The sequence below is a fragment of the Brassica napus genome, chromosome C8, assembly GCF_020379485.1.
Source record: "Brassica napus cultivar Da-Ae chromosome C8, Da-Ae, whole genome shotgun sequence".
Taxonomy (NCBI): domain Eukaryota; kingdom Viridiplantae; phylum Streptophyta; class Magnoliopsida; order Brassicales; family Brassicaceae; genus Brassica; species Brassica napus.
Window position 1 is genome coordinate 18828573 of NC_063451.1, and position 71751 is coordinate 18900323.

At 36.3% G+C, this 71751-nt stretch overlaps 6 protein-coding genes across 6 annotated transcripts; 5 read left to right on the plus strand and 1 right to left on the minus strand.

Moving 5' to 3' along the window:
* Positions 1–13744: 13744 nt before the first annotated feature.
* Positions 13745–15277, plus strand: LOC106372490 (plant UBX domain-containing protein 5). The gene is made up of 4 exons (XM_013812711.2): positions 13745–14147; positions 14240–14549; positions 14618–14713; positions 14786–15277. Exons 1-4 carry the CDS (start codon positions 13765–13767, stop codon positions 15164–15166), a joined length of 1170 nt encoding a protein of 389 aa, XP_013668165.2. The 5' UTR covers positions 13745–13764; the 3' UTR covers positions 15167–15277.
* Positions 15278–20660: 5383 nt separating this feature from the next.
* On the plus strand, positions 20661–22891 carry LOC106372491. Its single transcript, XM_013812712.3, has 3 exons — positions 20661–20944; positions 21180–22448; positions 22535–22891. The coding sequence occupies exons 1-3, from the start codon at positions 20762–20764 to the stop codon at positions 22763–22765; spliced, it is 1683 nt and encodes a 560-aa protein (XP_013668166.2). The 5' UTR covers positions 20661–20761; the 3' UTR covers positions 22766–22891.
* Positions 22892–37441: 14550 nt separating this feature from the next.
* On the plus strand, positions 37442–41433 carry LOC106407202 (CSC1-like protein At4g15430). Its single transcript, XM_013848025.3, has 12 exons — positions 37442–37737; positions 37968–38328; positions 38583–38756; positions 38844–38979; positions 39070–39171; positions 39257–39376; positions 39452–39532; positions 39615–39955; positions 40039–40284; positions 40381–40705; positions 40781–41014; positions 41111–41433. Exons 2-12 carry the CDS (start codon positions 38015–38017, stop codon positions 41321–41323), a joined length of 2286 nt encoding a protein of 761 aa, XP_013703479.2. The 5' UTR covers positions 37442–37737; positions 37968–38014; the 3' UTR covers positions 41324–41433.
* Positions 41434–43731: 2298 nt separating this feature from the next.
* LOC106411024 (BI1-like protein) lies at positions 43732–45183 on the plus strand. The gene is made up of 4 exons (XM_013851698.3): positions 43732–44180; positions 44332–44445; positions 44525–44682; positions 44781–45183. Exons 1-4 carry the CDS (start codon positions 43889–43891, stop codon positions 44985–44987), a joined length of 771 nt encoding a protein of 256 aa, XP_013707152.1. The 5' UTR covers positions 43732–43888; the 3' UTR covers positions 44988–45183.
* Positions 45184–45388: 205 nt separating this feature from the next.
* Positions 45389–46513, plus strand: LOC106372494 (psbP domain-containing protein 1, chloroplastic-like). The gene is made up of 2 exons (XM_013812715.3): positions 45389–46031; positions 46177–46513. The coding sequence occupies exons 1-2, from the start codon at positions 45468–45470 to the stop codon at positions 46390–46392; spliced, it is 780 nt and encodes a 259-aa protein (XP_013668169.1). The 5' UTR covers positions 45389–45467; the 3' UTR covers positions 46393–46513.
* A 19694-nt stretch (positions 46514–66207) lies between these two features.
* Positions 66208–69620, minus strand: LOC106407412 (UDP-glycosyltransferase 75D1-like). Its single transcript, XM_013848269.3, has 3 exons — positions 68152–69620; positions 67645–67693; positions 66208–67515 (listed from the first exon to the last, which is right to left on the minus strand). The coding sequence occupies exons 1-2, from the start codon at positions 69576–69578 to the stop codon at positions 67687–67689; spliced, it is 1434 nt and encodes a 477-aa protein (XP_013703723.1). The 5' UTR covers positions 69579–69620; the 3' UTR covers positions 66208–67515; positions 67645–67686.
* Positions 69621–71751: the final 2131 nt, after the last annotated feature.

The window sequence follows — 71751 nt, forward strand, 5'->3', positions numbered from 1 at the left end:
TAATCCTAGAGTCTCTGTAGATTCGATCCCTAAGTACAACATCTGGATCTCTTATTTGAGAGAGTAATTCACTCCTTAGATTAATTTGAGTGATATCAGTGATCTGAACCTATACGAGAAAATAGGCTTTCACCGTTCTTTTCGTAAAATTTCTACGGTAACTCCGATCGAGACGAAACAAGAGACATTTTGACCGAGACCCGAAGGGAGAGAGTTTCGGAGGCAAGAGTGCGGGGCACAAGACTGATCCAACTCGTCGTTGGATCGGTCGGATTGTTCCTGGTTTAATTGTTTCAATGCTCGGGATTTTTCGGTTCAGGGATTTTCTCGAAGTTATCTCGAGAAGTTTTCCTTGGGAGATGCAATCCTAGACGTTGATTTCAAGGTTACCGTTTTTGACCCCAACAATAATCACATAAAATAGTTTAATTCCAACTCACATCATACATGTTCAAAGGGTTTTTCGAATTATGTAATATTAAACTGAGCATTTAACACAGTGGATACGACGAGGACACAAATAAAATAATCATAAAAAAATCAAGAAAAAACTTGAGGAGAAGATTGATTTTGGGTTTATGAACTCGACATAGTCCAATGGTCTTATTAAACTATTCTGAAAGATATGGAAATAAGACTTTTTCATTGGCATGTGGAGTTGAATCCATTGTTCATGCTGAAGTCAAGGTATAGTCTCCGCCTCTTAAAAATAACTTAGCAAGTCAAACTCAGTGAACAAATGCTACTCAATGCTTTGGGCGAAGTGGAGGAAAAACAAGACCAAACACTCTTTTCCAAAATTTTCAGCGCTAGCAAACCAACATAGAATTGAAATGACCAAATAAATTCACATGTCGTCAAATATGGAGCCTACAAACTCGAAACATCTAAAGAAGCTTCATCTTTGTTATAATTGAAGACAACATTAAAGAGCCTTTGTGAATTCAAATATAAATAGAATAATAACAATGTATTAATTCAACATTGTTTTCAACTTCTAAGAGTACTGATCTTGTGTTGTAAGTTTAATAATATTGAATCACCCATTTCCTGTCTAGTTGTGAGAATATTGAATTAACAAAATCAGCATTACTTCATCATGTCGCCCTAAATTGAATCACACTTGCTGACTAGTTGTGAGATTATTCACTCGAAATGAATGCTATCTCACATAGCATTTGAAGGAATTGATTGTAGATGAAGAAGAGACAACCTAAGTGCTATTATACAAAATGATCTGCTTTAACTTCACATAAATATGATCACTAATAGCAGGTGGTCCATACTTGTTATCTCTGTTATCTACTTTTAAAGAGTATCCACTATACAACATGTCCACTACTTCTATCCTATCAAAATTCATTCTAAATGGTAAGTCCATATATCCAAAGCCAAACTACATTGTCTCATCTTCCCAGTAGTTAGTATGTGGTCAAATGCATTTAACCTACTAGTAGAGGACCAAACATACACGACTGTATTACGGATGGTCTAGTACATTATCACCGAACTCACCCAAACCATCCTTAGCTATCAAATTCATTATATGTGTACAACACCTTATATGCAAAAAAAAAAAAAAAAAATCCTCTAACACTAGAGTAAACTAATTTCCCTATGAAATCTCATTATAGCAGAAATATTAGCAATAGCATTGTCTACAGTGATGCATAACACTTTCTCAATTCCCCATTCAGCCAAATATTCTAAGAAGGCAGAAGAACCTTTATGATCCATAACATACTCGAAGCCAATGATTATTTTCTTTAACTGTCATATTACATAAATAGAATGTGCAACTATAACCATATAACTTACACATGTTAGCATTAAAAACAATGAACCAGTTAATATGAGTGTATGAAATTATTCAAACTATATTGACAAGTAGATTAAGTTTTCATAACAGTAATATATGTAACTTGAGATACCAAAATATCAATTGTAACTGTAACTCTCTTTTTGTTTGCCCAGAGCCAGTTCTCAATGAAGCTTTCTTGTTCACAAACATCTTGACAATGTCTCGTGCTGTATTATGTCTAGAGTGAGGCTTGTAGAGGTTAAACTTGATGCAAGTAAAGATAAAAAACAAGTGTAGTTAGATTCATATATACTCTAAAAATTCAGGATCTAAAAAGAGAATAATATGAAATCGCTTACCGTATGGCATAAGTGTATTCAAACAGCACTTTCAGTGAAACAAAGAGGCAGTTCTGCTAACACCAACAAATCAATGGAAGTTTCTATGAATGCAGATTCAGACATTCTTGAGACTTCAACCTGCATTTTGTAGTCAAAACCGATCGATTCTTGATTTGACTGAAAAACCGATCGATTCTTGATTTGACTGATAAGCCATGATTGATACTGCTTCCATATTTTCATATTCTTCTAAAAGTTTGAAGTTCATGACTTGGTTGCACATGAGAAGATCTTCTGAAAATAATGACAAATTCACCTGTAATGACTATCCTTCTTCCTAGTGTAGTGCTTCCACACACACCAAACCTAGCACAACCATTTTCTTCACCTTGCATGCTTCACAACCAGCTCTGGATGGTTATTTAGGTTCCTTTCTCTTCCTTTGGCTTTCAGAACTTTGGTACTCAACTTCAACATTGTTGTCAACTACATCATCTCTGTCAGCTGAATGTTCATGTGGGTTTTTGGAAGATGACAAAACCATCTGCATAATTGTGAAACATAGAAATGACAAACAAATATATACAAGACTCTAAACGACAAACATGGTAGACAAAGAAAACTAGTAACTTGTAAACTTTGTGCTAACGAGAATTCAAAACTCTTACACATGTTCAACTGAAATGCGAAAACGGTATGCTAACAAGAGAGAATTAGAAAAAAATCATATGCAGCGATAACAATTCAAATGTGAAAACAACTCATATATATTCACAACTCTTAAACAAGAACAAACCTGAGTACAGAGTGTTATGAGCTAACAACAAATCAAATACTGAAACGAATACAAACTTGAGTAATGAGAATAATAAGCTAAAAATAAATCATACACATATTTGAAATTAAACTCGCAAAGCTTGTGCTAACAACAAACATTAATATAGTATACATGCGAGAACAAAGATCAAAATCCATGTATAACAAATCGAACCCAATAAACCAAACAAGAAAACAATCGATTTTTTCATGATATTGTGTACTTATCAAGTACAAAGAAGAATTTAAAGTAGATATTGACTGATTCCTTGAAGTCTCAGAGAAGATTGGAATCAACGTTTTGTGTTCGTCCCCATTTTGAAGAATCAAAGACACTATATAAATATTCGAAATTTAGGGTTTCCATTTTTAGAATAAGGGAAATTCAGAGTGAAAATCTAAGAATAAAGTTACATGAGGATATCTATGGAGATAATATCACATTTTTTTTAGATTTGATACTTGAATCGAACTATGAAAAAAGAAAAGGAACATTGTAGGGGATATGAAATCAGGTTTGCAAATAATTTATCGGGTGTCGGATAAACCTATTCGAACACCCATGATACCAAATCTCAAGATCCATTTGATTGATTAGAAATATCTGAATACCATTTATCAGACTGGGTTGGTTCAGTTTGGATTATCGTGTTTTTGTCATTTGTCTAGGCCTACTGATGTAAATAGAATGTGTGTATGATAACATATCAAAATATAATATAGATCATTTTATTTAATATATTTTTTAAACAAAGTGAAGTATTAAAAAAAATTGACATCAAAAGACTGTTTTGTTACTCAATCTAGAGGTGATCTTTAGAGTAAGACAAAAAATAAAACAATCAACAAAAAAAAAAGAAGATCTCTATGAAAAACTCTTGCAGTTTTAGCTAATAAATTTGCTCCAGTATTAAAATTTTGTTATCTCTTATATATTATTTGAGAAGCATAACAACATTTGAGTTATGCCACCACGTGTCATAATTAGAATGACTCTTAGAATCCTTAGAAAATAGGTTGGTTCATCTACATATATACAATACTTCTTGTTAAACTAATCATAAAATTAATTATTAATGTACAAAAAATATTCATTCTTTCGTTAATTAAAAGGTACGTATTCACCTAATGTGACTAAGTATATATGAAAATTAATAATTTTGAATAAGAAAATTTGATAATAACTTGTGTATCCTTTATCACTTATGTTTGATATTATACTATTAAAATAAATTAAACAATCACATTAGTCATATAATAAAAATTTAGTTTTTCCATATATGTTATATTATGAACTTTTTTTAAATGACTATAAAAAATCAACTGCTTAAAATCTCACACTGAAAATGTTCTGATCAATGGTTTAAATTTATAGATAATTAAATACAGATTATCATAAAATCATAAGTAAAAAGTCTCATTTGATATATATGCATTTTAATATCTTTAAAATTAAACTATATTCCATATAAAAATACATAAACATTTGAGTTTAGAAATTTGCATTAAACAAGTATTGAGAATTTAATATTTTAATTTTGAAATTTTCATTTAATTTTTAAAAAAATTATAAATTACTAACACTATTAAAATTTCCACATTGATAATTTTGTTAGCAATGGTTTTAAATTATTGTTATAAAAATACCAAATGATCATAAAACCATATGAGTAAAAAATATTATTTAATAGAAAGTCATATTTAAAGTATACGATATATCTATTTTAATATCATTTAAATTTAATTTTATACCATCTAAAATAGATAAAAGTGATTGTTTAGATTTATTTACTATAAAATGATTGTAAATAAGTAAGAGTGATTATACTGACTTATGTGTGCGTCAATTTAATTATATACGTATTAGTTACTAATTTCTCAATTATTCAATATTTATGTATTATTTTATTATTTCATAGCATGTATAAGAATGCAAATAAGAAATAATACATAAAAATATTTTTTTATATACAATGTTCATTTGGCGCAAGATCTAAATGTTATCCTAATTTAACAATTAATTCTCAAACTGTATTATTTTGTTGTCTACTCAAAATCTCAAATCAAACTGGTTATCGTGTTGGCTAAACAAATCCCGGAGAATCTTGTGGTCCAGATGGTGTGTACTGTGTACAGCTTCTAATGCTAGTTGATTTGGAATGTAATTGCTGACTAAATATTAACAAGGGTATGTTGTGAACCATAATTGTCCAAAGGATTATCTGATTATTTGTTCATATTTTTAAATCACACTTTGTTAACGTGTTAGCTACACAAATGCTGGAGTTTGAATCCACATGTGACCGTTGGTAATCGTTTGACTGCTTTAAATGCAACCCATATATATGCAGTTTTCGGAGGTGAATAGTTATGATCTTACTTGTTATTAGCTGATGATTAGCACAGCAATTAAAATGTCATTCTGAGATATTTTTTATATAATTAACAGTGAGTTTAGTAGAAAGTTTTCACAACGAAACAATTTATAATAAAACATAAAATAACATCACTATAGAAAAATCAATAAATTAAAAATCATTAATATAAATAATAAATAAATTAAAAAATAAGTCTTCCTAAATATAAATAGACATTTGATCAAAATAAAAGAATTGAAGAGAAGATTTCAAGATTTCAGGACATGCTATATTCTTTGAGGACAAAATGGAATCACAAATTTTAGAACCGCTCGCTCTTTTCATAGACCATTTCATTTTTTTACTTGTTTTATTCCAGTATGATTATCCAGATCACTTTGAGCTTGAGTAATAGAATGGTCTTTTGACGTAAAAAAAAATAGAGTAATATATTCGAAAATAAGAAATATGAACCTTAGACTTAGGGAGACATTTATTCAGTTAGAATTTCAAGTGATTTTTATTAACATAACAAATTTGATAGTTTCCAAAAAAAAAATTCAGTTAGTGTTTTTAAAAATAATTTTAAGATACTTTAAAGTTCATTATTATTAACAATATTTTAAGTAGTTAATTTTAAAAGAATGCGATTTGATATTTTGGTAAAGTATTTTAGAAATATAAAAATATATATGACATGGTTTAGATGGGATTTATGAGTATTTTAAATGAAATTATAGCGATTTTTAAGGGGTTTTTGCAAATATGACTCAAAACTTCAAGTCAATACCAAAACTAACCCAAGAATTTTTGGAACTTTCATTTGCCATGTTCACCCCAGAAGTTTGGTTTATTCACGAAAATGCCATTACTTTTTTTCAAAAATGAGCGTTTTACTTTATCATCTTCATATTCATCAAATATTTACAAAATTGTCTTTACTATCAATACACCTGCCACCACGAACAACCAATTTGAAGTTTTCAATGCACCTAAAAAAATCAATTGTTGGTCCTCCTCTCTCATTTATTATGCACAAAAACTATATCTCTTTCACTTTCTCTCTATATTCATCCAAAAAAATAAAAGATTTTGATTCTAAACTTTGTAAGGCTCATAGAGCCATTCAAGCTCATGATTCTTGGTCATTAACAAGTGGATCGCTTTCGCTGTGAAGTTCTGTGTGCTTGGAGAAGCTAAGCAAGTCATCTCACTTGTTCAAAGTATGAAATCAAATTTGTTTTCAGATATGTTCGCCAAGAAGACTTCCGTAGAGGTTTTCTCATCTTATAAAACTTATACGGAAGTTTTCAAGTCAATGCATACATTATTTTGCAATTGATTTTATGTGTGTTTTTAAGACGGCATCTTTGGAAGTCTTCCAAATTTTCTTTGTGATCTTTGGAATTCTTCCTAATTTTCTTTGTTAATTAAAAAAAAAAGAGAGAAAATTTCTCTGGAAGTCTTATCTGATAAAAAAGTCAGTTTTGAAATTGACCGAATTGTGACAAAAATTGACTTTCTATAGAAGTCTTCTTCGGAAGACTCCAGGGAAGTCTTTTCATCTGTCGGTGGAAGTTTGTGTAGGTTAGTTTTGCAACTGACAATTAAAACTTAAATATTTACTTTTAGTAAGAAGACTTCCCTCTTCTAGCTTTTTATTCTATGAATCTTGTCAAACCTTTGGTTATGAAAGAAGACTTCCGCCTGGAAGTTTTCTAGTTAAAATTAAATATTTTAGTTTAACTGTCAACTGCAAAAGTAACATGCGCAGACTTCCACCGAAAGTGAGAATACTTATTGTGACAGTTGAGAAGACTACCCAGGAGTCTAGTGACATAGGACTTCCCGAGAAGTCTTCTATAGAAAGTCAAATTTCTGAAATAATTCGATCAATTGCAAAACTAATATGTTTATCCTAGAATAGAAGACTTCTTCTTTGGTATTTTCAAGAATTTTTTTTTTTTAAGTAAGCCAATATTTATAAAGGAAGACTTCTAGAGAAGTTTGCTGTCGAGTAGACTTCCCTGGAGACTTATTTGAAGTATTCTTTCTTAAAGTTACAATGGCAAAAATAACCTAAATGGTAGACTTCCACTGAAGTCTACTTCAAGAAGACTTTCGTGTAATAAACTATGATTTTCTCTAAAATTAAAATAACTTTCAAACATTTGTTGTTAATTAATGTATATTGTCAATATTTGGGCTCATGAATGAAATTCATAACTTAATTGGTGATAATTATGAGGTTATCAACATTCTTGTTTATTAATGTTTCTAGCTGATCCGAGAAGACTTATTTAAGAGTGGAAGTCTTTCGTGTGTAATAAACTATCATTTTCTCTAAAATTAAAAAGACTTTTCAATAGTTATTGTTAATTCATGTATATTGTCAATATTTGGGCTGCTGAATGAAATTCATAACTTTATTGGTGATAATTATGAGGTTATCAACATTCTTGTTATTAATGCTTCTAGCTGATTCGAAAAGACTTGTTAAGCGTGGAAGTCTTCTACGTTAGTTTTTGTAAACTTTTATTTTAAGAGTGTTATGTAACTTTAAGATATGTTTTTAACTTTCAAAAGTGTTAAGTAATTTCAAGAATATCAAGTCATGTGGTTTAATGTGTATTCTTAGATCATAATCTATACTTTTTAACTTTCATGAGACTTAAATTTCAGTTTTCACTTAAATTTTAAGTTTCTCGCTTAAATTTTTTCCGAAGAATTTTCAGAAGACTTCTAGGAAATGTGTTATATGTGTCTCCTCTTATATAATGTTTGATATTTCGTGAATTTAGCTATGTTTTTTTAGAAGTCTTCTCCCTTAGTTTTAATAAATTTGACTAAATTTTTATGTTATTTTGTTGTGCTAATGAAGTTGTATATAACTTTAATAATGTCAAGTACTTTTGGCAATATAATACTGTGGACATTTGGCAAAATAATACTGTGGACATGAACATATTTACTAAATTATTTTCATTAACATCTCTTCAAATTTACAAAAGAATCCACAGTTAAAAGACTACAAATACAAATTACAAAACAAACCATAAAGAAAACTATTACACTTGAAGTTAGAGATCATTACTCCACATAGATAAGCTTGGACTCCGCTTGACATACACATCATAAACTTTGATAATCCTCATGTTAAGGTTTCAGGTTTTTGAAGACTTCCTGGAAGACTTTCAGAAAGACTTCGAATGCATGAAGTCTTCAGGTTTTTGAAGATTTCGTGGAAGATCTCACATGCATGAAGTCTTCAAAAACTTAAAACGTCCATCAGCTTCAACACACTCAAATCCGTTTACCAGATGATCGGAGAGCTCCTCCACTTTGATTGCTCTAGATCTGAAACTAAATCAAAGACTCAGAACACGAGTTTTCAAAAGGTGAGAGATTTAAGAAACAAGAAAAATCAGACATGGAGACTTACCAAAACGCTCAGATTTGTTATGACAGAGAAAACATGGGAGAAGACTCCCTCAAAAGACTTCATGTAAGTCTTCTGGTGCATTATATGTTAGAATAATTCCGGGAAGACTTCCCTGGAAGGGAAAGTTTTCAAAGTCTGACTCACATATGAAAAACATGCATATCCAAAAGCATTCAAATGACTTCACAACAATGAAAATCTTTAAAATAAAGTAAGATATGTTTAAGTCACAGAAATAGTTTACAAAAGGTAAGAGCTTTAAACAACAAGAAGTTACCAAATAAGGAAAAATGATTTATAGATCAATCTTTAGAGGAGTGGAAGATGAAAATCATGTAATGAAAAAACCTACAAAAACAAGATAAATCAGTGAGAACGACATGAGACAAAAATGAGAAATTAATATAAAATATGGTGTTTTCAAGTTTAGAGAGAGGTGTGAGAGTATTAGAGTGATAAACATTATTTTTTTGTTACATCCATTTGAGAGGAATAGAGAGAATGTGTGAATTTTTTTTATATATGGAGACAAATTCTAATAAGGTTAAATATTTTCGATTTAGAAAACTTTCAGAGAAGTCTTCTAGAGCATAAATTTACTATTCGTCTAGAAGACTTCCGCATAATTATTTTAGTGCATTATTTTTTTGAAGACTTAAGTCACCTAAATCCTAAACTCAAAATAACTAACTAAGTAGAAACAAACTTTTTATAAAACCATGTGTTAGTGGTCCAGTGGTTAAACTCAACCTGGGAAGTCATGGGTTCGAGTGCCGCTGGGAGGTGATTATCTTGAGGGACCTTCGTGCCCAATACGAAGAAGCCTGGTAACGTGTGGCCATTGGTGGGATTTACGTGGGGTGATCACCAGCCCTCCTGGATGCCTCGGCAGGCTCCCCGGCTAAGCTCCGATAGACAGTCATTGGCGCTAGTCGGATCCTCTCGAGGCTCCGGATACCAGGGTCATAAAAAAAAAATATTTTATAAAACATAAACTCAACTTTAAAAGTGTTTAATATACACAAAACTAAACACATATAGGTCAAATTTTAATTTTCCAAAAAATTAAGCTTCCAAAATCTAACCCAAAAAATACAAACAATGCTACAACATATGTTACCAAACCCTAAACCAAAGAATATTATGACTCACTACATTCACTCATCTATGTTGAAAAAAAATCAATTTTACAAGATCTTAATTTATATCATTTACAAATGTTTATAATTACACGATTTCAATTCCATAAAAGAAATAATATGTGCTTGATAAATATATGTATTTTTTTTATTTTCTGTAATTAGTTCGAATGAACTGAATAATTTTAGTGGAAAATTTTGGGTGAAAATTGGGATTAGATTTAGAAAATTTTAGTTGATATTTATAGTGCAATCTTTTGAAAAATTCATAGTTAACTACCAATGTAATGTATTTTCACAATGTGAGATCATTAACTTCTAATGTAGGGGTTTACAAATATAAAAAAAATCAGGTTTTTAACCCAAAACACGAAAATCAAGTTAGAAAAAGAGAGGTTGAAGTTAGTGATTAGCAAAACTAGGGATCGTTATCAGCGCCAAGGCGCGGGGTTTTTGCATTTTAATCTATTTTTGTTTCTTGCTTACTAATCTAGCATTCAGTTTTTCAATGCATTTTATCTTCACCATCTCCTCTTGTCTTGTTTACATTTGTTTTCACGTTCTGTCGTTTGTTTTGTCTTAGTTTTGGCTTGTGTAGTAACTTAACCCTGCTCATTCTTTTTTCATTCTTTATTGATTGATATTTTTATCTCGCTTAGCTCTGTGTTGCAACTAATTTGCTCGAATCATTTTTCATCATCTGCTTCGTATTCTTTTCATATTCATTAACTATTGTCTTCAATCTCTTTAAATCCTAAAAATCCTACATGTTCTTTTATTTATTAAATCACATATTAAATATTGTTGAAATTGTTTATTTATTCTAATAAATCCTTACGATTATAACTAAGATGATATGGATAAAAGACTGATTATAATTTAGTTGAAATTAAAGTCTAAAATAGAAGTTATTAAACTTGCAATCCTTCTTTTTTTCATCCAAGATAGCTTTAGTCAAATCAATTATATTGATTTAGAAAACCCATAAGCTATTTCAATCCCAAACAACCAAAAAACAGGTGCATTTGTTATTGACGCTGCGGCGGGTTTCCTTTACTATAAACATAATTGCTTGTCACAACTGTTAATAAACCCAAATGTGTTTACAAAAGCTACCCATATAAGAGTTTCATACTCATTTCTTTTTCTCTAGTCATCTCCTATGTTAGTAGCTATCATAATACAATCATCAAACAAAGGACATATCTCTTGGTTCCATATAGAATATGCAAAAGGACTGTTTTCTGCAGACTTCATGATCACTGAGTATTATAAATATCAAACTCTGTCTATGATCTATTTATATTTTGAGTAAATGCCTCGAAATGTAACTTCCAAATAATGATTTCCAGGTCAACACATTTCATGTTAACCTCCACAATGGGATCAGCGGATCTGCAGATACCGCTACATGTCGAGTCGAACGCAGCTACACATATGTTCCCTGCTTGTGCCTTTCATTCACAATCTGCAATTCTCCTAAGAACCAGAATCAATGTTAAATGAGGTAAAAGTTTTAGAGTCACAACAGACTTTGTATAGCCAAGCCCAATAAACCAAGCACCCAACGTAACATCCCCACTTGCCTATTTGTGCAGAAAATGACTTGATCATTATATAGTAGCACCGAGAAGTTAGATGGAGAATGAGGTATGAATGTAAAGTAGACAAAACAGTTAAAATCTTACTGATTATGAGAATTATAAGAAATCAATTCTCTTGAAATGGCGTATAACTGTCCAATAGCGTGACAGAAGTACTTGTTCCTTTCTCACCAAACTTCCAATCCTACATGTATATATAAATCTATTAGAGTTATTGCCAGCGCTCTGTTGCGATATTTGTTAGATAAAATAATCCATCCAACATAATAGGAAAAAGAAACCAACGAAATTGTAAAGCTAACCATCAGCTGAGATGCTTTTGCTGTCCTGACACATTGCAAGCTTAGTGATTTCACTGTCAAAAGCAACAAACTAAGCAGTCATATACATCCGAGACATTTATTTACAAACGGTTCCTAGCACAGAAAAAACATATTATTATGTTACGGATGATAAGTTTGATGCATAAATACAGTTTAGAATTTTTTTCAACTGAACATTTGTGCCTACTGAATTACCTTACAACACCCACTGCATTGTGATTTTGGCATGTTAAAGCTGAGAATCAACATTGGAGCTTGCGTTAGCATTTGGAACATGAAATATAGCACCATCAATTTCAAGTGTTAATTCCATTGACAATAGCTGTGCAAAAGAACGCTGCTAGTAAGGTAATCGTGATTAGTAATTCTTTACATCTTAGTGTCGTACAACTTTAAAATGATAGACACTTACAATCGACGGCTCTCAAAGATGGACCGCAAACCATCTAATGATATGCTTACCTCGTCGTATAAGTAATCCATGTCATTTCCCTCCCACGGGTAACGTTGCTGGTGCAGATCAATTCCCTCCACCTCTTCCTCATCATTAGGATGCTCTGCAATATACCCTCTGTAAGATTCAAATTTATGTCGCTAGAATTATCAGAGAAAGAAATATAAAGTACCCTCCAAATCTTCAGGAGCATCGACATTTTCTTTATTCAATGATCTTCATTCAACCTAACAACCATCAAAATAAAAAGAATGTGAGGCACATAATCTTCAAAATCCAAGTTTAATGAATTGAAAAAAAAACTCAGGAAGACAGAAAATGTCAAACACTCACTGGCTTCTTCTTCTTTTACTTCTTGGCTCCCGTGAATGAACTGTCAAAGCCATCATTATTTGCAGGAAAAAAATTAAACAAAGCAACTGATGAAAAGAAACAAATATGTTTCACAGCACATAAACTCTTCTTGAACAATCAGGCAACGGATAGTATGTCTCCCGTGTGACTCAGCTGAGTCCTCGATGGCATCCTGAACGACAAATTTCTTCTTCTTCTTCTTGGTTAGATCAAAGGGTGCAAGCTAAGGATGACCAAAGAAAATTAAAACCACACAATCATGATTTATCAGGCAAAATAAAAGAACCGATGATGAATTTGTTAAAGTTGGGGAGATGTAGAGACTAAAGAAGAAAAACTGATTCATGAAACTCAAAGAGCCAATCTGTGTTTCTTAGATGAGTCATGAACCGATGATTAAAAATTGAAAGCCCTAAACTTCCATTGAAGAGAACGCTTACAGACCAAAGAGGTTAATTGGGCTTTTTTTTTAACGAATCCCATTTCAAAACGTGAGTTATAAAGTATTTATAAAATCATTAGATAAAATAAATAAGTGTGGGTCCCACAGAGAAAACCGAAGAAGCAAAGGTTTCCGACCTTCATAAATATATATTTGTTTCAGCCATCAATGTACAAAGAATTCTTTAGCTCAGTGGTATAAATGTTGTTGTTTAGATCTCAATAACCCGGGTTTGAGTCACAGACTTGACACTTTTTTCACACTTTTTAAAAGTGGGATCCACATATCGCTGACGTGTCGCATCAGGAGTGATGCAACTGCCCTATTATAATGTAGATTAAAGTAATTAAAAGTAGTAACAAGATTGTTAGGTCTGTGGCTTTAATAGACCCGAGTTTAACCCTTTTTCAGTTCAAAAAAACAAAAGACTGGTAGTATAACAATAGGTCTACTGATATGCTATACATGGTTCCAACTTCCAAGTATACTGTCTAGTGTCTAGAATGACACAAAATTCATCATCAAGTTGAACTGTTCGATTCAGAAAGAAAATAGCCCAACTGGAACGTGGAAAGAGTAAGTCTTTTGGCCCAATAGGATCGTAATTATTGCTAAACAGTGTACGACGTCGTTCCTTTAACAAAAGATATATAAATATCACACAAAAGAGAAGAAAAGAAATCATCAAAGGATGGAGGAAGAAAACAAGACGACGAATACGGAGATGAACGAGAATCTGATCACATCCTTCGTCGAGATCACGTCTTCGACAAGAGAAAAAGCGTCTTTCTTCCTCGAAAGTCACCGGTGGGATCTTGACGCCGCCGTATCCTCCTTCCTCGACAGCGACGCCGCCGATTTACCAGCTGTTCGAAACCCTAATTTACCTCCTCCTTCGATTCCCGCTGCTGAAACCTCTCCAGAGAATCAGGAAGCTGAGAATCCTTCGGGCAGCAGGAATACTATGAGCCGTGGGAACATCCGCACGTTCGCCGATCTAAACAGTTCTCCGGCTGGTGGTGGCGGTAGTGACTCTGATGAAGGCCAAGAGTACTATACTGGCGGACACAAGAGGTAATCACGTTAATATGCACAAGCTGAAGAATTGTGCTTAAGGTTGTGTATAATTGGATGTTAGCTAAAAGAGTTTTTTTTTGTTTTTTTAGTGGGATGATGGTTCAAGATCCTAACAAGTCAAAAGACGTTGACGCGCTTTTCGAGCAAGCTAGTCTATCTGCTGTAGACAGACCTGTTGAGCCGTCGTCGAGGTCAGCTTCTACAAGCTTCACTGGAGCTTCTCGGATGTTGTCTGGCGAACCTGTTCCCTCTGCTCCTCCTCCGCAGCAGCAGCAACAGCAACAGCAAGACCAGCCTCAGGTGGTTATGCACACCATCACTTTCTGGAGGAACGGTTTCACTGTTGATGATGGTCCTTTGAGAAGGTTTGATGACCCCCAAAACGCAACCTTTATGGAGGTATTATCCAAACCTTCTACCATGTGCTTATACTCTAGGAATCTTGATTATATATGTTGTCTTTGTAGAGCATTGTGAAATCAGAGTGCCCTCGTGAACTTGAACCAGTAGATAGGAAGATACGTGTTCATGTTGGTCTCGTCAGGCGTGAAGACAATTACACAGTAATTTCCATTCCCTTGTCTCTCTGTAATACGTACTCTTTGTGTTCTTAGTCTGTATCTCTTCACACACAGGAACCACCAAAGCCCAAAAACCCATTCCAAGGTGTAGGAAGAACCTTAGGAGCCAGCGGATCAGGCTCTGCGGCAGAAGCACAAGCTCCGCCCGCACAAATGAACACAGCACCAGGACCATCAAGAGGGCTTGTTGTAGACCAAGCAGTACCTAAAACTTCGGTCCAGCTCAGATTGGCTGATGGTACACGCCTTGTATCCAGGTTCAACAACCACCACACAGTTAGAGACGTGCGTGGGTTCATCGACGCTTCAAGACCCGGTGGCTCGAGAGAGTATCAGTTACTGACCATGGGGTTCCCTCCTAAACAATTGACAGACTTGGACCTAACCATTGAGCAGGCTGGTATAGCTAACTCCGTCGTCATCCAGAAACTCTAGCTTTATTCTGATTTAAAATTACATTTGCTTTTTCTTTCAACTATTTGGTCAACGCTGGGATTTGGAATTTTGGATCATTTGAGAGAATCATCAAATATTTCTTTTGTTTTAGGTTCATCTTCGCATCAGTTTTTTTTTTTTTGTGCAAAATCAAAGTTGAGGCGTGTGTTTCGTTTTTTTCTTCCAAACATCAACATAATATTTATCCAAATACTTGAATACACATCATTTTCACCTCGTCGGCACTAAACAGGATTATCCAAAAGCAGTCGAGGTTTGCATGCGCTAATATATTGTCCTTTTAACCACAGAATCACTCTCTTCCCAAATCGGTCAGAATTAAGCATCTCTTGCATCCCTTAAATCAACCACAAAGTACAAAACATTAAAATCCCAAACCGTTGGAAAAAGTTTAGAGGTTTTATGATTTGTTAAATAATGTTGTTTTACTTTAATCTTCATTTTAAATGATACCAGATGTTTTGTCCGCGTAACCATCTTACAAATATATATTTATACATGTAATATTATATCCAAAATAATCAAAATAACGTATTATTCATGCGCTTGAAAATTTTGATAATAAATTATTTTTGTTACATAATCAATTTTTCATAAAATAGAAAAATATTTACTGCAAAAAAAACATAGAAATTTAAATTTTTATTATATTTTTTAACTCGATAAATATGTATAGAGATTTCTTTTTAAATTTTTATTTTTTTTTATTTTATGAATGTCTTTTTTAGATATAACATAATAGATACTATTTATAAGATAATGATACAATACATAATGTTAGCAAAACACTGAATATTTTCTTTTCAGTTATTCAGAAGGGTGAGTCCAAAGATAATTTTGAACGTGGTTTAGCATCATCTTTTTAGAATATTAGTTTAAAAAAATAAAATTGTATACAAATAAATATATTATAACCTAGCAATGTTTTTGAAAGAGTGAGTCCAAAGATTTTTTTGAACGTGGTTTAGCTATTATAGATTTATGTTGTTAATAAGAAAATGTTAATTACTCCCTCCCTATCAGTTTAACTATAAACTGGTGTTTAACGATTTTGATTTTGTTTCGAAATAAATGATGTTTTCATAGTTCTAGATGAAATTTAATGTCATTTGAAATTTTTGATCAATTATAAAATGTTGCATTTTTTTATTGGTTGAATTAGTTTTATTTAATGTTATTTTATGTAACCAAAACCAATTACATAAAAAAATTTGTATTTTTTTAATATTTGTGCAAAAACCTTAAACACCTCTTAAAATGATATAGATAGAGTATATTATAAAATGATATTATCTAATCTATTAAAATTAAAGTACAAAATTGAATTGACAACTTTTTCCTAATAATTACTGGTTTATGCCACTAACTTTTAATACTATTATTTAATTCAATTAAAGACTTCACTTAAAATAACGTGTTTCAGTACCAAATACAGTATACATTAGTTTTTTTTGGTCCGCAAAATTAAATATGATTTACACAAAAGTCAATAGACTATTATTATACACCAATTGTATCAAGCGTGTGGTTATCAAGCGTGTGGTTATGAAACAACTTTTCTCATCTAAGTATTTTTTTAATGTATACCACTAAATCAGTTACACGTTTTGGTTGTTGTTTTTGTTGCATTTGTGTTTTTTTTTTCCATTTTTCTTCAAAATATGTGCGAAATATTCTTGGTATCAAGCTGGACGGAAAACGGTCATTTCATACTCAACATATTGCGATATGTTCAATTTATACCCGACTTATATAGTCGTGCTAAAACATACCTGAACTTTCAAAAAATTTAAATAACATACCTAATGTTTATTTTTTTGGTCAAACCATACTTTATTCGCCACATCACCTTCCACGTAATCTAAATTTGTTGACATAGATGTTACGTCAGCTAATTTAGCTGACGAGGATGCCACATGTATATTTTTTTTTTGAAAAAAACAAAATAGTTGTTTTATAAAAATATTTTTTTAGAAAATGTGAAATTTTATAAATTTTTATTATTTAGTATAATTAACAAAAATGAATTAAATAATTAAATTTTAATCTTATATAAAATATATCCGTAAATATTTCGATCATATCATAATACTGAGCTATATATGTGCTGTAGTGAATCAAATTTGATACTAGTTTTGCAGTGTATTACTTTTGATTAATCATGAGTATTTATTTACATTTAAAAAAATTAGATTTAACATATCATAATTTTTTTAAATAAATAAAATCATGACTAATCGAGAATAACATGACTGCAATATTAACATTGAATTTGAATCATTACAATACATATATAACTCTTACAAGAAAAATATTATGATATGATGAAACATTTTAAATATATCTCTTATTTAAGATTAAAGTTTAATTATTTAGTTAATTTTTGTTAATTTCAGTAAATAATAAAAATTTATAAAATTTTACATTTTCTAAAAGATAATTTTATAAAATGACTATTTTTTTCAAAAAAAAATGTATATGTGGCATCCTCGTCAGCAAAATTACCTGACATAACATCCATGTCATGTCAGCAAAATTAAATGACGTGACAACTGATGTGACGACTGAGGTATGGTTTGGCCAAAAAAATAACATTAGGTATGTTATTTGAAAATTTTGAAAGTTTATGTATGTTTTAGCACGACCATATAAGTCGGTATGAATTGAATATATCGCAATATGTTGGGTATGAAATGACCGTTTTCTCCAAGATTGACCTTCAAAAGAATTTTCCTGCTCATACGAAAACACGAAAACAAAGCCAAGAGAAAGACGCGTAAATATAAGATTATACATCAAAGAGGTTTGTATAAAATGAAAAATATATTTAAAATACTACATTTGGTTAGTTAGTCTCAAAAAGATATTTTCGCTAAGCAGAATCACAATTAATAACTTCGTATATTCCTAAAATCAATAACATTCAAAAAAAAAACATTTTCTATTTAATTAAAAAATATTTCGTATATTTATATAATATTAATTAAAAAATAATAATTTCCTATTTTAAAGCAATCATCATAACTAAAACGATAATGTGGAATCCCCCTTAATCCAGTGGTTTGATTAAGTGTTCATTAATACTTCTACACCAGGAGGTCTGCGGTTCAAACCCAAGAAAACGCAAATTATGCAGATTATGGAGAAAAAAGTTACAAGAGGTCTTCAGCATGGTGCATGGCGTATCATCGAACAAATATGTAGTTGACGTTGTAAAAAAAACAAATATGTAGTATAGTAAATGTTTTTATCTACATAATTTTATCTATTTTATTAAAAATGAAGTACAAAACAATATTTGCTTATTTTAAGTGTTTTATTTTACAGACTTTTATTCAATTTTTAATAAATTTTAACCACTTCATTTATTTTATTTTCAAAAAAAGTCAGCATCATTTACTACAAAAGTACAAAACATAACTTATGAGTGTTTTATTATATCTTTTACGTGCTTTTTCTCACTCAAAAATTTATTAATTATATTTAGTATAATATTTTGACACCATTTATTTGCATATTAACCATAATAATTTGACATGTTTGAATTTTATTGTTATATTTGTGACAAGAATTCAAAATGGTAACAAAGATTTTTTTTTGTTTACAGAATCAGTCGGCATTTACATTCGGTTACCCGTTCAGGTATGAGTTATTTCTTTCGGGTATCAGGTTTTTTAGATTTTGAAATTAAGCTTCACTCGAGCATTATAAAATTTTAGATGGATTTCGTCGGGTCTTCCCAAAATATTAACACCTGCACTGGCGTGCGGATCAATCTCTAGTGATTCATTAAGAGGTATCAGCTGCTTTAACTTTTACAAAAAAAAATTTGAGAATTATATTTACAAAATCTTGAGAGTTTATTCTTACTAAATTTTTATTTGTTTTTGTTGTGAATTATTTTAACATAATTTTGGTTGGGGTAAATGACATGTTTACCACTTTCATGCTACTACTTTTCATTTTTGCCACCACTAAAAGGACATTTTCAAAAATACATTTTTCATTAAGTAGCAAAAGACTCTTATGCTCTTGTTCTTTATATATATAATAAATAAATATTTAAATAAATAAAAATCCAAAAAAATAAAAAATAATTTTTAAAATTTTTTCGAATTATACTATTTCGAAATTTAAACCATAAACCCTAAAATTCAACTCTAAACCCTAAACCATCAATCTTAAACCCTATTTTTTTTTAAATACGAACCCTAAACCCTGAAACATGAACTATAAACCTTAAACCCCGAAACATCAACTCTAAACCCTAAACCTTCGACTCTAAACCCTAAAACATCAACTCTAAACCCTAAACCCTAAACTTCAACTCAAAACCCTAAACCATCAACACTAAACCCTAAACTATCGACACTAAACCCTAAATCCTAAAAGTAAACTCTAAACCCTAAACCCTAAAAAATTAACCCTAAACACTAAAACATCAACTCTAAACCCTAAACCTTCAACTCTAAACCCTAAACCCTAAATCCTAAACCCTAAAACTAGAGTTGATGTTTTAGGGTTTAGATTTGAAAGTTCAGGATTTTAGGGTTTAGGGTTTACGTTTAGGGTTTAGAGTTGATGTTTTATGGTTTAGATTCGAAGGTTTAGGATTTTAGGGTTTAGGGTTCGAATTTCAGAAAAAAAGGGTTTAGGGTTTACGTTTAGGGTTTAGAGTTGATGTTTTAGAGTTTAGATTTGAAGGTTTAGGGTTTAGGTTTAGAGTTGATGTTTCGGGGTTTAGGGTTTAGAGTTGATGTTTCATGGTTTAGGGTTTAGAGTTGATGATTTAGGGTTTAGAGTTGATGTTTTAGGTTTAGATTAGTTAATCATATGTTTTTTGTCAAAGCTAATCAAAAGGTTATAAACGTCTTTTACTCTTCATTAAAGATGAGGGTAAAAGTGGTTAGTGTAAACACGAAAAGTGGTATTTTGAAAATGATATTTTTGGCAATTTCTCTTTTGGTTGTTTAAGTAAATTGTGATATAATTAATGAAATATTTACAACTGTCACTTATTAATTTTTATAAGATTTTAATTTTAGTAATATATTACGATTTATGAATTTTGTAAAAAATTATCCATTATGTGATTTTGTTTTATAATTATTCTTAAGAAACCACATTAGTGTATCACATCTCCATTTACAATTTTACTAATTATATCACTCTCAAATTGCATCACTTCTGAGCATGAAACGTTGTCAAGTGCTAGTGTTCAGAAAAACCGCTAGACGATACTAAAATGCTTTGTAGAGAATTAGCATCCGATAAATTGATTTCTAGAACATTGTCAAATGCTATTCAGAGCCTAAGCGATTGGGATTGCTATGAGCGCATGATCGATTATGCGACTTGGTTATTTGGGCTTTAAGATTCTAACAGGCCCATAAAAAGAACTCTAGTGAGGTCCAAAAACAGAAAACTTGATGACGTGTATATGACGTCTCTCTCAGGTAGCTTTTCTTGAAGAACAAGAGAGAATAAAGTTTTGCTTCTCTCCTCAAAAAAGGCTTATTTTTCCTGATCTCTGTGTTTCCACCAAACCTACTTTCAGATTTCGAATCGTCAAAGATGGACTTCGAGCTTAGATCTGCGAGGGAGAAGCTCGAGAGAGAGCAAAGAGAGAGGAAAGAAAGGGCGAAACTGAAGCTCGAGCGAGAGAAGAAAGCCAAGGATGCTGCGATTAAGCAACGCGAAGCCATCGAAGCTTCTCAGAGAGCCAGAAGGCTTGACGCCATCGAAGCCCAGACTAAGGTACTCTATCTCCTCTTCCCTTTAGTTATAGAAATTAAAAATTCGAAAATTAGGAATTTGTGTGTTCGGTAATAATCCCTAACTCAATCCTGTCTGAAAAATCTATGAAACTGGCATTATAATCAAATTCACAAATGGTTATTGTTCCTTTGTAGATTTGAGATTGACCCATCTTGCTTTGAACTTCGTTAAGATATAAAGTTACAATCTTTAGTTGACTGCAAACTTTCTGTAGGCTGATGAACATATGCAAGAGAGCTTAATCGCTGGAGGAGGTGTAGTCTTCGAAATAGTCTTCCAAGCTGTTCCTTTCCAAGGCATTGGCGACAAGATCAAACTGCCACCGTCCTGCTTCACGGAGTTGTCTGATCAAGGAGCTTTCGACAAAGGTCCTTTGTACTTTGAGCTCTCTGTAGACTACCGAGATAACAAAAAGACAACGCACTCTGGCGTTCTCGAGTTCACCGCCGAAGATGGTACCGTTGGTCTTCCACCACACGTTTGGAGCAACTTGTTCTCAGCACAGGATCCGATGGATGTTCCTTTGGTGCAGATCCGTTACATCCGGCTACCTAAAGGGACTTACGCCAAGCTTCAACCTGACAACCTTGGCTTCTCAGACTTGCCTAACCACAAAGCCATACTCGAGACTATTCTTCGGCAACACGCTACGCTTTCTATGGACGATGTTCTCTCGGTAAGTTATGGGCAAGTCTCTTACAAGCTTCAGGTTCTGGAGCTAAAACCGGCCTCGAGCGTTTCGGTTCTGGAGACTGATATTGAGGTTGATATCGTTAGTCCAGAGATAGTCTCGGATCAACCGAGTCAGCATGTGTTGAGGCCGCTTCAGTTTGGGAAACCTGAGTCTGGAACAGTTGAGGAAGGGCGTTATGATTACTATAAGTTTACTATTGATGACTCTACTGTAGAGAAAGTAATGGCAGGAAGCGTCAAAGTTATTGTAAAGATAGATGTGGAGAAAGATGGAGCGGATACTGATCTCTATGTATCAAAGCACCCGGTTCTATTCCCTTCTCTTAATCAGCACGAGTGGTCTTCACACGACGTCGGTTCAAAGACGTTGATCTTGGAATCTAAGGAGAGAGCTTTGAGCTCAGGGACTTACAGTATTGGTGTCTACGGCTTCAAGGGAACAGTCAAGTACCAGGTTTCAGTACTAGTCCAAGAAACCAGCAGCGGAGCTAAAACTGGGGAACGGGCTGTATCATCTTCATCAGATGTTGATACGGTAGAGTGTAGGAACTGTAAGCATTCGATTCCAAGCAGGAGTATCGCGTTGCACGAGGTGTATTGTAGCAGACACAACGTTGTTTGTAATCATCCTGGGTGCGGAATCGTTCTCAGAGTTGAGGAGGCGAAAAACCATTTGCACTGTGAAAAATGTGGGCAAGCTTTGCAGCCGACAGAGATGGAGAAACATTTGAAAGTCTTCCATGAGCCACTCAGTTGTGGCTGTGGGGTAGTGCTTGAGAAAGAACAGATGGTGCGTATCTGAAACTCTCATTGTTATCTGATTACCTTGTTTTGTGTTTGTTTGTTTTTTAACATGAGATTGTGATTTTGTTGCAGGTTCAACATCAAGCAAGAGACTGTCCTCTTCGTTTAATCGCTTGCAGATTCTGTGGAGATATGGTGGAAGCGGGTAACGCTGCAGCTGATGTTAGAGACAGGATGAGAGGGATGTCTGAACATGAAAGTACGTGTGGTTCAAGAACTGCACCTTGTGACTGTTGTGGACGATCTGTGATGCTCAAGGATATGGACATTCACCAGATTGCTGTTCATGGCAAGAGTAGCTAACTTCGGTTTCTTTGCTTGAATTGTTGAAATTGATTGTTGTTTGAACAGAGAAGAAGATCCATTTTCAAGGAGTTTGTATTATTTATGACATTTATGATTCCTTGAATGTCAAATTTCGTAACAAAAGTGTTCAACTTTGATTTACCAAAAATGTCCAAATTTATATACAACATAAACAAGTGATAATATGTCACACAATGATGTTTGGTATGTAAGTGCCTAACCTGCATTGAATCTGAAACAAAATAATATAGAAATGCGAAAGCAATTTCAATATATTTAAAATTTTATATTTTATATTTATAAAACTTGGAACTAAAAATGATAAGATTTATAAAAAATGACTGCAATCATTTTTAACAAAGTACATCAAACAAACCTATTTTTAATTATGTTGTAAAAAGAAATAACGAATTCAAACTTTTAGGTATGAGCATTCGGGGTCTCAATCGGGTTTCGGTTTAGTCCAATCGGATTTCAGTTTTTCGGGTTTATCAAAATCAGCCTCATTCGGGTTATATGAAAATTCGGTTTGGGACCGGTTCGGGTTCTATCGGGTTCGGGTCGGGGTTAGTAAATCTTCAAAGAACCGGTACAACCCAATGTACTTTCGGGTTCGGGTCCCAATCGGTTCTTAGGTTTAAATGTACCTGATTTATATCTACTTCGTAACAAAAAAAAAAGTAAAATCGGTTCTTCGGTTTTAAAATACTTGATTTGTACCTATTTTGTAACCAAAACATAAATAAAATCGGTTCAAAAAAAAGAAAGGAACATCAAATGTGATCATTCAAAATCAAATGAAAGGTAAACATAGTTATTGATCGAAAGAAAACAAATAAATGAAAGCATAAAACGAAAACCAAGTTCTCATGAAATAAAAAACAGTATTCAATGAAAACAAAACCAAAATCTAAAAACTTCAACCTTCAACCGCCACCTTCAACCATCAATCTTCATATAATAGATAATTATTTTAACCACGTGTTAGTGGTCCAGTGGTTAAACTCAACTTGGGAAGTCATGGATTCGAGTGCCGATGGGAGGTTATTATCTTGAGGAACATTCGGGCCCAATACAGAGAAGTCTGCTAACGTGTGGCCACTGGTGAGATTTACATGGGGTGATCACCAGCCCTCTTGGATGCCTCGGCGGGCTCCCCGCCTAAGCTCCAGTGGACGGTCATTGGCGCTAGTCGGATCCTCTCGAGGCTCCGGATACCAGGATCATCAAAAAAAAAAAGATAATTATTTTAGATGTTCAGTATATTTTGAATACATATTAGGAATTGAGATCATGTTTGGTACAAGTTATTTTTCGGAATTTTGAATGTTTCGGATTCTATCGGATATCCATTTAGGTTCGGGTTCAGTTCGGATAATACCCATAACTCGAAATACCATAAAACAAGATCCATTCGGTATTTATACCGGGTTCGGATCGGTTCAGATTCATTTTTATCGGATCGGATTCGGTTCGGGTTTTCGGGTTCGGTTTATTTGCACAGCCCTACAAATTTTCATGGATAATATTTTCTAATTAATCACTTTTGGTATTTCACAGATAATTAATCCAATTTAACTTATTTAAATTTCTTATTAATAATAATTTTATAAATAGTATAGAGTTTGAAAGTTTTATTCAAATGAGCTGAAGAATTTAGAAAATGTCTTATTTAGAAAAAAAAATTATAATAACCAACGGACTTGGACCGGTGGTGCTTGAGGGATAATCCCAATATAGTGAACCCACAGTTCGATTCCTGTTGGTCACTCAAACTGCCATAAATGATAAGAATACGTGGTTGCTGTGAACCTCATGAGATTAGTCGATTAACCTCGATCGCTGGATCTTTATGGTTATAAAAAAAATAATAGAAAAGATCTTATTAATAAGAAGTTTTATCTGATTTTTAGCAACGAAATTTCACTATCGAGATTTTTTATCAACTTAGTACGAAAATCATTATGTTTTTGTATTAGAAGATAAGAAGCTAAACGTTAAAACAAAATCATATTTACTTTTATTAACTATTTCATATTCTTAGAGGAGATTTATATTTTATAATAAAATTAAATTTTTTAAATGTGAAGTTTGAATTTGTAAAATTTACCTCAATTTAAAGTACTAATTACTTATATAATCACAATGTTAAAAAGAAAAAAAAAATCAATTTTATGTAAATAAATTGCTGAACTTTTTATGACAAGTTATATGATAGTAATATATTAATGTATATAAATATGTTATAAATATATGACACATATATATTTATACGATAATCATATATAGAAAGCCCATATCAACGAGTCTTCTGTCTTGCAAATAAGACATCTTGTCTTGCCCATGTTTTTGAAATAATATTTTACTAGATTAAGATCCGCGTCTTGCGCGGGATAAACATTATATATAAAAATTATTTTATGTATTATATGTTCTTACATATTATGAAATAATAAATATATATTGAATAATTAAAATTCAGTAACTATTACATATATAATTAAATTAGTGCGAATGTATAAATCAAATTTATTAATCCAAACAATTTTTTAAAAAATTTGATAGGATATATAATTAAATTTAAATAATATTAACATACATATTATATTTTTAATATTAATGTCTATTAACTGATGCTTTCTACTCATATGTTTTTTTGATCATGTGTATCTTTAATAGCAAAAACTTTAAATTAGTGATAACAAAATTTTCATTGTGGGATTAATAATTTTAGTAATTTATAATTTAAAAAAAATTATCAATGTTAGTTCAAAACTTTTATCAAAAATAATTATTCAAAGTAAATTTTGAAATTAAAATATTTATTTATTCAATATGGTTTATAGTTTAATTTAGAATGATATATATACATTTATATTTTAAATTTTAATGATTAATTAAGTTAGACTTTTATTTATATGATTTTGTAATCATTTTTATTTTGTCATAACAAAAATTTTAAACCATGGATCGCAAAATTTGAATGTGAGACTTTTAACAGTTTTAGTAATTTATAGTCATTTTTTAAAATTCAAAATATAACATATGCAGAAAAATCTAAATTTTTTATAATATGGTTATTGTGATTTTTTTAAATTATTTTAATAGTTTAAAATTAAACAAATTTGATAGAAGATACATTATTTTTTTTATCAGATCTTTATTATTCAAAATCATTAATTGTCATATATACTTTAGCCACATTAGGCAATTCCGTAATCTTTATTTAAGGAAATAATAAATGACATTAATAATGAATTTATGGTTAGTTTAATAAAAAACTTATTATATAATTAGATGGACCAACATATTTCTCTAATAATTCTAAGAATCATCCTAGTGATGACACGTGACTACAAAAAGAAGTTGTAATGTTTCACAAATAATATATAGGGGATTTCCATGTTTTCTACCCCTTTTCTGAACGGGAAAACAAAGAAAACTATACATATAAACGGTATATTTAGCCGCAAGAACAAAAATGATGAATAAGAAGAAGGGCTTAGTTGCCCAATAACCAAATTCATAATAGAAATTAGGTGGATGACACTGATGTTAACATAACAAAGAAACTATCATTTATGCTATAATTTATCCGGTTATACGTTTTTTAATTACAAGTGACCGGTGAAAGAGAAGAAAGAGATAACGTCAGATATTTTAAGGTGTAGACACCTTAATAGCTAACGGTTCAGAATGGGTGTGGACACCTTAATAGCTAACGGTTCAGAATGAGAGATATGGAAGACATTCACGTAACTTGTGTTTATTATCACATACAATTTTAAATTAGATTAGTGATGTGGTTCCATGAAATAAATAAATGAATTAATGGTGTAGAAACTGAAATGAATTTAGTGTATAATGAAAAATAAAAGGATGGTTCCATTTCATATAAGAAATAATATATGACTCTAACCCAACACACAACTCTTAAATGTTAAACTCATACATAACTTTTGAATACTAAACCCTAAACTGTTATTACAAAACCCTAACCTCAATCCCCACCTTCCAAATACTAAATCCTAAATGCTAATCACTAAACCCTAAATCTTAATCACTAAACCCTAAACCCAAGTATAGACCTTAAACCCAGATAGAATGGAACAAAAAATATAATATGGTTTACTAAACCCAAACCTCTACTTACCAAATCTAAACCCTATGCATGAACCTATAAACCCAAATACAATCTATAAATTATTTTTCAATATTGGACACTTGAACGCACATTTACTTAGTTAGCATATTACATATCTTCTATTCCATATAGTCTAAGTAATATAGTACACGAATGTTTAAAATAATCAAAAATTTTCAACGGTGTATCCATAGTATGAAATGCAAATAGTAAATCCTCTTCACCCGCAAAAATACAACAATACAAGACACACCACTAATTATTAAAGCTAAATCCTAATTAAGAAAACATAAACTCAAATAGTATATATATATATATATATATATATGGTTTACTATATCCAAACATCTACTTAGTAAATCTAAACCCTAGGCAGAAACCTATAAACCCAAATACAATCTATAAATTTTTTTCTAATATTGGACACTTGAAGGCACATTTTGAATATTAAACCCTAAACTGCTATCGCTAAACCCAAACCTTAACCACACACCTTCCAAATACTAAATTTTAAACTCTAATCACTAAACCCTAAACCCAAGTATAGCCCCTAGATCCAAATAGAATGGAATAAAATAAATAGTATAGTACATATTGGTGAACAAAATATAACACTCTTTATTAATCGTCAAATAAAACGATACATGTTCACTAAACCCAAATCCCAACCCCGCCCTTCTAAATACTAAACCCTAAATCCTAATCACTAAACCCTAAACCCTAAACCCAAGTATAAACACTAAACCCAAATACAAACCATAAACCCTAAACTCGAAATCCAAATCTCAAAATCTAATACTAGCCTCAAACTCACCCCTATTAGTCTAAATACTAAACTCTAATCACTAATTACTAAACCGTAAACTCAAATATAAACTCTAAATCCAAATATCAAAATCTAAAATAATACATAATATTATATAATATTAATTTATACTATATAAATATTATTTATAGTTGAGAAATGTAGTATAATACACTAATATAAGAGTTTATTTGTCATCTATCAAAATTGGTTTTAATCATTACCCTTAAACCAATATAGTATGAATTTCATATTACAATCAATTACACAAAATGACAAAGAAGAAAACTATCAAATTTGTAAATATGAAGATGATTACATTTTTAAGGGATTGTTTAGATATATATTTCAAATAGTATAGTAACTTTACATAAATAACTACACTAAAGAATATATACTATACTATTACTTTCCCGAATATAGTATAGACGATAAGTTCATCTTATTCAATTCTTCTTTTGTCAAACATGCTGATACACCTTCAGTTCGTTCACCGTCATTATTCTTCACTACCATATAGAGATCATCTTCATCTCTTCTCCTTTTTTTCGACACGAAAATATTTTTACCGGTCCGCCGTCGTTATTCTTCACCATTGGATCACTAAAACAAAAAAGAAACGAAAACAAAGTATGAAAACAAAAGCATGACGTGAGAATCAATGATTTAAGAGAAAGAGGAAAAGAAATGAAAGAGTTGTTATGTTTGCTCACGTATACACATTCATCATTATTCTTCTCATGAGAAGAAATTCAGTCAAGAAGATGTGTGCATAATAAAAGACCACGTTCATCTTTATTTTCATGAAAGCTATCTAATTATTTTGAGAGATGAGAAAGAATACAACGTGGCCACATATTTTACTTGTTACATTAATTAATTATTTATTTAATTTGTTTTGGTAGTAGGTTTCACCGGTTGAATATGATGGCAATATGACAATAATGTATATTATGTACAGGTATATAGATAAATGAGGGTTTTTAGATAGTTGGTGAATTATAATTTGTTTGAAGGTTATAAAGTTCAATTTCTCTGAGAATAAAGGAAAAATATTTTTAAAAAAGAGATGAAAGAAAAAAATCCTAAACATAATTTGAGCGAAGAAAGTATATCACAGTGGGTCAGGAATCAGGAGTCATGACAATGATGGAGTCTCATGGGTTTTATTAAAATTAAAACAAAACCAACTTGTGAAGTTTCTTGATAATATCTAGAGTTTTCATTCTCAGTCCATTTTTTCTGTGGTCGAAAATAGGGCAGTGAGGAAGAGCTTTTGTACTTTGCAATTTAACGAAAAGAGGTTTAAAACAAAAATCTAAATAAAATATTATAAAAGTTGCCTTCAATTTGCAGATTAGCTTTTGACCACGCATTCCTCCATGATGTATATATCTTTACTGTTGTCCATTGACAGTAAGTAGCTTTAACCCAAAAGAAGAACCTAATTTCTTGGTTTATTCAAGGTGTAAACGCATGTCTAACGGGGAAACATATTAAAGGTTAGTAGTGGTAGATTTAATGATAGCTGTAACAAAATTCACTTTTATCAACGTGTATTATAGCAAATTTGAGTATGGGTGATAATATAGCATTATCGTTAATATTTACTCCACCAAAATATCGAGAACATCTCTAATGTATTACTCTATTTCTTATTCCAAAATAGTATTAATCTAAAATATAATTGGATTTTAGTCCAACATATTACTCTATTTTTTACTCAAAAAAAATTTTCGAATGATTTTTTTTTTAATTTAGTTAATAATTGTTAGTAATACCTTAACTTATAAAAATTTAATAATTAACCCCAACTATTTTATGTTTTCAAATCTTCCATAAAAATATCTTTTATTTAATTAAATATTTATTATTAAAAATACAATAAATCATAGAATATATAAGATATTGTATTTTTTTTATAGTAATGAGCATATAATATTTTCCTACAAATGATTAATTAATATATTTCGTAATGAACAATAAGATTTTTTATCTTTGATTTTCCTAAATCGAACAAGAAAATTATGAAATCGGACATTTTCATCTTCTGTAATTTCAATATCTACGGATATACCTTCTCTTTCAACTTCGGTTGGTACAGTTTTCATCATATGCAATTTTTCTAATTCAAAAGCAAAATTGTGCATTATAAACATAAAGAAGAAAACAAAGTTTTGGTTTGTTATTTGAATTTCTTACAGGATTCAAAGGTTATGCATATATCAAGCTCAACAAATACAAATATTATCAAATCAAAATGTTACCCACAAGATAAACAAATTCATTTATTATGTTTGAACAATATTTCATCGATCTTGGTAGTTTCACCGAAATAAATTTACCGGATTAATAAATTACTTATTTTATATCACATCTTTTTATTTTATTTATTTTTTAGTTTTGATTTTTATTAGTTTATGCATCTTTCATGTGAAATTATTAAATAATCTTTGTGGAATATAATGTTTTGGAATATTATATTTATTTCCATGTTATTGTATCATTTTAAATATTATTTAAATATAAAATAAAAACATTCAAGATTAAAAAGACCATTTCATAAAATAAAAAAAAATTAACTCCAAAATAGAGTAATTCGTGACTTTAACTATTATTTTATTTTGGAGTTAGATATAAAGTGGGGTTGAAGAAGATTTTATTCTAAAATGAAGTTTGGAGTTAAAAGTGGAGTATAGTTAGAAATGCTCTAAATACTATGATTTTATTATTCTTAAAAAGGAATAGTAATATATATGTTTTTGATTAATAACATTCTCCTTTGCATTAAGAATGAAAACAAAAAGAAAGAAACATTACATGACACAAATTTGCCGTTTAATAAGAGCATTTAGCTGTACCATTCTAAAGTTTATCTCAGAGAATATGAACCTAGAGTATACGTACAAAAGGCATAAATAATCGATATTTTTGCGTATTTTGGCAAAATCCACCGTCACTGTATGATACTGGAATGCAGAATGGATCCAAAAAGTTTTCAATTATTCACCGAAATAAGTATTAAAAATTGGAAAATATCAATATAGTGGTTGTGCAATTTTGTAAACATGTGTTCACATTCGCTAAATACCATCTCTTTCTTCATGGCGGCTCCATATCTTTATTATCCACGTAATATATTCTGTTTAAACCAAGAAAGCCAATAAAAATCTGAACCACTAGTTAAAGCAATTCATTGGAAGCTTTTCACTAATAAGAGTAAAATTATTATGTTTAAACCAAGAAAGCCAATAAATATGTTTCAAAAATACGAGTAAAATTATTATGTTATCAAATAAGTATTACAAATATTAGAAACTATATTCAATTAGTATTTCAAATCAAATACCAGCTGAATTGATTCTCAGTATTTGAACCAAATATCCATTTAATAAAATAATAACTTTTTAATTTGTAAAATGTTTATGTTGAAAACCATCCACTAGGTGCTTATATAAGTTAGAAAAATCTTTTCAATATAATATATATATATATATATATATATTAGACTAACATTTTATATAATTTGATTTTGACTAATTAGATTGTCAATACGATATCAAAGTGCTATTATTACAAACAAAATTATATTTCTGTAATGGAAAAATCTCTCTTTATTCATAGCATAGAGGTTCCTTATATAGGAGATTACACCGTCATAGATAAATGGAAAGATTAAAAATCATAATTTATTGGTTATGAACCATCCACAATCTGGTTCATAACACTTCCTCTTGGATGTCATAACCATTTAGAACTTCTAATGTGCTTTAATGTTATCTCATTAAAATCTTACCAGGAAAACCCAATTGGGATAAAACCATGGTGAAAGAAAAAGAGTACAACACACATTACTCCCCTAATTTGGACATTACTGAAGGTCCCTTGGACCTCTCTAATTTTCTGCAATCCGTGGGTGATGAAGATTTTGGGCAGAATATGATTCGTCCTCGAACATGATAGTTGGTTCTTCTTTACCATCGGCCATGCCACAATCTGATCGAACATATTGAGTCATCGACCTCAAATACACACACACAAAATCTTGGATGATGTTGCTGTGATATGCGTGTACCACCATGTGTAAAACATAACCTGTCTGAAAACAAATCAACAAAACCAAATAACCCCTTTTTGGGCTAGTTAGTTTTTTTATAAAATAAACCAAAATCAAAGGCTTCTTCATCGTCCTTCTTATGGACCAAACAGATCAGTGTCTAAAACAAGACTTCTGCATCGTCTATCTCAGGACTAAATGGACTTCTTTATCGTCCACCTTCGAACTGAATGGATCAGTGTCCAAAACAAGTGATCTCACGTCCATGTACTAGATAATGGGTGAGACGGGTCCATATTAAATCTCTTGAGTACCTTTTTTCTGTATATACTATTTGATGCACAAGGATTTCATTGTTAATGTACTCAAGCTGTAATCCCAAACAAAACTTTGTTTTCCAAGATCTTTCATCTCAAACTCTTTCTTGAGATATTCAACTGTTTGGGAAATTGTATTTCAGAGGTTACTAGGATATTCAGATCATATACTTTGATGATTATCAATATTGTTCTCGAGAACTTGCTGTACTTTCAGCTCAATACCCTCTAGTACTTTCATTATCCAGTGGACCATATAAATATGCAGTCACTACATCAATTTGCTGCAAGTCTAATTTTCTCTTTTATATAGCCAGACTTATGAGAAATCTAAAAGTAGTTGCATCCACCACATGGGGTATGTCTCCTCATAATCTATTACTGGTCTTTGTGAGAATCCTTGTGCAACATCAGCTTTATATCTCACGATTTCTATTCTTCACAAGACCCATTTATATCCACTGGTTTTAACATCATATGGCGTCTTAATCATATGGCCAAATACGCCTTTCTTCCTTAAACTATTTAACCCCACGTTTCCATTCAATCCAATCTGTTCTACGAGTGCGCACTCTTATATTGACGTGGGTTCATGATCCTCGCTTATATTCATAAATTCAAGTGCTACCTTGTATGCAAATAAATCATCTTATGTCGACATTCCTTATTGGTTCCATTATGTTCCAGACATGATATAATCGATTGAGATTCATTATTATCAGGACCTTTAATACTTTGCAGCTTGGCGTCCCAAGCTACATTGTTTGGTACCTGTACCTTAGAGCCGACCGGCCTTATCTCTATGTCTGGGATGGTTTCCTTAGTAACCTCGGATTTGGATTTTGATTATCATTCTCTGCACCTTTCTTTTGTTTCCGAGGATTCTTATCTTTTGGAACCTATTTGGTCTACCACGTTTCATACGTTGTCTAGACTCTGTAGCAACTTGACTGTGTCTCTTCTTGGACATCAAATTCGTTGGTGTTTTACAAGCTGGTTTATATATGACTTAGTCATTCTTTTTCGGGTCAGCAAATGTGTCTGGCATTTGATTAGCTAGCTTTGTAAATGTATAATCTTTGGACGTCTATTTCACATTCTTTAGTCCGAGGATCTTGCCAAGACATTGATGGTTGATTCCATTCTATTTCTTTTACCATTCTTTTACCAGCTTTATTATTTTTTTCTCCTCCTGGTCTTAAAATAATCAGTGTACCTGACCTCAAATATAATCACCCATAGTTGGCTCAAAGTACTTTATTATTGTGGGAGAATCATATCCAACATATATCCCCATCCTCCTTTTGAAGTCCCATCTTAGTTCTCTGTGGTGGAGCAATTAGTACATAGACAACACATCCAAATGTCTTATGATGGGGTATGTCTGGCTCTTGACCCGTTAATAATTGTGATATGGAATATCTATGCTCACTAAATGGCCTGATGCGTATTAACTTAGGTGCATGTAAATTTCGTGTGGTCCAAGCTGTGAATGAGAGTTTTGACCTCATAAGTTATGGTCTATCAATCAGCTATTTGCATTTTAAAAGATTTCGGCCAAGCCGTTCTTGGTATGGACATGTATCACATAATTGTCCACACTTACCCCCGTGGACATACCATAATCATTTAAACGCTTGGGACATGTATTCACCAGTATTATCTAGACATATAGTCTTTATTTATGAAAAAGGGGCTCGTAGCCGTTTTACTGGTGATGGCCTAATGAGTTTCCCTTGTGTACATGCTACACACGTGAGATTCTTTGGGATAACTCTTCTTATCTTTTAATGTGTGCCTTTTGAATATCAATTTTTGCATCATGTTTGGACCAGGATGGCCAATCCGGTCGTGCCATAAAGTGTATATTTTCGCAGGTTTTTAGTCTCTATCATGCTGATCTATGCATAGTCTAGGTCAGTAGAGAATGCAAGTATAATCTTTAGGACTTATTATGGCCTTGGGCGATTTTATACATATATCTGAAGGAACTCTTTGTTTCCTTCGCCCTTTGTTTCAATATGGAAACCATTCATTCTTATATCTTTAAAACTCAATAGGCTGCTCTTGCTCTTAGAGCTGGGTGAATATAAGACATCACTGATTTCTAGATGCATACCCTTAGGCAATAATATATTAGCCTAGCCATAGTCTTCTTTCAGACTGGCGATACCTGATTTAGTACTTATATTGGCGTTTTTCAGTGTACTCATATAGAAAAATCATTCATTCATTCAAACTAAGCAGACAATGTAATACAAATAAATTCAAGGAGATAAAAATCAGAGAAAGCATACAAGCAAAGCAATCACACAAGTTTGATGTCGAAATCAGATTATCAACTTGATTCTTTTAGGCAATCATAAGTCTCATATTCCATAAGATCATCTTGATCATGTTCGAAATTATTTTCACCATCTTTATAGACCAAGTGGGTTTCAGGATTCTTCTCTTTCAGACTCTCTTTGATAGAGGTCACAAAAATGTTTGAGAGTCCTTCATATCTTAGCTCAATGGTTCCCCATTCCACATCTATGGCACACTGATTTGGTCGAGCTTTGTGGTTTAAAGGATATACCACGACCACTGCCTTGACCATGGCTCAAATTGGGTTGATACCCACGGCCTCTGCCATAGTGATTCCCACGGCCAAATGTGTTATAGTGGCCATGGCCACGTCCTTTCCACCCTCCACGGCCATGACCGTGTGGTCTATCATTCTGGACGTGGTTACCTTTTTTTTTTCTTCTGCGGCCTTATTTGTATCATGTAATGGGGTTAATCCAAGAGGTCTCAATTCACTGTTTCTCATCAGTAATCCATTATTTTGTCCAGCTAGATATAGACTCATCCACGGACTTATAGTCATGGATTCTGGGATTCCTCCAATCAAATAGGACAGTTGGTAATAACACCGTTCTTTAGTGATCATATCTCGATTTTTAACTATGTCCAAAGGTCTAGAGGATTCTCTATAGTAAGATACTGATCTTTGAGACTCTTAATAAGATGATGGCTAATAATTAATATTGCCCTGTATCAATCTTTCTCATTGGCATTATTGCCTTCTATGATACATTCACCAAGTCTTTTTGACTTTAGGACAATCTTTGTATCCAATGCCCACCGTAAAAAAATTATCTCCAAAGAGATTTAGGGCAGCAAAATCCAGGTTGATTTTCGACATCTCAAATCATATATCACTCAATATTTAGGTATAATTTTCATGCGGCCTTACTCTTAAAAACAATCAATTCGGATTTCAATCTTGTGAGGACAATGAGACTATCAATCTTAAATGCATTTAATCAATCAGTCAATTTCTAGCAAGTCTCAGCAATACTATTTCTATGTGCTCATAATATTATGGTTTATCAAGACTAGCAAAAACGAATTCAATTAATCATGAAATTAGGGTTTAACAATCAATGAATTTTAGCAAGACTAGTAAAAATATTTATTAATCACTCAATCAGTTTCAAAGCTGATTTTAGCAATACTAGAATATAGATTTCAAGCATGAATTTCAATGAATCAGTTTCAAGGCTGATTTTAGCAATACTAGAATATAGATTTCAAGCATGAATTTCAATGAATCAGTTTCAAGGCTGATTGGTATTTAGCATAAACCATGTGTAAATAATTTATCTAGTATCCGAATTTATCAAACCTCAAAAACATATAATCAGATCAATCAATTTAAGCGAACTTACAATACAATCTTAAACCTCAAGACATTAGATTTTATCATGAATCTATCAATCTAGCATACGGATTCTCAATTCTCATAGACATCCAAATCAGATCAATATAACCTATCATACGAATTATTTAGGGTTTCTATTTAAAACAGATCAGATTACAAAACTATCAATCCTAACAGATGATATTAAACCTCAAGAATCATGCAATCAGATCATTCAGATTTTAAACAAGTAACCTCAATAAATCTATCAACCTATCGGATTATATAAGCAAAGCAAGCTAGCAACCTATCAGATTCAATCAATGTTTTAACAGGCTGGTCGGTTTAAACAATTTTAAATCATATGAACAATTAACCAAGCAGGATGAGAAAATAAATCTATCAATTTAACGGTCAAACGATTCTAGCAACATAGCATCAGATTCAATCAGATTTAAAACCTCAATGATCAAAACCGAAAACAATTTTGATTTCAAAATATTCGATTAGGGTTTTAATATGTGATTTGATAATTATAGTATAATTAATTCTGATACTTATATTATTTAGGGTTTATAGATATAGGGTTATGGTTTATCGGATTTTAACTAGTAAAAACCGATTTGGGGTTTTAATTATGTAGGAACATGATTTAGGGTTTGGGGTATCGAACTTTTAGAGCTTCGATTTACTCAATTAGGATTTTTGATCTATTACCCTATGGTTTTGATTCATAAAGATTAGGGTGTTTTAGGGTTTCATTCTTTATCAATCAATCCATGTTCGATTATGGGTTCTTAGGTTTTGAATTACCTTTTAACCTTAGATGATTGTTGAATCGGACCACCAAAGGAATTAATCCGCGAGCTGGACACGAACGGGACGCGAGCTGGAATGGATCGAGTCGCTTCTATCGGGTCGGGGACGTCCTTTGTTGCTTGATCGGGAACGCCTTGATCGTCGGACGTGAGCTGTATGATGCTGTCGCGAACGAGGAAGAAGTCGCGTGCTGGAGCTGCTCTCGGGTCGCGAATGTCTGAGCTAGGATCAGGAACGCCTTGGGCTGAAGCTGATCGGGGACGCGAGCTGGAACAGATGCGGAAACAAGAGACGAGATCGGGGTTTAGGGTTCGTCGGATCGCCGGCGAGGGTTAGGGTTTTAGGGTTTTTCGATTTGGGTATTAGCTTAGGGATTTAGAGTTTCGTGCTGATAACATGTTATAAAAGTAATTGAAAAGTCTCTCTTTATTCATAGCATAGAAGTTCCTTATATAGGAGATTACACCGTCATAGATAAATGGAAAGATTACAAATCATAGTCTCTTGGTTATGAGCCATCCACGATCTGGTTCATAACAATTTCATAATTTCATCCACAATTTTATATTTTATATTTAGTTAAAACAGTTTTTCTACCAAAAAACAGTTTCGTTTATTTTTTCAATTTTTTTTTATATTACAAAAACTCTGTTTTTCCTTACACAATCAATTTTCCAATTGTAAAATTTTTAGAATCTATTTCCATCAAAAAACGGAAAAGAAACGTTAGGAGACAATTCCAAAACACATTCCAATATCATTGCCATTTTCTTTTGTCACGGTTTTTGATTTACTCTCCAGTCACTTTCAATACCAAAAGGCATCTTAGTTTTTTCTTTTCTTTTTTCTTGTTAATATATACAGAAGGCTCACGTTTTGCCAAGTGCGCAACAGTTTCTTCTTCCCTTCACGGATCTAAACAACGAATGCGCCGCAGTAATCTTTTATCCAATGTATTTTCATACATATTTCCTATAAACCCGGCAAGAAAAAATTCAGTTTTTTTTTTCTCCGTAAATCTCCATTGATACAACCTTCTTTTATCTTCTCCTTCTTCAGTTTATGTTGCCTTAACCGTTTTAGGCAGAAATATTACTTACAAGAACAAGAAAGCTTTGTCTTTTACCTCTTGTACAAACAAGGTAATGAAAGAGAGAATCTGTTTTGTTTCTTCACTTTACTTTTAAGCAAATCTTGTTTCTTCAGTGTTCTTAGTGACTGTGACCGACGGTTGTCGTCTTTGTTTACAACTTTTATTTTTGTCATTACATCATCAGCTCTCAAAGTCATTAACTCCCCAGTTTTGTCTGAATCTTTCCTTTCTTAGTCTTTAACTCCCTAGTTTTGTCTGAATCTGTTCTTTCTTTCTTAGTTTGTTTTTCCAGGAAGGTAAAGACAGAATAGTATCTTCACACTCCCATGGCTACCATAAACGAGATTGGAGTAGCAGCAGCAATAAATATAGTCACATCAATTGCTTTCTTGATAGCTTTTGCAATACTCAGGATTCAACCAGTAAACGACAGAGTCTACTTCCCTAAGTGGTACCTCAAGGGCCTAAGAACTAGCTCTATACAAACCGGTGGCTTTGGAAGCAAGTTCATCAACTTGGACTTCAGGTCCTATGTTCGATTCCTCAACTGGATGCCTGAAGCACTTAAAATGCCTGAACCAGAGCTCGTTGATCACGCAGGACTTGATTCTGTTGTCTACTTGAGGATCTACTTACTCGGGTATATATTTATATGTAACCTCACATCGCTCTTTTCTTTTCTCCAAAGCTCTTTTTACTTAGGGACGAAGCTAAATGGAGTAAGGATGGGCCAGTTGCCCACCATAACATTTTTTTAATTTAGTGTAATTCTTATAAAATTTTAGTGATGCCTCTGTTCCAATTTTATGCTTATGCTAATAGTTTTCATTTCTACCCCGGATTAAAAAAACAATTTCTAGATCCGCCACTGATGCCAATGGTTTTAACCTGTAGGCTCAAGATCTTTTTCCCCATAGCTTGCGTTGCTTTTACCACAATGGTGCCTGTTAATTGGACAAACAAGGGATTGGATGGGTTGAAGCACTCTAATATAAGTTATAGTGATATTATAAGTTATAGTGATATTGATAAGCTCTCTTTGTCAAATATACCAAATGGATCAGACAGGTGAGATATACTTTTCCAACTTTGGTGCTTTTGTTCTTTATTCCATTAGTGTGAATGGTGATTCATTGGTCTTTCATGTTCCTATAGATTTTGGGTGCATTTGTGTATGGCTTATGCAATCACCTTCTGGACGTGCTTTATGCTGAAAAGAGAGTATCAGAATATAGCTTTGATGAGGCTACAGTTTCTTGCAAATGACGAAAGGAGACCCAACCAGTTCACTGTAATGAAACTTTGAATCTTTTTTTTTTTATCACTCTTTGAGTTTAGCTTTCTGATAGAATCACTATGAAAACTTTTTCATTAATGGTAGGTGCTGGTGAGAAACATTCCTGTAGATCCTCATGAATCAATATGTGAACTTGTTGAGCATTTCTTTAAGGTCAACCATCCAGATCATTACCTCACTTTCCAGGTAAAATCATCTCTGGATGTTTTGAAATATATCCATCTCCTGGCTTAGTTTCCAGGTTGACGGTTCTTGATCTTCTTTAACTCAGGCAGTCCATGACGCAACCAAACTCTCTGAATTGGTTCAGACAAGGAAACAAATGCAGAATCTGCTTGATTACAATATTAACAAACACATGAGAACTCTAACTAAAAGACCAGTAATAAAGGTGAGTAAAGTCACATTTGCAAAAAGCTTAAGTGATGTTTTTATTCAAGACTCATTTTTATTGTCTGCAAAGCAGATGGGTTTTCTTGGCTGTTGCGGTGAAGAAGTTGATGGAATCAAGTACTACACGTCAATGGTCGAGAGTCTAACAAGAGAAGTAAAGCGTTCAGCTCAGCTACTATTCTATATATGCTATTTGCTTTTATTCTCCAGTCAATGCTAACTTCCAAATGTTTCAGATAACTGAGGAGAAACATAGGTTAAGGACCGGGACAAAGTCGATAGTCCCTGCAGCTTTTGTCTCTTTCAAGAGTCGTTGGGGAGCAGCGGTTTGTGCTCAAACTCAACAGTCAAGAGATCCAACAGAGTGGCTAACCGAGTGGGCTGCAGAGCCATGTGACATCTACTATGATAATCTGGCATTGCCATATGTCGACCTTAAGATAAGGAGGATAATAGTCGCCGTGGCATACTTCTTCCTCACCTTCTTCTTCATGATCCCAATAGCATTTGTACAGTCACTCGCCAACATTGAAGGGATAGAGAAGAATTTTCCATTCTTGAAGCCCCTTATAGAAGTGTATGTCTCTGTGACTGTCTTATTTCCCATAAATTACAAAAATCTTTGCTCTGTCTTGTTGATAGAATCTCTTATGTGGACAGGAAGTTTTTCAAGTCTATCATTCAAGGCTTCCTTCCAGGGATTGCCTTGAAGATCTTTCTCATGTTGCTCCCAAGAATATTGATGCAAATGTCGAAATTTGAAGGTTTTATCAGCACATCCTCATTAGAAAGAAGAGCCGCAAGTAGATTCTATATGTTCCAATTCATCAATGTTTTCCTTGGAAGCATTGTCACCGGGACTGCGTTTCAGCAGCTCAACAGCTTCCTTAACCAGTCTGCAAACGAGTATGTATAATGTATCTAGTTTTATCGATTTTAAGTTGGAAGCTAGTGATAATTTCAAATTTAACATGTTTCGTTTGGACATGTTTTTTAATGCAGTATTGCAAAGACAATTGGCGTCTCGATTCCAATAAAAGCGACCTTCTTTGTAACATACATAATGGTGGATGGATGGGCAGGTGTTGCTGGGGAGATACTGAGGTTGAAGCCGCTCATAATCTATCATCTAAAGAACTCTTTCCTGGTTAGAACAGAGAAAGATAGGGAAGAAGCAACTGATCCTGGAACCATAGGATTCAACACTGGTGAGCCTCAAATACAACTCTACTTCCTTCTTGGTCTTGTTTATGCAGCAGTTAGCCCTATCCTTCTTCCCTTTATCATCCTCTTCTTTGCCCTGGCTTACGTCGTGTACCGTCATCAGGTGAGAATAATTGAGTCCTTTTCCTCCAGAGCTCGAGCATAGTTAGGTAATAATGAAGAATTCATTTGCATGCAGGTTATAAACGTGTACAACCAAAAGTATGAGAGCGCAGGGAAGTTCTGGCCTGACGTTCACAGGCGTGTGGTGACCGCACTGATAGTTTCGCAGCTGCTCTTGATGGGTCTACTAAGCACGAAAGGAGCTCATAAGTCTACTCCTTTGCTTCTTGTGCTTCCAGTTCTAACCATCGGTTTCCACATTCACTGCAAATGCCGTTACCAATCTGCCTTTGTCACATACTCTTTAAAGGTTAGTCACAAATTAACTAATGATCTCTAGTAGCTTTGAGTAAAATGTGTAAGATTACATCTTAGCGATCTGTCTTTTTACCCTTGTTTTTATCAGGAAGCCACGATCAAAGATACACTGGAGCGCACGCGTGAGCCAAACCTAAACCTCAAGGCTTTCTTTAGAAATGCGTACGCCCATCCAGAGTTCAGAGTTGGAGAAAATCTGGATCTAGAGATGGCCATGGAGAAGCCTGATAAGCTGCCAGAGCTAGTGGCCACTAAGCGTGGCTCATGGAGGAACACTTCTTTGCCTAGCAAACATATCTGACCTTATTCACCCTGCTGCTGGCTTTTCAACCTTTAACTGTGATTCTTTTATGTTCTTGTACATATGAACAATTGTATTAAATGCAAGGAGAAAATACTATTGAAGAACCACACGAGACGTTACAGTTAGAATTGTAGCATATGATTAGACAAAGCAACCCAAAAAGAAAAATTCAGAATCTTTACATATATACTTGGAGATAGGCATGATTGCTATTATATATCCTCAGCTTTAACCTTGCCTGAACTTGCATTAGAAACACCAGTCAGAGTTGAAGCGAGCTTGAAGTAGGTAGCTCCAAACGTTTTGTGCACATTTTTTAAACATCGCTTTTGAGTTATGGACATTAACTCTCATATTGATTCTTATCATCGACCCAATAAAAATATTGACCTTATGGATCACCAAAATTTTCTTCTACATTCATAGTTTGCCTCAATTCCTTGGTAACAACAAACCCTATGGTTTGCCTCTTGCTTCCAAGGCTTCTCATCAACATAGTCCTCACATGACTTATCTTCTACATTCATAGTTTGCGTCAATCGACTAATCTCTTTAATCTACATTATCTTCCTAAATATAGATTAACACATAAACGTGTCCTCATGGGATTTGGTTGAACTGTAGAAATTGAGCCACTAAGTGAGTGTTGTGATCCAAATGTTCGCATGTGAAGGCAGGTGCAACTGTTTTAGGTGCATGCAATAAGAAAGACATACAATGAAGCAACGGCATGCATAATTAATTATTGCATCATATGATTGATTGCCTTCATGAAGAATGATATCACACAGTTGGTCTCTAATACATGTAGCCTTAGTGACTGTGTTATACAGAATGTGATGTTTTTTCTCCCCCTTGATTCTGAACTTTTAAGAGCGGATGCTCTCCCTTGTGTGGAGCGAACTGGAACAATGAACCATTCTATCTTATCGAATTTTAATAAGAGCATGTTCAATGGGAAAGATCCTATTAGGTCTCTTAAGTATATTTAATTACTAAATTTTTGTTAAGAGATCTTGTTAAAGTATTTTTGTTTTCTTTGCTCCAATGGTAAAACCATAGAGGTTCTTAAAAAAACACTTATGCATGTCTGTGTGTATCTGTGAATGTTTCCTTTGAATGAAACAAAAGCACCAAAGTGATGTTAGACTGCACACCCTGCTCAACAAATGAGTTCTCCAAAGAATCAAGATACAAGTTGTGTTTCTCATTTGTCCAGCCACCACATTCATCCTGCTGAAACAATTTTACAAAACAAAAACAATATTGATGAGTATTAATCATCCTGCCGGTGAAACTCAAGATGAAAACTTGTCAATAAAACTAAACCATTACGACTCAACGATCAGGTGTCCTCATACAGATTGATAAGCCTGAGCCAAAGCATTGCAACCACTGAACACAAACTCCAATTGCTCAAAACAGTTTAAAAGATATGACTTTTCGATTTGGTAAATGCTTATAAATAATTAGTTAAAGATCTCAACATCAGCATCATTGCATCAAAACAAAAATCGAAAATATATACACACAAACAATAGCCTCAATATAAAACTGAAATACATTGACAACTAATCCAAACACTCTTCAAATTGAGATTGTTATCACACAACAAACAATTAGCCTCTAGTTTCAAGATAATCCAATTCCAAAGCATCACCAACAGATAAAGCATCACCACCCCCACCAAGAACCCAACCAAAACCTCCACCAATCTTCTTCCTTTCCCTCCACCACCACCATCTTCGTCCCACCACCGCTCCTCAAATGCGCCAACAAACCTTTCAAGAACATCTCGCTATACAGCAACGTCTCGTCGACTTCGCCAGAATCAATCCCGGAGCTAGGCCACCCGGTCTCCGCCACAATTACGGAAAGATTCTCGTGTCCCGTCACAGCCATGGACGTCCCGCATCGTCACGGAGGGGAGACGTCAAGCACCAGCGCATCGCGGAACCACCGAGAGAGATTGAGATAAACGAATCTCGACTAGTGACACGTCGCACCTAAGAACCGTGCCTTAGAGCACTTAATTAGGAGACGTGCCTTCACTTTAATTCATTTTTTCTTTTTCTTTTTTTTGATAATTACCCTAAGAGACGGGTTCAAGAGCTCGCGGTAAACCTGCTCTAAGGTTCCAAGTGAACAATAACATGAACGAGTTTATGTGTTAATAAGGTTACAATCTTATCGAATTTTAATAAGGTTACAATCTTTACGGATTTTTATTATATTTTTAAATTAGTTATGTTTATTGTTAAATAATTTTTTTTGGGGTCAAATTTGTTAAAAAAAAATTATTATATCGAGGAAAAAATCAGAAGTTTCGGGGAAAATACCGAATTTATTATGTTTGGTCTTCCATTTAAAAGGCTAAACAGCGACGTTGATATACGACGCGTTATCGTAACGAATCCTGACCGCTCATCTCGCCAAATGACTCACCTCCTTGGAGAATATATATAAACCTCAAAAGCTGTATTCCCAACTTTTTCCAAAAAAATCCATTCTCTTCCTCCTCCAGATCTGTGACGAAGACCATTTACCAGATCCGCCTGAGCCATGGAGAAACCGTACGGATACGCGAGCGTGAGCATGAGCATGAGCGGCGTAGATCGCTCCGCCGGGAAGGATATCGATCTTGAGATGGGAGAGGCGACGCTCTACCCAGGGCTAAGCTACGGCGAGAATCAACTCCGGTGGGGATTCATCCGCAAGGTCTACGGGATCCTCTCCGCCCAGCTCCTCCTAACCACGCTTATCTCCGCCGTCGTCGTCCTTAATCCTCCGGTCAACGAACTCCTAACCGGATCTCCCGGCCTTCTCCTCTTCCTCTGCATCATCCCTTTCGTCTGTACGTAACCTAGATCTCATTCTTCGCATCAGATTTACATTTAATCTCCATCGTTAGGTATCAGATTTGATGTGGTGATTATGATTCTTAAGGTTTGATCTTCATGTGTTGAGAATATGCTATTCATTGTTGATGTCATTGATTACTGCAGTGATCTGGCCTCTGCACGTTTACCACCAGAAGCATCCTGTTAACCTCATCCTCCTTGCCCTCTTCACTATCTCTTTGAGCTTCACCGTTGGTGTCAGTTGTGCCATGACAGAAGGTTCAATTCTCGTTTCCTCTACTGTCATTAGAACTTAGAAGTCTTATTCTTATAACAATATCTTTTCTGTTTTCATCAGGAAGAATCGTCCTTGAAGCCTTGATATTGACACTGTCCGTGGTCGGGTCTCTAACCGCATACACTTTCTGGGCTGCAAAGAAGGGCAAAGACTTCAGCTTCCTTGGACCCATTCTCTTCACCAGCCTCATCATTCTTGTAGTGACCAGCTTCATGCAGGTCTCTCTCTCTCTCTCTCTTACGAATTAAGCAAAAACATCTCCACATATACATAAAGGAAATGCTTACATTTTGTTTTGTTTATCATAATATTGCAGATGTTCTTCCCGCTTGGCCCGACCTCTGTTGCCATATATGGAGGAGTCAGCGCGCTGGTGTTCTGCGGATACATAGTCTATGATACCGACAATCTCATCAAGCGTTTCACATATGACGAATACATCCTCGCATCGGTGGCTCTCTACTTGGACATCCTCAATCTCTTCTTGACCATATTGCGTATTCTGAGGCAAGGTGACAACTGAAGGAAGCCATACAAGCATGAGGCTTCTGTGATGGGATTTCAGGGCTTTTATGTGATTTACATTTTGTGTATACCTGACTTATGTTTCGAGTTTTTTTTTATTTTACTATATGCTGCTATGTGGTTAAACTGTTTGGTAAAACAAAATCAATTGAAGTCCAATTTTCAATGTTAAATAAATTTGGTAGATTTTAATAGCCGACTTGCTTGCTTGTCCTTGTTTCTCCGTGTTTGATTGGCATCTTTCAAAGATACATCTCCGTTACAATTGAGGTTGTGTTACGATGTTGAAGGATGGTCATGCTCGAGTCTGATCCTCTGTTTTTACTGGAGTAGTGATGTTGCTCGATTTGATTTACGACTTATAATATCTATCCAAAACTTGGATTTCTTGGTTGACGTGGCCCAACCAAATCTTCTGAACAAAAGAAGCGTGTCATCTCTAAAAAGAATCACTCATTCTTTCTCCTCTGCTCCTAACATGGAGACCCTTCTCTCTCCTCGTGCTCTCTCCCCTCCTCTCACCATACCCACTCCGAGTCCCTTGTCTTTATTCAGACCGATCTCTTCCCAATCCGCCAAGCTCACTAAACCAGAATCTCCGTTTCTTAAGGCTTCTGCAGTTGGGAGGAGGAGATTGATGATGGGTGGCTTGCTCATGTCTGGTTTAATAGTTTCAGAGGCCAATCTTCCAACATCAGCATTTGCTTTGACTCCAGTGTTCAGAGAGTACATAGATACATTTGATGGATACTCTTTCAAGTACCCTCAAAACTGGATTCAAGTTAGAGGAGCAGGCGCTGACATATTCTTTAGAGACCCTATTGTCCTTGACGAGAACCTCTCGGTGGAGTTTTCTTCACCTTCTTCCTCGAAATACAAGTCTCTTGACGACTTGGGTTCACCTGAAGAAGTAGGAAAGAAAGTACTTAGACAGTACTTGACTGAGTTTATGTCCACTAGACTCGGTGTCAAGCGTGAGTCTAACATTCTTACAACTTCCTCCAGAGTTGCAGATGATGGTAAACTCTACTATCAAGTCGAGGTAAACAACATGTCTTATTTTTGGTGTAGAACATGTCATGATCAACACATGTTCCCATTGTTTCAGAGTTGCATTGTATTTATTTATTAATCATAGCTTCACTATGCTACGTTGGTGTTTTAAATATTTTGATGGATTGACACAGGTGAACATAAAGTCATACGCAAACAATAACGAGCTAGCTGTGATGCCGCAAGATAGAGTGGCTCGTTTGGAATGGGACAGGCGTTACCTCGCGGTTCTAGGAGTTGAGAACAATAGACTCTACTCACTGAGACTCCAAACACCTGAGAAAGTTTTCCAGGAAGAGGAAAAAGACCTAAGAAGAGTTATGGATTCGTTCAGAGTCGAGAAGATTTAGAGAGAGATGTAGCCATTGGTTTACAAAAAATCTTGTTGATGGTTATGTTCCCTTTCACTTTCTATTTTTGTAATATTAAAGCATAAGCCAAGCTAAGGTAAACGCTTTTTTTGACTGAACTTTTCAGATTCGTTTCTTGATCGGAGGAGTTTATAATTTCAAACCTATCCCTACAAAACCGGTTGAGTTGGATTAATTATTGAATAGGGTGGCAAACTAAGTTACAAAACGATCAGATATCAACTGTTAAACAGGCTATTAAACTTTAAGACAATCTGATTGTTCATCATCGATTTTTTTATGAAATGGTTAGTCAATTGATCAAGAAATTAACTAATCACCATGGAACCGGTTAACTTATAACCAAGTTGACAATAAAATATTTCTGGTTATGTGTGAGGGTTTTATTATTGGTTTAGGCCTTTCAAAAAACACCCTCCTTAGGAAAAAAAAGAAGAGAATTATTGAGAGTAAGAGGTAAAGAAGCTTTTTCCGTAGTACAACATGTAAACATCTTTGTATCATGTGTTCTCCATGAATCCCTTGGTATATATGAGTCTCATACTGAAATTAAATATAGCTAGGACATACACTGTTGATTCTGCTTTTTTTCCTTTGAATGGTTCAACATTCCCCGGCATATGAGCCCATCCAGAGCACCTATACAATCCTTAAAAAAAGGCCATATTGTGGATCATCTACTAGAACATGACAAGCATTTGCAAACGCATTCCTGAGAAGTAGCACAATGTCTGTTGTGAGTTTCAACAAAAAAAAACATGAAAACTTCATCTAACATCTTCTTCATAATAAGAGAATACTAGTATCTCTAAGATAGAACATGTATGGTTAGATCTTTGCCCAACCATCTCAAAGAACATTACAACACTAAATTCTACATAAATATGACAAGTTTTTTTAGATTATACTTTTCTGATAGTCTTACATACACTTCTAAACTTAGCATGGTTCATGCGAATAGTATCATAGTTTTGTACCCCAAATTCGTTGATAAAATGTTGCACATCACACCAGCCTCCACCTCGATTTTTTTCATCACTTGTTGTTTGTCAATATTTCATCCATCACTCCAGAGGTTTCATCTATAAGTGGTTACATGTGTTTCTTTTTTTTGAAAGAATGTTAAATTTATTCATCCCAAAAAGACTTTTTTACATACAAAGTGTGGCTGTTTTCCATGACTTAGTAATGATATCTTAGAGTTGAGTTTTTACTCTTTTTTTCTTAAGAAAACAGAACACATAAACTTCCATAGCTTAAGCATCCCGAGATCCAAACCAAGCGACCATTGCGTCGTCAAATCGTCTGGTTTTTCTTCTTAAAGAGGAGATCCGATTGCGCACTGTTTTGTCAATGAACCTGATGAGCATGTCTGATGTTTTGTGCCCTTCTCCATGCCTTCTCCCATTTCTCTCTCTCCATATCGTGTGTATTGAGACTTGAAATACATATTTCACCAGAAAATTATATATTCCGTGTCTTCCCCGAGCTTCTAATATTTGCATAAGGCTGCTCCTGTCTGCAGTGTAGCTTGTGCCAAGGATATTCTTAGAAAGATTGGCCCAAATCCGAGTGGAGTAAGGACAAATGAAGAAGAGATTATCTCTTGTTTCTGTTGGCACCAAACATAGCACACATTTGACATCTACCTGAGGGCACCATTGGGCAATGCGATCAGTAGTAGCGAGACGGTTGTGGATGGCCAACCAGGTGATAAATGAATATTTGGGCGTGGCCCCTGTAAACCAGATAGTGTCAGACCAAGGAACTTTAGGTTTCTGCACTCTCGTCACCTGCCACGTTTGGTAAGAACTGAAAAACGGCTTGAAAACATCTCCCTCCCCTTTCCAAAGCCGAACGTCCTCCCCACATACCAGACCCTGCGCTTTCAACTTCAGTATCTCTGTTTCTATAGCTTTCAGATGCTCACCTCGACGCCGTCTAGGGGAATAAGAGTGGACAGCATACCCAACATCGCATTAATATTGATCCCCATATCAATACAACCGCAAGGGCCAGTGAGGTCAATTAGCCTTCCTAGAGATGACCTGTTATCGAACCAAAATGAGCTATTGTTACCACTCTGAATCTCCACTCGAGTGAGATTACTAGCCATCTCTCTATATTTCAGGATCTTCTTCCATATCTAGCTTCCTAGTGTACTCTTCTCATCCACTTGCCAAAATGAGCTCTTTCGAATCAGATACAGATCCACCCATCTGACCCATAATGATTTCGAAGAAAGGATTCTCCATACAAGCTTCAGACAGCACACATTATTTGCTTCTTCTAGAGACCTGATGCCCAGTCCCCCTTCCTCTTTTGGAGTAAAAACATCATGCCAAGCAATTTTTGCTTTCTTTGAATTCAGCGATGGACCAGACCATAGAAAGGAGGCACAAATCTGATCAATCTCCTTGATACACCGTTTTGGAAGCTTATAAACAGACATCCAAAAGTTAGTGAGATTATGAATAACAGTGTTTATAAGTTGTACTCTTCCTGCAAAGGATAGCTGCCGAGCCGTCCAAGGCGTAACCCGCTTGCGTATGCGTTCAACTAAAGGAGCATAGTCATTGGATGTCATCCTTTTGGTCATGAGAAGGAGACCTAAGTAGCGCACTGGTAGGGATCCTGATTCAAACGGGCATTGACTCAGCATTGTTTCCCTATCATTCTCATATACTCCTGCTAGATATACTGTCGATTTTTCCAAACTGATAGTCAGCCCGAACATTACTGCAAACTATTTAAAAACTTGAAGTATTCCATCTATAGACGTCTGTTTGCTATCCGCAAATATCAGTAGGTCATCCGCAAAACAGAGATGTGTCAGCTGCATATCTTGACAGTACAGTTGGTAGCCGATGAGTTTTTCAGAAGCTGCCTTGTCAAGCAATTTAGAGAGAACTTGCATACAGATGACGAAGAGATAGGGTGATAGAGAGCATCCTTGTCTAAGTCCCCGGGTGCTGTTGAAATACCCTGCGAGTTCCCCATTAACCTGAACTGAGAACGAAGCCAACTCTGCACACTTCATAATCCAATTTATAAACTTTTCAGGGAGCTTTATTGCAGTAAGCGTCATTCTCAAAAAAGACCATTGAACTGAGTCAAAAGCTTTGGAGATATCAATCTTCACGGCACACCTAGAGGAAATTGAATCCTTGTGGTAGCTTTTAACAGTTCTGAAGCCAGTAACACATTTTCCATCAAGAGTCGATCTTCCACAAAGGCCGACTGATTTGGTGATATAAACTTTGGCATAATGGACTTTAATCTCCTTGCCAAAATCTTAGAAATCACTTTGTAAAGCACATTGCAACATGAAATGGGTCTGTAGTCTCACATTCTTGTTGCCTCCTCCTTTTTTGGAATAAGAGCGGGAATGGTTGAGTTGATTCCTTTCGGTAGAAAAACCGTATCAAAGAAGGACTGAATAGCCACGACGAAATCTTTTCCAATAAGAGACCACACAGATTTATAGAACTCACAGCCCATCCGGACCTGGTGATTTATTCTTTTCCATCCCAAACAACACCCTTCTGATTTCTTCCTCCGTGACATTGTGAGTAAGCACAATCGTATCCATCTCCTCACATTCAAACCCCAGCAAAGATTGAATTTCCTCTACTGTACTCCCCACAAAATCTGCAGGTGTGTGGCCTAGAAACTTACTGAAGTGATCAACCGCCTCACATTTGATCTCCTCCTGTGTGGCTACTCTCGATCCATCTGCTCTTTTAATCTCCCGAATTGAGTTTCTTACTTCTCGCCCTTTTGCAGCTTGATAGAATTGCTTATTATTCCCATCTCCAACGTCTAACCAATGAACCTTAGCCTTCTGGCTTAAAACTTTTTCTTCAATCCGAGACAGAGAGCACCATCTCTCATACGCTCGTGATTCCTCCTCCATTAACTCACGAGATGGGTTTGTTAGCGTGTCCGTTTGACAAACACATAGCTTCGCCCAAGTCTCTCTGGTTTTTCTCGTCACGTCTCCCATAAGTTCCTTTCTCATATTTCTCAGTATTGGTTTCAGCTCCTTTAGCTTCTTCGCTAGTCTAAATAACGCAGAAGTAGAGTTGAAAAGTGGCTCAGTAGTTGTCCAGTAATTTTTCACTAGAGGTAAGAAACTCGGCAAGTCCCCTAAAGCACTCGTATACTTAAAGGGTTTTCGAGGCTTTAAAAGGTCAGGCTTTGTCATAATCCTACATCGTAAGTGGTCCGAGCATCCACCTGCCTCGAACACACTATATGATTGCGGATAAGATTGCATCCATCTATCATTCATAAGAACTCGGTCCAACTTCTTACATATCAGACCATTATCTCTCTTATTGCACTAGGTGAGTCTTGGTCCTTGATAACTGATATCCAATAATGAGAAATGATTAATTACCTCCTGGAAATCCCGCATACCACCCATCTGAAAATTCATATCTTGATGACCAGAATGCTCATCCAGATCGGTTATTTCATTAAAATATCCGAAGATAATCCAAGGTTTATTCCTGATAATTGGTGAATATTGATGGCTCATAAGATCCGACCATAGCTCCATTCTCCTCTCCATAGAGTTAGAAGCATAAACAAAAGAACAAAATATCTCCTCCTCTGTACCTTCCATCAGAATAGAACAGGTTATCACTTGACTACTCTTGAAAAAAGGCGTTACTCTAGCTTTCGGGCTCCATACTACCCAAATCCTTCCAAGTCTATTGTATTCATAGTTTGAAATAGTAGACCAATCAGGACAAACTTCCGAAACAATATGCATTGCTTTAGTTTCTTTGACTCTCGTCTCCAGCACACAGCCAAACTGAAACTTTTCTTGCCGAATCCAATCTCGAACAACAGAGTGTTTAATATATTTGTTGAATCCTCTGATGTTCCAGAAGAATCCTGACATTAATGATTATTTCAGAGTGTCTGTTTGTGCAAAGAAAGATTAGCATCTTCCTTTGCTCTTTTTTTGTCGTAGATTCCGACATAAATTTGTGCTTCTCCTTTGATTCCCTTGGCAAGGATTGTCTTGGAATTATGACATCTTTTTCCTTCTGCTTCTTAGAGACGGCTACTGTTCCATTAATGGAGGTACCAGCAGGAGTCGCACTCTCCTGACTCTCCATCACCATATCAACCTCATCCTCCTTCTCGTCTCTCTGTTCTTGTACCTCTCTTCGTCCTCTTCAGAACCAAGTACTGTGAACCTTGAGTTTGTGAGTATGGTGTGTCCCAACTCTAGGTTGACTTTCCTACTTGGTGAGACACGATTTCCCCGGAGAAACCTATAACCAGGCACCATCTATTCCTTCCAGAACCTCCTCTTCCCTTATCTCTGTAGAACTAGAATGTTCTCCCTCTTCTTTCTTATTCTCCTCTGTTCCTTTTACTAAAACCAGCACTTCCTCTGTTTGATTTTCTGAAATCTGAAAATCTCCATTTAATTGTTCCTTTGCAACTTGTTCTTGTTCATTCTCTTTGAGTGAACTTCACGTAATCTCCCCTTCTTCCACATCCACATTATTTGGTGTTATCGAGCATGAATCCTTCTTGGGCGCTAGACAAGCTTTTTCCAAATGTCCCCACTTCAGATAATTTGAGCACCTAGATGGGAGCCAAGGATAGATGTACTCCACCAAAGTATCTTTTCCATTGATGTTGAAATTCATCGACTGAGGTAACTCTTTAGTCAGGTCTGCGTTCACAAAAACTTTCGGTACTTTTAGATTAAGACACTGAGCCGTTTCCGGATGTAGTCGGACTGGAACCCCTGCTGGACTCGTTATTAGGATTAAATCCTTCCAAGACACCATCTTCATTGGGACGTGTTTGAGATGAACCCAAAGAGAGATAGATTTCTCTTCAGGCTGATCATTTCTATGAATGGAGTCCATTTGGACATAACAACCGGGATGCCTGCTAAATTCCACATACCCCGACGAAGTAACCGGCCTCTAGCTGTTGAGTTTGGAATACGAAACTTCATTGTGTTCGAGTTAATGACGAACACATCTACCATCTGAGACTTATCTCCCATGGTCCAGATCTTGTTTACAATTGCATGGACTTTGGCAACATGTGGTGCCTTTTCCAAAAATTTCCCCATAACAAATTCATCCCATAGGGGAGAAGCGTTTTTTACCTCATCTGGCACATTAATTAACCCAACACCATCCTTCATCACCACATTAACCTCATATTTTTTCAACCCTTTCTGATCTCCCTCCACTGCACGAACCCAATCTCCTTTAGTAACCAGTGTCGTTGTAGGTTGAGATCCTACCTCCGACGAAGCAGATGTAGCCGGAACCACCATCGGAAACCCTTGGCGGCGCCCGGCGAGCTGCCTTGTGATATCTTCATGATTTGCATTGTTTTAACCATTCATTCTTGCATATGTTGATCATTTAGGATAACATTTAGACATCTTTAGGTTGCATTGCACTACATATGTCCTTATCAGGTGATGGAGATTTCAAATGGTGACTTTGGAGCATCTAGAGATGGTTTGGAGGCAAGATTGGTGATTTTCGAGCATGAGACGAGATGATCAAGTGTCCCAGCGGCTTTGTGACGTCCCAGCGGCCTTATGACCCCATCAAGAAGCCGCTGCAAGTGCTTGAGGAACGGAGACTAAGTGTGGGATCGGCCTTGCACAGCGGGGTGCTGAAGCCGCTGGGAAAACACCCCACTCCCTGCCGCATATGTACTTGTTGCAGCGTCCTGATACGAAGACTGCAAGAAGCCGCTGTGAGGGCCTCAGCGGCCTGGTGGAGCGGTCTGCCTTAGCCGCTGCGAGTCCAGAAAGTCAACATTTCCGAGTTTGACCAGATATTTACCCATTTGTATTTGGGTTAATCCAAGTTTGTTGGGTTAACCTTGTTCGATTTTAAGCTACTATAAATGTTTCTCAGACCTAATTTTTGGATCTCATCTTATTTTCTATCTAATCAAAAAGAACCTTTCGGTAAAAGATCTAATCTTGATCATTATCTTGTGTGATTGCTTAGTTATATTGATCACCAATCATGATTAACACTAAATCATCATTGATTCTTGGGTTTATCATGAAGATTAGTGAGTAGTCATCTTTGGATTCATGGGTTAGGGAGACTAATGGTGATTAAGCTAGATCTAAGGTGTTTTAGTATAGATCGATCTTGTTCCTTGCTAGTCGAGTGCTTTATTGCAATTTTAGAGTTGGCCTCTCTAAAGTTGAGCTCTAGGCATTTCATACCCGAAAGGTTTTGATGAAATTCCTGAACCAACTCTCCTAAGCTTTTAACATTCTTTACCAAAGAGATTTGATGTTAAAGGTGTTAAGATGGCTAATGGACTTGAAATTAATGATTGCTTAGATAATATTCAACCAAAGAAATTTGATGCTTGAGTTATCTTAGTGAATGAGCATTCATCTAGAGATAGAGTTTGTTTAGGATTGTGTCTAGGTCTAAGGTTGATAGATTGATTGAAAAGTACCACCTTTAGATTGAAACTTGATCACCCAAGGTCAATTCCCTTAGCCCATGAGTTCTTCCATTTCATAAGAAAAGAAAGCTTTGTTCTTTATTGCATTTTAGTAGTATTCTATTTCAAAATCATCTCACCAATTGATAGCATTTAGATTAAGCATGGTCTTGCATTCCCTTTGCTTTAGAATCACTTAGAACTGGTTTGACATCCTTTATACTATAACATTTGATTAAGAGCCTTGAAAACTCTTAACATCAAATTGGCGCCGTTGCCGGGGATTGAACCCGGGTCACCCGCGTGACAGGCGAGAATACTTACCACTATACTACATTTGATTACTCACACTTTTTACTCACGGAGAGAACCGGGCGGAGCAAATGATGACGAGCTCAAACTTCTAGCTCTTGGACTTCTCCCGATTCTTGAGGAAGGAATGCTACTCCACACCGATCCGGAAGAATTTGAGGATATGGGACTTGTGGGATTGTTGATGAAGAGGTTTGAGTACTATCAGGATTGGGCTTGGACCACTCCGAATGAAAAACCAACGCTGTTTATTGGGAGCCTTATTACCCCGATCTTGGAAGCATTGGGGATTGATTTGGGGCCTCGGGATCATGCTCTGGCCTCCATTGATCTTGCTTACTTGAAGAAAACTCATTTCCTTACCGGCCAATCAGGAGATCGGTATGGTTACTGTTAGAGGATTTTTGTTTAGGCTCTTTGTGAGTACTACAGAACGATAGATAGGCTGGTAAACTGGGTGAGTTTGTATATATTTCGTAGGGGTTTTAGAGAATAATGAAAAGATAGGCTTGAAGAGACTTTTATTAGATAGAACAAGCAAGATTACAATGTATTGAGTAAGAACCCTAATTCTAGCAGTCTAGTCTTAGTCTCTAAGCCTTGGAGAGGCCGATCCCTTGCTTTAGGGTTTTAGTAGCTCTTATATAGTCGTCTGGGAGTCGGTTCCATTAGGTTAAACTCTTCCATATTCGGAAATATGAGAGGTTCTCCTTATCGAAAGTTTAACATTTTTTGGAAGGGAGCTCGGTTTCAGGGACCGAACTCGGGGTTCCTTTTAGCGGGGACCTGGAGCGTTCCCTTATCGGGGGCCTGAGGGTCTGGGTCCTGCCTGGAGGCTGGAGGAAATGATACCGGGATATTTTTCCCCAACAGTTTGCCCCTTATTTCTCGATTTCGTCATCGAAGTCGGGGAATAACCTGTGCACTCAAGTCAACCGGGGTTACTTATTCTCAGCAGGCTCCCCTTAGACAGGACCCCGTTCCATTGGTCTTGCTAGCCTGGGTTCCACTCAAGCCGGAACTCATTCTGAACCCAGGTGAGGATCGGTTCCTTCGTGTTTGACCGGAGTCTAGTAGTAGTTTCTCTTATCTTCTGGAGATGATGAGGCTGGAGCTCTGAAATTTGAACCACGCGCGGGCTGGAGAGACGGAGAGATCAAGGAACCTTTCCTGCTTTTGGAAGATTCCTTCCTTTAATATCAGATATTGGACTGATATTTTCTTCCATTTGCGTAAAGAAAATAATTTTGAATTTTGAATTTCGCGGTCCGAGATCTGCTGAGATGTACGACTTCCTCGGGAATACTTCCAACGGCTTCCCTTCTTCCCGTATATATTCCTCCGCCTTCTCTTCCCTATTTCTGCGCTCCTTGCTTTCCCATATCTTCTATTCAGGTACTTTTTCTCTTCCTTCTTTTCTTACGCCTTTCTAGCTTAGCCATCATGATTCCCTAGGCCCATAGTTGTTCATTTTACTGTGTTCGCCAGTTATCGATTAGGAACCGATTGACTATGTCCAAACGATCTGCCTCTTCGACACCTTCGATGACCAATAGGGCTGGTTCGAGGAGAAGAGTAGATTCTCCAGTTTCTCGATCCGACAGCTCTCCTGATCCAGGCACGGGATCAGAGTATGACCTAGCAGCCCCCCTTCCATATGCGTATGCATCTCCTCCGTCGATAGGTCCTGCGTCTTCTGTGAGTGAAGATGACCTGGTAGAATGGCGGCAGAAATATTCTCTTTCCTCCTCCGCTATTCTTCGGATACCAGCACCAGAGGAACGGGCTTCTAGCTTAATCCCAGGGCAGATCGCCATTTACGAGGCTTTCTTCGATATTAGCTTTAGAGGAGTGATCCCCGCGCTTGTAGCGAGTTTATGCGATTTTTTCGAGATCTCTCCTTCCCAGCTGAATCCTCCGTCCTGGAGGTTACTCGTGGCCATTCAGAACCTGGGTGACCTAGAGAACTTATCCTTCGGGATCAATGAGGTTTTATTCTCTTATCACTTGGCCCCTCTGAACGGAAAAGAAGGTCGGCTTCATCTTCGTCCTCGTAGCGGATTGACTATTGTGGAGGAGCTTCAAAAGGGTGATCGTAAAGGGTCTTCTTTTAGTAAAAAGTGGCAACGATATATTTTGGTGATGCTTCCTGGACACTCCTATCACTGGAACTTCATAGGTAGGTCTAGGGGATACGCGTGGTTATACTGTTTTTCTTTTCTTTTGATCTTCTAACCCTCTTATTGTGTTTGCAGCTGGAACGCACCCCGTTCTTCCAGAGGGAGAAAACACCGTTGTTCGAGCACGCCAGCTTCCCCTTGATTGTCGTCAAGTACCTTTCTTACTTAGTGACAGCGTGTTACACCGTAGCAGCCTCTGGGGTAGGCGTCTTTCAATTGGTGAACTTTGAATGTTCCTTTGTTTGGATTCCTGATGATTCTTTATGCATGGAACATGTCGGGGAATACTAGCAACGATCCTTTCGCTGCCTATCAAGAAGCGGCCAAGGTGATGTCTGCAAAGAAGGGCTCCGCGAGCAGGACAGTATCTGGAGGCGACTTGGTGATTACTGGCAGTCATCGAGTGGCGACAGTGAAGATTGAACCTTCCGCCCTGGTTCAGACCAAAAAATCTAGGGGTGGAGGCATGGCGACCCGATCTTCGCAGCAATCAGCCAAGGCTGCGCATTCCGTGGGAAGTCTTGCTATGGCTTTGTCTAACTTGAACCTCCAGGTGTTTCCTCAAGATGGCACCATTCTTCCTTTGGGAGAGCCATCAGAGGTTGTTCAGGTCCTCCAAGGGGGACTTCTTCGGGTACGTTGTAGTGCTTTTGATCTCTTTTTATTCCGGTTTCTGATGGGAGACTGTGGTTTCCGTGCACACCATCTCCCAGCTGTTTCATTTTGGAGAGCGGCTGTCCATTGAGAGCTCATTGGTTAGCCAAGAAGAGCTAGATGATTTGTAGCGTTAAGTTTCGGAGGAGAAGGCTCAGCGTGTAGCCCGTGAGATGGAGATCCGTGATCTCAAAGACAAGCTAAAGGATATGGAGAGGACAGCCGAAATATCTTCGGCGGATACGTTGAGTATTGGCAAGAAGAACCTGGAGCTGGAAGAGGCCATAGAAACTCTGAGGCTCGAGATGGTGATGGCCGTAAATGGGGCGAGAATCACCGCTCGGTGGGAATTGATGAGAGAGTGGCTACAGAAGAAGAGTAACCAATGGGACCTGGCCAAGGCTCTGGAACAATATAAAACAGTAGCCCTGGAGGAAGCCCAGAACAAAGGTGCTCCAGTTCCTACGTTTGAGGATGAGCCTGCCGTTCCCCATGTTTCCGGGATGGACATAGATTTGAGACCTGGGGGGTCTTCCTCTTGAACTCATGTTCTTCCTTTTTTGTTGTAATAACGGCTTTTCTTGGCCTGCTCTACTTTTGTTTTGTTGAACTGAACCATGGCCATGTTGTGGCATTATTTTATTCGGATTTGCATCTTTTGACTGCTTGCTTGTCCTTCGTCTTTGGGATCTTTAGCTTTGTAGATGATATTCGTGCTGCTTCTATGATTTCCAACAATCTTTCGAAAGTTTACAGGTTGTTGAGTGACACTGGGATCTTGAAGCTGGTGAATACTGCTCAAGTGAGCTAGAAGAGCTGGTGAATACTGCTCAAGTGAGCTAAGCGTTGATTGCTTGAGGGTCTCTTACAGGACCTGGGCCGCATGGGCTCTAGATGTTATGGTTGTCGGAGGACCCATGGATCCCGGGTGTTAAGGTTCCTTGGAACCTTTGGACCTTGTAATGATCAGACCTCGTGGGTCTCGTATGACTGGATCTCCTCTGGGGACCCTGGGGTCGGTTGGAGAATTTTAATAATCTTGAGACCCGGGGGTCTCTTCTTAGGGAACCCGTGGGTTCTGGACCCTGAGGTCTTGAGTTGGACACGTGGTCTTTGGACCCTGGAGTCGTTTTAGGGAACCAATAAGTTCTTGGCCCTGAGGCCTGTCTGAGCCCGGAGTTCTTTCTCAGAACCCGGAATTAAGGTTTTAAAGGGACCGCATTCTGCCACCCTAGGTGAGGCCACTCTCGGTACCTGTTGGGGTATCACATTCTAACGCTCGGAAGCTGGTCACTATCGAGTTCCCGTGCTGCATGATGCTTTCTGCAGAAAGCCACTATCAGACTTAGAGGGTGCTGGTGTGAGTGAAAACCCAAGTGCCAGGCTTTGCTACTTTCCACGTCTGGAGAAGTAGAATATTATGTGGTGCTCCCGGACTTTTGCACTTGCTCAAGGGCAATTATACCTCGTGTCCCCTGTATTATTCTAGCACGTAGCGTTTTAATACATGTACTTTCACATTTTTGGTATTTTTGTTTGGGACCCCGATATGCCTGAGGCTATACAGGGGTTTTAGGTATTATTGACGGCATACTCGGGCTTGCGCAGACCCATTCCTACCTTATGTCTCATACCCGTTTTGTTTTTTTATGGTCGTACCACTTGTCATTAAGGGTTGGCCAGGATCGAAGGTCTCTTGGACCTGATCTAGCTCGTTTGCCCCTTTAAATATTATGGCATTCCTACTACTCTTTTTTAGTCGGAACGATTTTATTATATAAGCTTTATCCGGAGACATTTCAGCGTACATAGGAGTAGGACAACATAATGCCTAAATAATAGATAAAATAATTAATAGAAATCATGGTCCGGAGACCGTACAAGATATCAGCTTGCGAGGTACCCCGGTGGTTAGGCCATGTTTGACCTCTTGTTGCTAGGTGATCCGCAGGGTTTGACTTGCTTTTGGGACGAGCGTCCTTGCTGGAGGGTTCCTCCTTCTTCTGTGGGGTTCTGCCTCTTTCTTGGGTCTAGGGACTGCGGTCGAGACTTGTTTCATGGCCCGGCCTTAGTGTTCGGGGACCACTGTCTCTTGTTGATGAAGGTTTTCAGCACTTTCATGAAACGTGTAGTGTCATTCATCCACCGGAGCGACCAGGTTCGGAGGCCTCCTGCCTGGCTAAGTGTCTCAATCCTGCATTTGCGAGGCGCCCTTTGCTCCGGAGCCGTCCGATATACCCTCTGAGGAGGTCTCCTTGAAGTACTCGTGTCCCACTTGTTTATCCGTGAGAGCACTGGCTGATACCTGATAAGGTTTTCGGTGATCTTGTCTATGTGAGGTGGGGGACGAGGGTCCTACGAGGACCAGGTCTTGCGAGCAGATGCAACTTTGAAGGGCTTCGGGGGAGACCATGCGGAGCGGTCGATATAGGTTCTCTGAGGATTCTTCAGGTTCTTGGAATGATTCATGGTCCGCCTTCTCCGGAACAACCCCCAATTACTTGTATCATTGACCTCTGATCCCTGGGTTTGCGGGGTCCGAGGTCTTCTCTGTAATTGCTATAAGATCTTGGTCTTCCCCTTCAGGGTGGTCTGAGAGCAGGATCGAGAGTTCTCCTGGTCTCCCCTGATTATTCTGATGCCCCAAGGTGTAGGGAACTTCACCATCTGATGAAGGGTTGAAGGGACTGCTCCCATGGCGTGAATCCATGGTCGTCCCAAGATCATGTTATATGCCGATTGGCAATCTTGACCCCTTCAGCGTATACTGGGAGGATAGCCTCTCCGGCGGTTTGCTTGACCTCGCCGCTGAACCCGATGAGTGGTGTTACCTTGCGCGTCAGGGTGCCGTCTGGAAGATAATGTTGCTGGAGCTGCCGTTGTCTACTACTATTCTTTTCACCAAGCAGTTTGCTACGTTGAGAGAGATAACTAGAGCATCATGGTGGGGAGCTAGGATCTTCTCTTGCTCCTTAGCTGTGAAGCTTATCTCGTCGGTGCCTAGAAGTAGGCGCTTCGGTTGGGTCGTTTCCAGACCATGCTTAGCGTTACGGGTGCTTTTCTTTGTGGCTGCGTGGCTCACTCCGCTTACTTCCGAACCTCCGGATATGACATGGATCACCCGATCTTGGCGAGGTGGTGAGGTTGGTGCAGCTCCTTTAGGTTTCCCTGCTGTCTCTTTGCTGAGGTGGGCCTTGGCTTTCTCTGAGAGGAATTCTCGGAGATGCCCCTTTTGGAGCAGTTCGTTGACCTCGATCCTCAGGGCGATGCAGTTTTCTGTTTTGTGGCCATGATCGCGATGGAAGTCACTTAACCTGTTCGCCCATCTGTTTCAGTGCGTTGACTAGTTCTGGTGTTGATACTGAGAGATGGGAGATATCGGGCCAGGTAGATACCGACATCCCTTCTTCCTTCTCTTGAGGCCGATACTGGAACCTGCCCCTGTTCCTATTACCAGAGTCTTTGGATCCTTTCTGGCAGGATCTTTCCTCTCGGTCTCCTCGATCTGATCGGGCTGACCTTTGGTCCTGCTTTGGTTTAGCCTTGGCACGGCTAGCCACATCTTCCTCCCACTTCACCTGCACCCAGGCTCGAGACAACACATCTTCCATGGTCTTGCAAGGGTACATGGTCAACTCTTTGTATTGACCCCCATCTGGAAGTAGACCTCTTTTGAAGGCAGAGATCGCGGTAGGGATGCTGCATTCGGGGACCGCCACTTTCTCCTGGTTGAAGCGGGCTATGTAGTCTCGCAGGGGTTCTGCTCGATGCTGAAGGATCTCGTAGAGACCATCTGAAGTCTTCTCCAGGCTCCTACTGCTTGCGAATTGCTCCACGAATTTGTCGCTCAGGCCTGCGAAGGATGATATGGACCTGGTGGGGGGATTGATGTACCATTACAAGGCAGATCCGATCAGAGTGGAATCGAACCCTTTGCACATCGTGGCCTCGCGGGAATCCTTAGGGAGTGCAACCACCAACATCCTTTGCTTGTACTGGCGCGATGTGATCGTCGGGGTCGCCAGTATCGTCATACATCTTGATGCTGGGGAAGGAGAACTTTCTAGGCATCTCGACTGAGGCGATTTCCTCCACAAAGGGGGTATCAGCGTAGGAATCTGGATTGCTCCTCCGGATTGGGGGAGCTACTCCTGGTAGGCGTTCTACCATGGACTGCATGGCATCAAATCTCTTAGAGAAAATGTGCTCCAGGTAGGCGGTTATGGAGGACTCTGTTGCCGCAGCCCTCTCGGGTGCTTCCTTCCCGGGTTCCTGCTCGGAATCGCTCTCTTCCAGGTCGTGGATTTGAGGATTCTCAGTCCCTTCCCGAGTTGCCCCAGCTACTCCTGACGTAGGAGGTGTATCAGTTGTGCCCTCTCCGGAGTTGGGAGTGTTCAGGTTTCCCATGGGCCGAATTCGGGTATTGAAACGAGGCTTCTTGTTGCCTGTTACGTTGAGGGCTTGATTCTGGTCCCGGAGGACAGTGTTCTCCGACAGAAGCTGGCTTAGTTTCTCGGCGCTTTGCTCCAGCTGTTTGGAGTGTTCGTCAAGTTTCTCCTTCAGATTTTGAACTTCTGAAGAGAGGTCGGGGTTCTGTCCGGTAGTCTCACGAGCTCGGTGCATGTCGGTGATTTGGCTTTGCAAGCCGTCTATTTGCTTTTGAAGCTCAGCTGTCGTTTGAGCAGCTTCAGTTGGTTCGCCGTGCTCATCCACCGCCACCATCACGTAGTTAGATTACTCCCCTCCTTCTAGCGCCAAACTGTTAGGGGATTTTTGTGTAGGCTCTTTGTGAGTACTACAGAACGATGGATAGGCTGGTAAACCGGGTGAGTTTGTATATATTTTGTAGGGGTTTTAGAGAATAATGGAAAGATAGGCTTGAAGAGACTTTTATTAGATAGAACAAGCAAGATTACAAGGTATTGAGTAAGAACCCTAATTCTAGCCGTCTAGTCTTAGTCTCTAAGCCTTGGAGAGGTTGATCCCTAGCTTTAGGGTTTTAGTAGCTCTTATATAGTTGTCTGGAGTCGGTTCCATTAGGTTAAACTCTTCCATATTCGGAAATATGGGAGGTTCTCCTTATCGGAAGTTTTCTATTTTTTGGAAGGGAGCTCGGTTCCAGGGACCGAACTCGGGGTTCCTTTTAGCGGGGACCTGGAGCGTTCCCTTATCGGGGACCCAAGGGTCTGGGTCCTGCCTGGAGGCTGGAGGAAATGATACCGGGATATTTTTCCCCAACAGTTACCCTTTCTGGTCACGTGACAAAGAGCCTGAACAGTTACAGATATTCCTCCCTTGCGAGAGGTTGACGACGTTATCTGATCCTCAGCATGTAGCCTTCACTCCATCTTCTCATGAGCTCATTCCCGCAGATTTTGGTGCACTTGAGAGCATCACCAAACCGCGCAAGAAGAAGACCAGGGCCGGTTCTTCTCGAACAGCTCGTCCTAGTGATGCTGATGATGAAGGACCAATCACACCAGCCCCAGTGTATGGGACAGAGAGGTACCACTTTAGGCCTTATGGTGGAGTTACGACGAACGTTTGCATTGCGCCAAGCTCTCTCTCAAAATGCTAAGTTGCTTCGGTGGAACAAGATGCAAGATTCCACCATCTACAAGCTCAAGAACTCAGTGAAAATGCTTAAGAGGCAGATGAAGAAGGTCACTTCACTCCTCTCTCAAGTCTCTATCGGTTCTGGTTGTCAAAGGGATGACGTGATGGCTGGTGCTGGTCCATCTACTCTCCCATACCCTGTCTACTATGGACCTACTCGTTCTCCGGAGTACCAACTCCGTCGTAGACGCAGGAACAAAGCCCCTCCAATCTGAGTTTCCTCCAACGAGTCTCCTTCAGTCGCCACCGCAGATGACGACTACGACACGGAGGGCGCCTCCTCCTTTGCCTAGCCAGGTATCACCTTCACCTTACCATTTTAAATACCAGTATTTTCTGTTGCATTTACTTTCCATTTTCGGTATCTCCTTCACACAGAGACTGTGTGATTTAAGTGTGAGGGAGGTACCAAGCTTCTGATCATTTGAGTGTTTTATGTTAAAGTCATGCATTGTAGATACTTATTTGCATAGAAAACCCAAAAAAAAAAAAAATAACAAAAAGAAGTATGTAGTTGCATCCATTGCATCTTTAAGATTGAGTCTAGAGCATTCACTTATCTGCATAGAAAAAAAAATTAGGAGTCTAGAGCATTTAGGATTGCATCATGCATTGGGGACAAAGATTAAACTTACCTTGCAAAGAACTCATGCTTAGAACTCAATTTGATATCCTTTGTAATCATGGTAAGTAGCTTGAGCATCCTTTGAAAGACTTGTAGACTTCGAGCCTTGAAAACTCCTCTTGAAACTCATTGATTGTTGAAACTTACTCATCTTTGAAGCCAACTCCAATCTAAATTGAACTAAATGAACTTAATGCTTCTTTCTTATGGTCTCTTGAGTGCTAAGTCATGGCTTCATACACACTTGAGTTTGTCTCTCCATTTTTATCATTTCTACGTATCTTTTGACAACTCAAGTGGTAGTCCACTCCTTAAACCCTTCCTTCCTTTCAAGCCATCATTAATTGTTGAGTGAGGTCTTTTTGGAAAGCTTTACATGTGCATAATGTTGAGAGTAATCGGAACGACAATGTTTGGTCTCCATTATTGCTAGCTATAAGACTCACATTGTCTAGCTTCTAGGATGAGATGATTTTGATTTGAGAGTTTGATCTTGGGAGTGTGAACAAAAGTATGAAAAAGAGTGAAAAGAAAGAGTGATAAAGAGTGTACAAAAAGAGTCTAAAAGAAAATTAGTCACTAGGGACAAGTGAGGAGAAAAGTAAGAAAAAAGTGAAAAAGAAAAAAAAAGTAAGCTCAAGAGTGTATAAAAGTTTTGAAAACTCTATAAAAAAAAAGAGAGCTTAAGCTAAGAAAAGAGTGAAAAGTCCCTAGTTGACAAAGAAAAGAAACAAAGAGTTCAAGTAGAGAGAGTGTCTTTTAAGTGATCTTAGAGTTTTGGGTGAGTGAAAAAAAAAAAAAAAAGAGTTGGTCATTGGGAAATAAGGGTAGAACTTGTATAACATTTGGGAAAAGGGTAGAACTTGTATAACATTTGGGAAAATGGTAGAACAATGGAGATTGAGCATTGTATGCATAAATTGTTCATTTTCTTAGATATATTATGCATAATGTCAAGGCTACTAAGTTTTTGAGAGTAAGTCACCTTAAAAAGAAATCATTTAAGACTCTTGATTCACTATGCATTCAAGCCATTTCTTTCCAAACCAAATGATTTGGACCAATTGACCATTTGCAAGAATTTACCTATGATTTTGCTAAATGAATGTGAGAGTTGGATGATTTGTTTGTTTGTGGATCCATGATGATGAGTGTAGAGATCAAATGAGTTAAGATAGGCCTAGAGAAGTTAGAGTTGGAAAAAGTCATTGCTGCTATTTGATATGATTGTGCAACGATATCATGTTGAAGTCTAAGAAGAGTTTCTTTTGGTGATGAGTCCCCACCTTCAAACTTCTCCCCTTTTAACATTTCTTGAAAATTTACTTGTGGATAAGTAAATGACTAGTGTGGGGGAGTTGATATCTTCATGATTTGCATTGTTTTAACCATTCATTCTTGCATATGTTGATCATTTAGGATAACATTTAGACATGTTTAGGTTGCATTGCACTACATATGTCCTTATCAGGTGATGGAGATTTCAAATGGTGACTTTGGAGCATCTAGAGATGGTTTGGAGGCTAGATTGATGATTTTCGAGCATGAGACGAGATGATCAAGTGTCCCAGCGGCTTTGTGACGTCCCAGCGGCCTTATGACCCCATCAAGAAGCCGCTGCAAGCGCTTGAGGAACGGAGACTAAGTGTGGGAGCAGCCTTGCGCAGCGGTGTGCTGAAGCCGCTGGGAAAACACCCCACTCCCTGTCGCATATGTACTTGTTGCAGCGGCCTGATACGAAGACTGCAAGAAGCCGCTGTGAGGGCGGTCTGACTTAGCCGCTGCGAGTATAGAAAGTCAACATTTCCAAGTTTGACCAGATATTTACCCATTTGTATTTGGGTTAATCCAAGTTTGTTGGGTTAACCTGGTTCGATTTTAAGCTACTATAAATGTTTCTCAGACCTAATTTTAGGATCTCATCTTGTTTTCTATCTAATCAAAAAGAACCTTTAGGTAAAAGATCTAATCTTGATCATTATCTTGTGTGATTGCTTAGTTATATTGATCACCAATCATGATTAACACTAAATCATCATTGATTCTTGGGTTTATCATGAAGATTAGTGAGTAGTCATCTTTGGATTCATGGGTTAGAGAGACTAAGGGTGATTAAGCTAGATCTAAGGTGTTTTAGTATAGATCCATCTTGTTCCTTGCTAGTAGAGTGCTTTATTGCAATTTTAGAGTTGGCCTCTCTAAAGTTGAGCTCTAGGAATTTCATACCCGAAAGATGTTTGATAAAATGCCTGAACCAACTCTCCTAAGGTTTTAACATTCTTTACCAAAGAGATTTGATGTTAAAGGTGTTAAGATGGCTAATGGACTTGAAATTAATGATTGCTTAGATAATATTCAACCAAAGAAATTTGATGCTTGAATTATCTTAGTCAATGAGCATTCATCTAGAGATAGAGTTTATTTAGGATTGTGTCTAGGTCTAACGTTGATAGATTGATTGAAAGGTACCACCTTTAGATTGAAACTTGATCACCCAAGGTCAGTTACCTTAGTCCATGAGTTCTTCCATTTCATAAGAAAGGAAAACTTTGTTCTTTATTGCATTTTAGTAGTATTCTAGTTCAAAATCATCTCACCAATTGATATCATTTAGATTAAGCATGGTCTTGCATTCCCTTTACTTTAGAATCACTTAGAACTGGTTTGACATCTTTTATACTATAACATTTGATTAAGAGCCTTGAAAACTCTTAACATCAACTTCAACATATCATGCCTTGATTCGGATATCATGCCTTGAAAACTCTTAGCATCACTTTGGGGAAAGGGAAACTTGAAAACTTAGTCTCCAAAAATATCGCCCTCAGAGCCCTAAAAAAAAACCTAAAAAACTTGATTACAGCTACATAAGTGTATGTCATCATCCTCAACTAAAAATATAAATGTAACTTGAAAACCACATAAGCATATTACCACATACTTGACTTTTCATTATATCTTAAGGATCAAAGCTACATAAGTGTATGTACCGCTACATAAGATCCTTGGCTAAGAACGGCTGATCGACTAGAGTTGCATTTCAAAATAAAAAAAATCATACGAAAGTTTTGTAGAGTAAAACTCATTAAAATAAAGTCATGAATATAATCATAAACATGATTCATATTAGACTAAACATAAACAAGTCTCCATGTATCTCTGCTTTCACCGGTTGCATACTCCAAATAGAGAACCTTATTCTCTTCCTCTCTATAAGACAGGTTTTTTTTGATGATTTGCAGGATCTTTCTTGAGATGGTTAATAGAGGCTTTGTGTAAAAGAGATTACACCCTTATAGTAGGCAAAGAGTATAGAACCTCCCGAAGCTGACTACAACTAAACTCGTGATGGTTCTCTGTTAGACAATTCTTGTGGAAAAGAATCTTGTCACGCGATTAACCACTCTTCCTAATCACATCTGCCACAACGTGTATTGCTTATACAATCTTTGATCTTCTCTTATTAGAATTTGACATAGAAGATGAGGGGCCAACATTCCTTGATTCAGATGTAATATCAATTTCTTGAGTAGGGATATCATGCCTTGGTTCAGCTCCAACATCAGTTCCTTGAATAGGGATATCATGCCTTGATTCGGCATCAACTTCAACATACGCATCATCCACATGATACGAGTACTTTGTATCTAAAACCTCTTCACCTTGTTGAGCAGTCCGACTTCACATCCACTAATATAAACCGTCCCAACGACATTCTCCATCAAATCTATGTTTGGTACCTGTTTATATTTTATTTCTCTAGTACCATGCCACTTCTGAAACAAGGAGAACACAATTCAAACTTTAGTGTAAAAAGACTTACACAGCTAGTTCATTAGTCAAACACAATCTAGATAACAGTACTTTCATGAACTTAGTGTTCAAACAATCAAATACATCAGTGTAAACAGTCTGATACAGAACCAATGAACTGAACACAATAAAACGTTAAATGCTGTATTGATATAAGAAGTGATAACATAGTGAAAAAAAAACTGAACCAGTGAATCTAAAGGGATCATAGAACTTGTTCCTTACATTGCTCGCTCCATCATTCCTCACTCATGTTAGATGAATCCAGTTGTATCAAAACCAAGTCATGTTCTGTTCCGACTCAACTTCTTATAAGATTTATATTGCTTCTTGCAAGTCTTGAATTTGTTCCCAAATTTTCTTCATGAAAGTCTCCTAGCCTCATTAACCATTTGTTTTCTTATGTTCCCTTTCTGTTTCTCATCAAGTCTTTGGTTGAAGAAAGAAACGTGTTTGTTAGTTATTCCATGTAAGATACTTAGTTAAAACACACAAACATTTACCAACTATCTTAGTTAAAGATACATATATTAAAAGTTTAGAGAGGAAAATACTCACATCAGTATCATGGATGGATGCAACTGTTTCTCTTTAAAAGTGTCAGCAACTGGAAAGTAGAATAAACAGATACTTCCTCCGTTCCTAAAAGATTCATGTTTTAGAATTTTCATATTTTTTAATAAAACATATTAAAACTTAGCTATAAATGCATAGTTTTTTGTAATTTTATGTTTCTTATATTTTAAAACCAATAGGATTTAAAAAAATGCAATTAATGTTCTTAAACTTCACAATTTTTCATTATTAATTGATAAAAATTACATTGAAAATATAAATATGTATCTTTTTAAAACATAATTTTTCTCTAGAATATGGATCTTTTAGGAACGGAAGAAGTACATAAGAATTGGCTAAGAGTAAACATCTTCAAAGTAAACAAGCCAAACATCTAAGAACATAACACAATAAAACATAAACCTTCGACCATAATAATGAATAAAACGATTCTACGTTCATAACAAAAAAGAAAACTACAGAACTGAATTCTATAACGTCTAATCTCACATGTGCTCACTGACAAAAGCTTTGAGATGTTTAAACGAAGATCCTCCTTCCTTCACAGTCTCCGCCGCTAAATCTCTCCACCTCGCCGCGTTTCCTCTAAACTCCTCCGACTTCTCCTCCATCACTTCCTCAATGCACCGCCGTATCTCCCCACTCTCCACCACAACCTCTGCATCTTCTTTCTTTTCCATCACTCTCACACCTGTCCTCCAACACTCTTCTAGAAGCTTTGCATTCGTCATCTGATCAGTCCACTGTGGAAACGCAACCACCGGAACTCCCGCCACCAAACTCTCCAGCGACGAATTCCACCCGCAATGCGTCACAAAACAACCTATCGATCTATGCTTCAAAACCCTAAACTGATCGCACCAAGAAACCACCATTCCTATCTCATCCAGCTCTTCTCTGAAACTTCTTGTGCTCTCCTCTTCGTTCTCTTCCCTATCTTCTTTACTTGTGTACAACTTATCCGTAATCACCCACAAAAACGGCCTCCGACAATGTATCAACGCCTTGCAGAGCTCCACAATCTGTTTCTTTCTCAACACGGCAAGTGTTCCAAAAGAAATATACAACACGGTTGAATCCGTTTTTGTATCCAACCACTGTATGTATTCAGCGCCTCTCTCGGAGTCGGTCCTAGATGTTATCAGTGGACCGATGGGCAGAATCTTGAAATTATCAAGAACCGAGCTAAAAGCTTCTTGTTCAAGCTCTTGGAAACTATTGACAAGGATCTTAGGGTTTTCCTCTTGCTTCAGCGCCTCTATCTGTTCTCGAAACGCCGGTAGGAGAAACGAGTATGTGTTTGCAGGGACGATGAACGTGGGAAGATCACGGAGACGGAACTGTGGCAACGAGGGTAACTTAATAGAACCAGAAGGGTCGTTATTAGCCATCTCTGAGATTGCATCTGCGTAGCCGTTAAAGTAGTGATAGAAGATGGAGAAGACAGTTACGGGCTGGACCCAGAGAAGAGCAGACGGGATGTGAAACTCACGCACCAGCTCAGCGACCCAAGTGAGGAGGATGGTGTACACCACGCAGGTAAAAGGCCGGTTTTGACGCCGGTTATCTTCGATTAGTTCGGTTAAGGTTTCTCTGCCGCGTCTTTTCATCTCAGACATGTAACGTCCTGCAGTGTCTTGGCGAGCTTTGTCCGAGGAAGTGGAGGACTTGAAGCCGTCATCGTGGCCATCAGAGTAAGTGGCGAAGATTAGGTTTTCAGGGACGTTTTCTTTGGAGAACATACGGTGGTTATAGGCGGAGATAGGGGCAGCGAAGGTGACTCTAACTCCGGCTATTGTTCCGGCGAGGCGCTTGGCGAGCTCGAGAGATGGGTTGATGTGGCCTTGTGCTGGAAATGTCACGAACAGAAAGTGTGGTCCGGTTAGTGATTTTGGTGAATCATTATTGTTATCCATTTTCTTATATTTTTGGTGTTGTAGTTAATGGAAAGACACTATACCAGTTTAGACTTATATAGAGATTATACCGACACAGATCTAAGTGATAAAAAGTATACTGTGAAAAAGGGACAACCCCACTGAGTGCATTGGACAGCTCAATTTTGTGACGTTAGTGATGACGAAAACTCTCAAAGATAGTGTGGATTCAGTGGAGGCAAGTAGATGACAATTTGTCCTGTCCTACTAACTTATTGATATAAAACGAACGTGAACATTCAACTTAAAATAATATAAATACATTTTTGTAAACATTATATGACAATATTTTTCAATCCTCTAAAAAGACAGAATTGGAATCTAGTATAACCAAACTACAACCCTTTACTTTGAGAAATCAAAACACCGTAGAAGTTACCGGAGAAGTTATTTTGCAACTGATAACATAATATGCGGCGGTCACGAAGAATATGATACGTCGTAATATGTGATGCGATAATTATTAGCCGAGATATGAAAAACCAAAAGAAACTGTTACACATGTTGTTTTTAATACCAACCAATTTTATATGCATTTTCTTTATCAACAACTCCGCCTACTTGTAACACTTTTTCGCTACCGAGCATTTATGCCAGTATGAATTATTTATTCTAGAGGAAGAACATCATCGTGGATAAAAATTTGGACATGAATCTTTATCCCTGAATAATCTGGTATATTTGGAATGTCCGGAATGATAAACTATTTAGGACATAGATAAAGACCCTTTGGAATTTGTCAGATATGCAGAAAGTGAATGTCAAGCTTTATTCAATGCAAATGAATCAGTATCCTTATCTTTGCATGAGCATTGTACTGACGAGATACAAATCTTAAGCTTGAGTAATATCTGTATGGTAGATGGTTCATGGACCTCTACATCTCAGTTCAGTGGATGTGGATGGACTAGGATGCATAGTTTAGGCAAGATTCAACTCATGGAGACACATAACTTAAAGACGGCGACATGCTACTTTGCATACATAATTAGAAGCACTGAGATGTCTATGGAAACATGTTTCAACATTCCGCATGGCCAGAGCTTTGAGACAAATTGCAAATATCTAATAGCAACGATAAATGAACCTTAAACTTGGCCATGTTCTGCAACAAAATTAGAGGCGATACAAATTCTTCAGATATGTTTTCAAGAATTCCGGAAATCTCACATCCCAAGAGCGCAAAATGGAATTAACGATTCTTTAGCGAGGTCTGAACGATCTTAAAAATTAAAATTGACTGAGATAGTTCTAAAAATGATTCTTTAGAAAAAATACAAAATTGACTGAGATCGTCTTAAAAGCGATTTTTACATAAATTTTGGACAAAAAGTAAATTTCATTTTATGAATGTCTATTTTGATAGTTCCAGTTTAGGTTTCAACTAATCTGGTAATAAAAATCTCTAGGAACTCAATTTGCGCAAACATAGTTTTTTGCTATTAATATTCTAAATACTGGATTTTAATTTTTCAAATTTACAAATTTTGAATTTTATTTAATGTAGATTGCGTTATGTATGCTTTGGTGGAGTTATTTTAAGTCACTACAAGAAAATACTAGTATAGCAACACTAAAAAATTATTGCAAAAAGTCGATATTTTGTTGCAAACATAGTAATTGTAACGAAGTCTCAACATGTTTTATTTTGTTGCTGATTGAGTGTTGCAAAATCATATTTGTTGCATGAATATTGCAAAATTTGCAATAAATTATGTTCTTGTTATATGTGTTGTATTAATGTGATGAAAAAAATGTAGCAAACTTAAAGTAATATTACAACATCTGTTTGCTACTCCACGTCATTGTAAATCATCGCTACAAAACACATAGAAAGCACTGCTGCAAATTTCTAACAACTATTTTTAAGATCTCTTTCGACTATAAATATATATTGTAGATATTTTGTAACAATAATAGAAAAAAAAATGTTTAAAAATATTATATGAAACCATTTCCTTATTTAATTGTTACGACAAATTATAGTCCAATGCGATGTACGGTTGAATTGTTTATTTTGTAATGTGCATTGGGTTTTTTTCACGGGTACAATTTTTGTTTTTAATTTTTTGACTTGATTAATTAAAATCATTATAAGCTGGTTAGTTGAATACAAATCATATTAAACTGATTATTAGATAGATTTTGTGAC

What these genes read in the sequence shown, in the direction of transcription:
- LOC106372490 (XM_013812711.2), top strand. Translation starts at nt 13,765, where the DNA reads ATGGAGGAAGAAAACAAGACGACGAATACGGAGATGAACGAGAATCTG. An exon ending in AAAACGCAACCTTTATGGAG is followed by an intron (nt 14,550 to 14,617) that starts GTATTATCCAAA and finishes TTGTCTTTGTAG; the next exon opens with AGCATTGTGAAATCAGAGTG. An exon ending in GGCGTGAAGACAATTACACA is followed by an intron (nt 14,714 to 14,785) that starts GTAATTTCCATT and finishes CTTCACACACAG; the next exon opens with GAACCACCAAAGCCCAAAAA.
- LOC106372491 (XM_013812712.3), top strand. Translation starts at nt 20,762, where the DNA reads ATGGACTTCGAGCTTAGATCTGCGAGGGAGAAGCTCGAGAGAGAGCAA. An exon ending in CCATCGAAGCCCAGACTAAG is followed by an intron (nt 20,945 to 21,179) that starts GTACTCTATCTC and finishes AACTTTCTGTAG; the next exon opens with GCTGATGAACATATGCAAGA. An exon ending in TGCTTGAGAAAGAACAGATG is followed by an intron (nt 22,449 to 22,534) that starts GTGCGTATCTGA and finishes ATTTTGTTGCAG; the next exon opens with GTTCAACATCAAGCAAGAGA.
- LOC106407202 (XM_013848025.3), top strand. Translation starts at nt 38,015, where the DNA reads ATGGCTACCATAAACGAGATTGGAGTAGCAGCAGCAATAAATATAGTC. An exon ending in TTGAAGCCCCTTATAGAAGT is followed by an intron (nt 39,956 to 40,038) that starts GTATGTCTCTGT and finishes TTATGTGGACAG; the next exon opens with GAAGTTTTTCAAGTCTATCA. An exon ending in TTGTCACATACTCTTTAAAG is followed by an intron (nt 41,015 to 41,110) that starts GTTAGTCACAAA and finishes TGTTTTTATCAG; the next exon opens with GAAGCCACGATCAAAGATAC.
- LOC106411024 (XM_013851698.3), top strand. Translation starts at nt 43,889, where the DNA reads ATGGAGAAACCGTACGGATACGCGAGCGTGAGCATGAGCATGAGCGGC. An exon ending in CTGCATCATCCCTTTCGTCT is followed by an intron (nt 44,181 to 44,331) that starts GTACGTAACCTA and finishes TGATTACTGCAG; the next exon opens with TGATCTGGCCTCTGCACGTT. An exon ending in TAGTGACCAGCTTCATGCAG is followed by an intron (nt 44,683 to 44,780) that starts GTCTCTCTCTCT and finishes ATAATATTGCAG; the next exon opens with ATGTTCTTCCCGCTTGGCCC.
- LOC106372494 (XM_013812715.3), top strand. Translation starts at nt 45,468, where the DNA reads ATGGAGACCCTTCTCTCTCCTCGTGCTCTCTCCCCTCCTCTCACCATA. An exon ending in AACTCTACTATCAAGTCGAG is followed by an intron (nt 46,032 to 46,176) that starts GTAAACAACATG and finishes GGATTGACACAG; the next exon opens with GTGAACATAAAGTCATACGC.
- LOC106407412 (XM_013848269.3), bottom strand. Translation starts at nt 69,578, where the DNA reads ATGGATAACAATAATGATTCACCAAAATCACTAACCGGACCACACTTT.